This window comes from Triticum urartu, chromosome 2 (assembly GCF_003073215.2).
Source record: "Triticum urartu cultivar G1812 chromosome 2, Tu2.1, whole genome shotgun sequence".
NCBI classification, from domain to species: domain Eukaryota; kingdom Viridiplantae; phylum Streptophyta; class Magnoliopsida; order Poales; family Poaceae; genus Triticum; species Triticum urartu.
In genome coordinates, this window is record NC_053023.1 from 409,197,184 (window position 1) to 409,269,177 (window position 71,994).

At 44.6% G+C, this 71,994-nt stretch overlaps 1 protein-coding gene across 2 annotated transcripts; it reads left to right on the top strand.

Moving 5' to 3' along the window:
- Positions 1-32,257: 32,257 nt before the first annotated feature.
- LOC125537584 (protein TRANSPARENT TESTA 9) lies at positions 32,258-51,372 on the top strand. Of its 2 annotated transcripts, XM_048700905.1 has the most exons (21): positions 32,258-32,599; positions 33,431-33,482; positions 33,568-33,644; positions 33,765-33,898; positions 33,987-34,083; positions 34,175-34,232; positions 37,966-38,074; positions 38,172-38,295; positions 38,381-38,564; positions 38,668-38,978; positions 40,064-40,152; positions 40,242-40,312; positions 44,168-44,278; positions 46,216-46,278; positions 46,844-46,981; positions 49,005-49,110; positions 49,203-49,274; positions 49,399-49,445; positions 50,015-50,174; positions 50,278-50,438; positions 50,583-51,372. In XM_048700905.1, the coding sequence occupies exons 1-21, from the start codon at positions 32,409-32,411 to the stop codon at positions 50,886-50,888; spliced, it is 2,661 nt and encodes an 886-aa protein (XP_048556862.1). In that variant the 5' UTR covers positions 32,258-32,408; the 3' UTR covers positions 50,889-51,372. The 2 variants fall into 2 exon arrangements, with proteins under 2 accessions (XP_048556862.1, XP_048556863.1); XM_048700906.1 differs by lacking the exon at positions 44,168-44,278.
- Positions 51,373-71,994: the final 20,622 nt, after the last annotated feature.

Sequence of the window (71,994 nt, forward strand, 5' to 3'; positions counted from 1 at the left end):
AGGAAAGGGAAAAGAGAAGAGAAGGAAGAGGGGGCGCCGCCCCTCCCCCTAGTCCAATTTAGACTAGGCCTTGGTGGGTGCGCAGCCTCCCCTCTCTCTTTCCCCTAAAGTCCAATAAGGCCCATATACTCCCCGGCGAATTCCCGTAACTCTCCGGTACTCCGATAAATACCCGAACCACTCAGAACCTTTCCGATGTCCGGATATAGCCTTCCAATATATCGATCTTTATGTCTCGAACATTTCGAGACTCTTCGTCATGTCCCTGGTCTCATCCAGGACTCCGAACAACCTTCGGTACATCAAAACACATAAACTCGTAATACCAATCATCACCGAACGTTAAGCATGCGGACCCTACGGGTTCGAGAACTATGTAGACATGACCGAGACTCATCTCCGGTCAATAACCAATAGCGGAACTTGGATGCTCATATTGGCTCCCACATATTCTACGAAGATCTTTATCGATCAAACCGCATAACGGTATACGTTGTTCCCTTTGTCATCGGTATGTTACTTGTGCGAGATTCGATCATCGGTATCTCAATACCTAGTTCAATCTCATTACCGGCAAGTCTCTTTACTCGTTCTGTCATGCATCATCCCACAACTAACTCATTAGTCACATTGCTTGCAAGGCTTATAGTGATGTGCATTACCGAGAGGGCCCAGAGATACCTCTCCGACAACCGGAGTGACAAATCCTAATCTCGATCTATGCCAACTCAACAAGTACCATCGGAGACACCTGTAGAGCACCTTTATAATCAACCAGTTGAGTTGTGACATTTGGTAGCACACAAAGTGTTCCTCCGGTATTTGGGAGTTGCATAATCTCATAGTCAGAGGAACATGTATAAGTCATGAAGAAAGCAGTAGCAACAAACTAAACGATCATCGTGCTAAGCTAACGGAATGGGTCAAGTCAATCACATCATTCTCTAATGATGTGATCCCGTTAATCAAATGATAACTCATGTCTATGGCTAGGAAACTTAACCATCTTTGATTCAACGAGATAGTCAAGTAGAGGCATACTAGTGACACTTTGTTTGTCTATGTATTCACACATGTACTAAGTTTCCGGTTAATACAATTCTAGCATGAATAATAAACATTTATCATGATATAAGGAAATAAATAATAACTTTATTATTGCTTCTAGGGCGTATTTCCTTCACCTAGGGCTGCCCCCGCTTGGAGTCTGAATTGGATTAGGAGGGGTGGCGCCCCCCTCCCTTTCCTTCTCCCTCTCTCCGTCTCCTTCCTTCCCCCTCTCTTCGCTTTTTGGAAACCTACTAGGAATAGGATTCCTATTCCTAGTAGGAATCCTACTTGGGGCGCGCCCCATGAGGGCCGGCCGACCTCCCCCTTTCTCCTTTATATACGGGGGCAGGGGGCACCCTAGAGCACACAAGTTGACAGTTGTCTTAGCCGTGTGCGGTGCCCCCCTCTACAGATTTCCACCTCGGTCATATCGTTGTAGTGCTTAGGCGAAGCCCTCCGTTGGTAACTTCATCATCACCGTCATCACGTCGTCGTGCTGACGAAACTCTCCCTCGGCCTCAATTGGATCAAGAGTACGAGGGACGTCACCGAGCTGAACGTGTGCAGATCGCGGAGCTGTCGTGCGTTCGATACTTGATCGATTGGGCCGCGAATACGTTCGACTACATCAACCGTGTTTCATAACGCTTCTGCTTTTGGTCTACGAGGGTATGTAGACATACTCTCCCCCTCTCGTTGCTGTGCATCACCTAGATGGATCTTGCGTGTGCGTAGGAATTTTTTGAAATTACTGCGTTCCCCAACAGTGGCATCCGAGCCAGGTCTATGCGTAGATGCTATATGCACGAGTAGAACACAAAGGAGTTGTGGGCGTCGGTATATACATATTGCTTGTCGTCACTAGTTGATTCTTGATTCGGCGGTATTGTCGGATGAAGCGGATCAGACCGACATTACACGTACGCTTACGCGAGACTGGTTCTACCGGCGTGCTTCGCACACAGGTGGCTAGTGGGTGTCTATTTCTCCAACTTTAGTTGAATCGGTTTCAATGAACAGGGTTCTTTCTGAAGATCAAAAAGCAATCACTATACTATGTTGTGATTTTGATGCGTAGGTAAGAACGGTTCTTGCTAGAAGCCCGTAGCAGTCACGTAAAACTTGCAACAACAAAGTAGAGGACGTCTAACTTGTTTTTGCAGGGCGTGTTGTGATGTGATATGGTCAAGACGTGATTATATAAATTGTTGTATGAGATGATCATGTTTTGTAACACTGTTATCGGCAACTGGCAGGAGCCATATGGTTGTCGCTTTATTGTATGAAATGCAATCGCTATGTAATTGCTTTACTTTATCACTAAGCGGTAGCGATAGTCATAGAAGAAATAGTTGGCGAGGCGACAACGATGCTTCGATGGAGATCAAGGTGTCAAGCTGGTGACGATGGTGATCATGATGGTGCTTTCGAGATGGAGATCAAAAGGCACAAGATGATGATGGCCATATCATATCACTTATTTGATTACATGTGATGTTTATCCTTTATGCATCTTATTTTGCTTAGTTTGGTGGTAGCATTATAAGATGATATCTCGCTAAATTTCAAGGTACAAGTGTTCTACCTGAGCATGCACCGTTGCTACAGTTCGTCGTGCCGAGACACCACGTGATGATCGGGTGTGATAAGCTCTACGTTCACATACAATGGGTGCAAGCCAGTTTGCACAAGCAGAATACTCGGGTTAAACTTGACGAGCCTAGCATATGCAGATATGGCCTCGGAACACTGAGACCGAAAGGTCGAACGTGAATCATATAGTAGATATGATCAACATAGTGATGTTCACCATTGAAAACTACTCCATCTCACGTGATGATCGGACATGGTTTAGTTGATATGGATCACGTGATCACTTAGATGATTAGAGGGATGTCTATCTAAGTGGGAGTTCTTAAGTAATATGATTAAATTGAGCTTTAATTTATCATGAACTTAGTACCTGATAGTATTTTGCATGTCTATGTTGTTGTAGATAAATGGTCCGTGTTGTTGTTCCGTTGAATTTTAATGCGTTCCTAGAGAGAGCTAAGTTGAAAGATGATGGTAGCAATTATATGGAGTGGGTCCGTAACTTGAGGATTATCCTCATTGCTGCACAGAAGAATTACGTCCTGGAAGCACCGCTAGGTGTACGACCCGCGCCAGCAACTGCAGACATTGTGAATGTGTGGCAGACGCGTGTTGATGACTACTCGATAGTTCAGTGTGCCATGCTTTACGGCTTAGAACCGGGACTTCAACGATGGTTTGAACGTCATGGAGCATATGAGATGTTCCAGGAGTTGAAGTTAATATTTCAAGCAAATGCCCGGACTGAGAGATATGAAGTCTCCAATAAGTTCTACAGCTGCAAAATGGAGGAGAATAGTTCTGCCAGTGAACATATACTCAGACTGTCTGGGTACCACAACCACTTGACTCAGCTGGGAGTTAATCTTCCTGATGATAGTGTCATTGACAGAGTTCTTCAATCACTGCCACCAAGCTACAAAAGCTTCATGATGAACTATAATATGCAAGGGATGGATAAGACAATTCCCGAGCTCTTCACAATGCTAAAGGCCGCGGAGGTAGTAATCAAGAAGGAGCATCAAGTGTTGATGGTCAACAAGACCACCAGATTCAAGAAAAAGGGAAAAGGGAAGAAGGGGAACTTCAAGAAGAAGAACAAGCAAGTTGCTGCTCAAGTGAAGAAGCCCAAGTCTGGACCCAAGCCTGAGACTGAGTGCTTCTACTACAAAGGGACTAGTCACTGGAAGCGGAACTACCCCAAGTATTTGGCAGATAAGGAGGATGGCAAAGTGAAAGGTATATTTGATATACATATTATTGATGTGTACCTTACTAATGCTTGCAGTAGCGCCTGGGTATTTGATACTGGTTCTATTGCTAATATTTGCAACTCGAAACAGGGGCTATGGATTAAGCGAAGATTGGCTAAGAATGAGGTGACGATGCGCGCGGGAAATGGTTCCAAAGTCGATGTGATCGTCGTCGACACACTACCTCTACATCTACCTCCGGGATTATTTTAGACCTGAATAATTGTTATTTGGTGCCAACATTAAACATGAACATTATATCTAGATCTTATTTTAAGCGAGATGGTTATTCATTCAAATCAGAGAATAATGGTTGTTCTATTTATATGAGTAATATCTTTTATGGTCATGCACCCTTGATGAGTGGTCTATTTTTACTAAATCTTGATAGTAGTGATACACATATTCATAGTATTGAATCCAAAAGATATAAGTTTAATAATGATAGTGCAACTTATTTTTGGCACTACCGTTTAGGTCATATTGGAGTAAAGCGCATGAAGAAACTCCATGCTGATGGACTTTTGGAATCACTTGATGCTTGCGAACCATGCCTCATGGGCAAGGTGACTAAGACTCCGTTCTCCAGAACAATGGAACGAGCAACAGACTTATTGGAAATAATACATACTGATGTATGCGGTCCGATGAGTATTGATGCTCATGGCGGGTATCATTATTTTCTAACCTTCATAGATGATTTGAGCAGATATGGGTATGTCTACTTGATGAAACATAAGTCTGAAACATTTTAAAATTTCAAAGAATTTCAGAGTGAAGTGGAAAATCATTGTAACAAGAAAATAAAGTTTCTGCGATCTGATCGTGGAGGAGAATATTTGAGTTACGAGTTTGGTCTTCATTTGAAACAATGCGGAATAGTTTCGCAACTCACGCCACCTAGAACACCACAACGTATTGGTGTGTCTGAACGTCGTAACCGCACTTATATTAGATATGGTGCGATCTATGATGTCTCTTACTGATTTACCACTATCATTTTGGGGTTATGCTTTAGAGACGGCTACATTCATGTTAAATAGGGAACCATCGAAATTCGTTGAGACGGCACCTTATGAACTGTGGTTTGGCAAGAAACCCAAGTTGTCATTTCTTAAAGTTTGAGGCTGCGATGCTTATGTGAAAAAGCTTCAACCTGATAAGCTCGAACCCAAATTCGGAGAAATGTGTCTTCATAGGATACCCAAAAGAGACTGTTGGGTACACCTTCTATCACAGATCCGAGAGCAAGATATTCGTTGCTAAGAATGGATCCTTTCTAGAGAAGGAGTTTCTCTCGAAAGAAGTGAGTGGGAGGAAAGTAGAACTTGATGAGGTAATTGTACCTACTCCCTTATTGGAAAGTAGTCCATCACAGCAATCAGTTCCTGTGATTCCTACACCAATTAGTGAGGAAGCTAATGATGATGATCATGAAACTTCTGATCAAGTTACTACTGAACCTCGTAGGTCGACCAGAGTAAGATCCGCACGAGAGGGGTATGGTAATCCGGTTCTGGAAGTCATGTTACTTGACCATGACGAACCTACGAACTATGAGGAAGTGATGATGAGCCCAGATTCCGCAAAATGGCTTGAGGCCATGAAATCTGAGATGGGATCCATGTATGAGAACAAAGTGTGGACTTTGGTTGACTTGCCCGTTGATCGACAAGCCATAGAGAATAAATGGATCTTCAAGAAGAAGACTAACGCTGACAGTAATGTTATTGTCTACAAAGCATGACTTGTTGTGAAAGGTTTTCGACAAGTTCAAGGAGTTGACCACGATGAGACCTTCTCACTCGTAGCGATGCTTAAGTCTGTTTGAATCATGTTAGCAATTGTCGCATTTTATGATTATGAAATTTGGCAAATGGATGTCAAAACTACATTCCATAATGGATATCTTAAAGAACAGTTGTATATGATGCAACCCAAAGGTTTTGTCGGTCCAAAAGGTGCTAACAAAGTGTGTAAGCTCTGACGATCCATTTATGGACTAGTGCAAGCATCTCGGAGTTGGAATATATGGTCCGACGATCCATTTTTCAATGAAAGACCTCGGTGAAGCTACTTATATATTGGGCATCAAGATCTATAGAGATAGATCTAGACGCTTAATTGGACTTTCACAAAGCACATACCTTGATAAAGTTTTGACGAAGTTCAAAATGGATCAAGCAAAGAAAGGGTTCTTGCCTGTGTTACAAGGTGTAAAGTTGAGTCAAACTCAATGCCCGACCACTTCAGAAGATAGAGAGAAAATGAAAGTCATTCCCTATGCTTCAGCCATAGGTTCTATCATGTATGAAATGCTGTGTACCAGACCTGATGTGTGCCCTGCTATTAGTTTAGCAGGGATGTACCAAAGTAATCCAGGAGTGGATCACTGGACAGCGGTCAAGAACATCCTGAAATACCTGAAAAGGACTAAGGATATGTTTCTCGTTTATGGAGGTGACAAAGAGCTCATCGTAAATGGTTATGTCGATGCAAGATTTGACACTGATCCAGATGACTCTAAGTCACAAACCGGATACATATTTTTATTGAATGGTGGAGCTGTCTGTTGGTGCAGTTCCAAGCAGAGCGTCGTGGCGGGATCTACGTGTGAAGCGGAGTACATAGGTGCTTTGGAAGTAGCAAATGAAGGAGTTCATATCCGATCTAGGTGTCATACCTAGTGCATCGGGTCCAATGAAAATCTTTTGTGACAATACTGGTGTAACTGCCTTGGCAAAGGAATCCAGATTTCACAAGAGAACCAAGCACATCAAGAGACGCTTCAATTCCATCCGCGATCAAGTCAAGGAGGGAGACATAGAGATTTGCAAGATACATACGGATCTGAATGTTGCAGACCCGTTGACTAAGCCTCTCTCACGAGCAAAACATGATCAACACCAAGACTCTATGGGTGTTAGAATCATTACAATGTAATCTAGATTAATGACTCTAGTGCAAGTGGGAGACTGCAGGAAATATGCCCTAGAGGCAATAATAAAGTTGTTATTCATATTTCCTTATATCATGATAAATGTTTATTATTCATGCTAGAATTGTATTAACCGGAAACTTAGTACATGTGTGAATACATGGACAAACAGAGTGTCACTAGTATGCCTCTACTTGACTAGCTCATTAATCAAAATGGTTAAGTTTCCTAACCATAGACATGAGTTGTCATTTGATGAACGGTATCACATCATTATAGAATGATGTGATTGACTTGACCCATCCGTTAGCTTAGCACTATGATCGTTTAGTTTATTGCTATTGCGTTCTCCCTAACTTATACATGTTCCTATGACTATGAGAGTATGCAACTCCCGAATACCGGAGGAACACTTAGTGTGCTATCAAATGTCACAACGTAACTGGGTGACTATAAAGATGCTCTACAGGTGTCTCTGATGGTGTTTGTTGAGTTGGCATAGATCAAGATTAGGATTTGTCACTCCGTGTATCGGAGAGGTATCTCTGGGCCCTCTCGGTAATGCACATCACTATAAGCCTTGCAAGCAATGTGACTAATGAGTTAGTTGCGGGATGATGCATTATGGAACGAGTAAAGAGACTTGTCGGTAATGAGATTGAACTAGGTATTGAGATACCGACGATCGAATCTCGGGCAAGTAACATACCGATGACAAAGGGAACAACATATGTTGTTATGCGGTTTGACCGATAAAGATCTTCGTAGAATATGTGGGAGCCAATATGAGCATCCGGGTTCCGCTATTGGTTATTGACCGGAGATGAGTCTCGGTCATGTCTACATAGTTCTCGAACCCGTAGGGTCCGCACGCTTAACATTCGATGACGATTGGTATTATGAGTGTAACGCCCCGTATGTAACTTGCCATATTTGTATTCCAACTCTTGCCATTTTCAGCACTAAGTTATGATATTCCCTCGTGGTTGGTTTTTGTCTTTATTTTGCATTTTGTCCATGTCATGCATCTCATATCATGTCATCATGTGCATCGCATTCGCATACGTGTTCGTCTCATGCATCCGAGCATTTTCCCCGTTGTCCGTTTTGCATTCCGGCACTCCTACGTCCTCCGGTGTCCCCTTTTGCCTCTTTTCGTGTGCGAGTGTTAAACGTTCTCAGATTGGACCAAGACTTTCCAAGCGGCCTTGGTATACCACCGGTAGACCGCCTGTCAAGTTTCGTGTCATTTGGAGTTCGTTCGATACTCCAACGGTTAACCGAGGAACCGTAAAGGCCTCGTGTGTGTTGCAGCCCAACACCCTTCCAAAGTGGCCCAAAACCCATCCTAACCCCCTCCATCCTCTCGGCCATTCGATCACGATCGCGTGGCCGAAAACCGCACCTCATTTGGACTCTCCTAGCTCCCTCTATCTATAAATAGGTGCACCCCTCCAAAATTCGCGATCCAGAAACCCTAGCCCCGCTCCTCCGCACCGCCGGACACGTCTGCTCCGGTCGGACGCATCCGCCCCCATCGACCGGCCAACCAAAGACTGCCACGTGGCAGCGCCGCCCGTGCCCCGCCGCCGGCCCCCGCGGCCCGCACCGCGCCCGACCCTGTCGCCGGCCACCGCGCGCTGCCCGCGCCTCCCCTCACGCCGGTTGCCTGCCCGCGCCATCTCTGGCCTCCGCTGCTCATTCGCCGCCTCACGCCGGCCGCTGCCTCCGCCTCGCCGGCGACCGCTCCGCCGCCCCTCCGTCCGAAGCTCCGGCCACCGCGTCCCTCAGTTCCGGCGAGTCTCCCACCTCCGACGAGCTCTACCTCCATCTCCGGCGAACTCGCGTCTCCTCGGCTCACATGCAAGATCCGAAGAACCCTAGATCTGAGGTGGTTTTCACTAAGTCCTCGTCCTTGCTCATATTTTCAAGCACTTTTCTTCATACTATAACTCATCATCCGTACCTCCGTTTTGCGCGTGTGATATATCGAAGTGTTCGTTAGGATGTGCTCTTCATTTTGTTCCATTGCACCATGCTTGTTTGAGTCCATCTTGATGCCTAAAATGCTGTTGCAAGAGTGCTTCATAATGTTAGTTCTTGATTCTTATCAGATTATGAGCATTTGTCATTTTTTCCATGATTAGTGTGTGCCTCCTATGAACTTGAGCCCTACATGTGTTTTGGGCTATGCCATGCCATCTTTACAGGGGTGTATGCCATGTATTTTTGTGATCAATGTGGTGACTAGCACAAGCATGCAAAGTAGCTCTCGTGATGTTGCTGATTTCAGGGACTTAGAATTTCACTAAGTCATTTCCCTGATGTTATTTTTATGCCATGTATTCATGTTGCTACAGAGTGATCCATGCCTCTTTTGAGCATGTTCAGTAAGGATGATTTTGAGATATTGTTATGTTCTATCCATCCATGTCTTTGTTTGCAATTATGGAGTACCCTAGAATGACTCAATTTTGCTCTACTTTTGCTACAAAATGTTCCTGGCAGATTGTTTACGTGTTAATCAATTTTGCCAAGGTTGTTGTAGTTGATCCATGCATGCTATGAGATGGTTCTTGCCATGGTTAGCTTCTTGAACATGTCTTCTTGCTGGGTGTATGCTTAGTTTGTCATGCAATGCCTTGTGGTGAGTGCATCGAGCTCGCAAACATGCCTACGTAACTCTGTTTTTGCCATGTCCAGTTTTCTGCTCAGTCTGAATCTGTTAACGAAACTTGCTATGTCTACATGGGTGCCATCATATCTTCTGATCCTTTTTGGCTTATGGTAACTAAGGGACTTTTGTTATATGCTTTGAGTAGTTTCATGCCATGCCTTGTTTTGCTATGTCCTGATCCCGTAGCATGTTGATATCTTGCTCTAAACATTGCTTCCTGATGTTAAATCCTGACATGTTGTTATTTTCACAAAGTTTGAGATGCTGTTATCTTTTGCACTTTTGCCATGCTTGTTTGAACCTGCTATTGTGTGATTTAGCCGTAGCTCAGTGTTCATCTTTTGTCAAGCATCTTGAGTGGATAACTTCCATGTGATTTTTGCTATGTTAGAGTGCAGTAGCTTAGTTTCTTGTTGCATTTTAGATGGCATCATGCTGTTAATCACAGAATTGTGCCATTATTGTTTTGCTTGCCTTTTGCAAACCGTGCATCCGATTCTGGTGATCTTTATATCGATTTCGACCGAAATCAACTCATCTTTCCAGCGGCTCTCTTGGTTCTCCAAGTTGAGGCCTGGTTCAATCTTTTCCTTCCGGAGCATGCATAAGCACTGCATATTACATCCCGCATATCATGCCATGTTTTGCATCATGTTGCTTGCGCATTGCACCGTGGTTGATTGTGGTTTCCTTTGCTTGTCTTCTTGCCTTGGGTAGAGCCGGGAGAAGAGTACGTGATCGAGGAACCGTTGAGTACGCTTACGAGGATCAAGCTTACGTCAACTCGGAGAACTTTGCAGGCAAGATGACCATACCCTCGAAATCACTTCTATCTTTGCTTGCTAGTTGCTCGCTCTATTGCTATGCCTAGCCGCGATACCTACCACTTGCTTTATCATGCCTCCCATATTGCAATGTCAAGCCTCTAAACCACCTTATCCTAGCAAACCGTTGTTTGGCTATGTTACCGCTTTGCTCAGCCCCTCTTATAGCGTTGCTAGTTGCAGGTGAAGATTGGAGTTTGTTCCTTGTTGGAACATGATTATTGTTGGGATATCATTATTATATCTTGTTTACTTTAATGCACATATATACTTGGTAAAGGGTGGAAGGATCGGCCTTATGCCTGGTGTTTTGTTCCACTCTTGCCGCCCTAGTTTCCGTCATACCGGTGTTATGTTCCTTGATTTTGCGTTCCTTACGCGGTCGGGTTATAATGGGAACCCCTTGACAGTTCGCCTTGAATAAAACTCCTCCAGCAAGGCCCAACCTTGGTTTACCATTTGCCACCTAAGCCTTTTTCCCTTGGGTTTCGCGGACTCAAGGGTCATCTTTATTTTAAACCCTCGGTCCAGTGCTCCTCTGAGTGTTGGTCCAACTTGTCAGCCGCTGGTGGCCACCAGGGGCAACTCTGGGCTGGCCTACCGGAAGTTTGGACAATCCAGTGTGCCCTGAGAACGAGATATGTGCAGCGCCGATTGGGGATCTTATGCATTTGGGGTTGTCTTTATTTTGGTTCCGTAGTCGGACCTTGATTGTACCTGGATGATGTAATGCTATATTTATGTTTTGTGTGAAGTAGCGATTGTAAGCCAACTCTGTACCTCTTTCTTATTCAGTACATGGGATGTGTAAAGATTACCCCTCTTGCGACATGCCTACAATGCGGTTATGCCTCTAAGTCGTGCTCTGACACGTGGGAGATATAGCCGCATCGTGGGTGTTACAATGAGTTTATGTGTTTTGAAGTAACGAAGGTTGTTAGGAGTCCCGTATGTGATCATGGACATGACGAGGAGTCTCGAAATGGTCGAGACATAAAGATTGATATATTGGATGACTATATTCGGACACCGGATGAGTTCCGGGGTCACCGGATATATATCAGAGTGTTAAAAGGTTATCGGAACCATCGAGGGAACTAATGGGCCAACATGGGCCTTGTGTGTGAGAGAGGAGAGGGCCCTAGGGCTGGATCCCCCCCCCCTTGGAGTCCTAATTGGATTAGGAGGGGTGGCGCCCCCCTCCCTTTCCTTCTCCCTCTCTCCGTCTCCTTCCTTCCCCCTCTCTTCGCTTGTTGGAAACCTAATAGGAATAGGATTCCTATTCCTAGTAGGAATCCTACTTGGGGCGCGCCCCATGAGGGCCGGCCGGCCTCCCCCTTTCTCCTTTATATACGGGCGCAGGGGGCACCCTAGAGCACACAAGTTGACAGTTGTCTTAGCCGTGTGCGGTGCCCCCCTTACAGATTTCCACCTCGGTCATATCGTTGTAGTGCTTAGGCGAAGCCCTCCATTGGTAACTTCATCATCACCGTCATCACGCCGTCGTGCTGACGAAACTCTCCCTCAGCCTCAACTGGATCAAGAGTACGAGGGACGTCACCGAGCTGAACGCGTGCAGATCGCGGAGGTGCCGTGTGTTTGGTACTTGATCGGTTGGATGGCGAAGACGTTCGACTACATCAACCATGTTTCATAATGCTTCCGCTTTAGGTCTACGAGGGTACGTAGACATACTCTCCCCCTCTCGTTGCTATGCATCACCTAGATGGATCTTGCATGTGCGTAGGAATTTATTAAAATTACTGTGTTCCCCAACAGCAAGAACCATTCTTACCTACGCATCGAAACCACAATGATTTTTCGTCAAGTGTGTTGTTTTAACCTTCAACAAGGACCGACCATAGTCAAACTTGATTAAACTAAAGTTGGAGAAATAGACACCCGCCAACCACCTGTGTGTGAAGCACGTCGGTAGAACCAGTCCCATGAACGCGGTCATGTAATGTCGGTTCGGGCCGCTTCATCCAACAATACCGCAACCAAAGTAAGACGTTGGTGGTAAGTAGTATTAATATTATCGCCCACAACTCTTTGTGTTCTACTCATGCATATAACATCTACGCATAGACCTGGCTTGGATGTCACAGTTGGGGAACGCAGTATTTCAAAAAATTTACCTACGATCACGCAAGATCTGTCTAGGAGATGCATAGCAACGAGAGGGGAGAGTGTGTCTACATACCCTCGTAGACCGAAAGCAGAATCGTTTAGTAACGCAGTTGATGTAGTCGAACGTCTTCGCGATTCAACCGATCCTAGCACCAAACGTACGGCACCTCCGTGTTCAGCACACGTTCAGCTCGATGGCGCCCCTCGAGCTCTTGATCCAGTTGAGGACGAGGGAGAGTTCCATCAGCACGACGCCATGGCGACGGTGATGATGAAGTTACTGGCACAGGGCTTCGCCTAAGCACTACGACGATATGACCGAGGTGTGTAACTGTGGAGGGGGGCACTGCACACGGCTAAGAGAAGACTTGGTGTGTCTTTGGGGTGCCCCTGCCCACGTATATAAAGGAGGGAGGGAGAGAGGCCGGCCCCCTAGGGGTGCGCCAAGAGTATGGAGTCCTACTAGGACTTCCAAGTCCTAGTAGGAATCCCTTTCCTTTTCGGAGTAGGAGAGAAGGAAAGAGGGAAAGAGAGAGGGAGTAGGAAAAGGCAAGGGGGGCACCGCCCCTTCCCCTAGTCCAATTCGGACCAATGGGGGGTGCCACCTCCCCTTGGCCTGCCTCCTCTTTTGCCCATATGGCCCAATAAGGCCCATCACTTCTCCCGGTGAATTCATGTAACTCCTCCGTACTCCAAAAAATACTCGAATCACTCGGAACCTTTCCGATGTCCGAAAATAGCCTTACAATGTATGAATCTTTACATCTCGACCATTTCGAGACTCCTCGTCATGTCCGTGATCTCATCCGGGACTCCAAACAAACTTCGGTCATCAAATCACATAACTCATAATATAAATCGTCATCGAACGTTAAGCATGCAGACCCTACGGGTTCGAGAACTATGTAGACATGACCGAGACACATCTCCGGCCAGTAACCAATAGCGGAACCCGGATGCTCATATCGGCTCCTACATATTCTACGAAGATCTTTATCGGTCAAACTGCATAACAACATACGTTATTCCCTTTGTCATCGGTATGTTACTTGCCCGAGATTTGATCGTCGGTATCCTCATACCTAGTTCAATCTCGTTACTGGCAAGTCTCTTTACTCATTCTGTAATGCATCATCCCACAACTAACTCATTATTCACATTGCTTGCAAGGCTTATCATGATGTGCATTACCGAGAGGGCCCAGAGATACCTCTCCGATTCTCGAAGTGACAAATCTTAATCTCGATCTATGCCAACCCAACAAACACCTTTGGAGATACCTGTAGAGCATCTTTATAATCACCCAGTTACGTTGTGGCATTTGATAGCACACAAGGTATTCCTCCGGTATCCGGGAGTTGCATAATCTCATAGTCGAAGGAATATGTATTTGACATGAAGAAAGCAATAGCAAAAAAACTGAACGATCAACATGCTAAGCTAACGGATGGGTCTTGTCCATCACATCATTATCCTAATGATGTGATCCCGTTCATCAAATTACAACACATGTCTATGGTCAGGAAACTTAACCATCTTTGATTAACAAGCTAGTCAGGTAGAGGCTCACTATGGACTCAGTGTTTTGTCTATGTATTCGCACATGTATTAAGGTTTCCGGTCAGTACAATTCTAGCATGAATCATAAACATTTATCATGAATAAGGAAATATAAAATAACAACTTTATTATTGCCTCTAGGGCATATTTCCTTCAAACATCTAGATAGTTTAGTAGTAGAACTCATCCTCAGGTCTTCCAATTCACACGACATGACTTTGAGAACTTCATCTCCACCGCGGACCTGGTTCTAATTCAAACAGAAACCAAATATTATATTACTACCTCTATTCAGAAATATGAGATGGTTTTCGATATTTTACTCCATATAAGACTACATATACGCACGGAAATGAGTGATAGACGCTAGAACATTTCTTCAAATGCATGAGAGCAGAGGGATTACTTGCAATATCCATAACACAAGTTACCGAGGCTACTATACTTTCTTGAAAGGCACGAGAGCTAAAATCTTGCATTTCCTACAACTAGCATTGATGTTCATAAAGTAGTTGAAAGTAATCTATAAGAAATCAATGTTATGTGCAATAATCATATGCATGTCAACGTCTCGCATGTTTTGGTCAAAAGAGCAATTTAGAACCATCATTTGGCACACAAAAATCACATGCAAGATCACCCAGAAAGTTGTACTACTAGTACTGCGTGTTAGATGAAAAAACATGATCAATATAACCAAAAAGATTGTCAAGAAGAGATATTACCTGGACTGGCTTAACGAGGGATCCCGGAGAGGGGGGCTTGGACAGGGCGATGGCCTTGAGCTTGTCTGTGGTAGTCTCGGTGGGGTGCTTGCGCTTCTTCGTACCCTGAGCCTCGACGGTTTTGACCAGAGCCATAGACATCACTTCGGCCGATGCTCCAGGGCCCATCAAGAAACTGTCAAATAGAAATAAAAGAAAAGAAACCATAATCACAAACCCAAAAGAAGAACAGAGAGGATATTCAAGCGTGGACATTGCATTTTGAATCTGTTGCTTATGTTCATGAGTTGGGAAGTTGTATTTCTGAAACCCACAACCTACCTAAGCATGTTATTCATTAAGTGTAGGCCAACATGTTTAACTTATCACTCCCTGTGAAACTGCCTTGCTATCGATAAATATTCTGATTAATCAATAAAAATTAGCAGGGTTGTCTGTTCTACATAGTTATCACCCTTCATAAATCTAACTATTCTGCAAACTTATTATTGCTTTGTGTATGCATTTTTGGCAAATGTGTTTACCGACAATCCTCCTTGTTGATCTAAAGAAAGAAGAGTTGTGCATCACGAAACTTCTTCGCTCGCCTCCCTTTCCCTCCCGCGAGCGCTCGGGGGGAACCCTAGCCCCCGCCTCCCCTCTCCTTCTCCCTCTGACCTCCTCCCTCGCCGCCGCCTAGCACTGCCGACAAGGGCGACGACGGGGCTTACTTCTCCCCTCCGCACGGGATCCACGGCTGGCATGGGTCGGCCGCTCGTCCGGGGGCGTAGGCCTATGGCGGGGACCAGCAGCGCAACTCCAGGGTGGCGGCGAGGGCGCCTGGTGGCGTCGCGATGGCGGCTGGGCGAGCGTCTGCGGCGTGGCATCCATGACAAGGCTAGATCGGGCGATGGTGGGCCGGCGTGCCTCTGGCTAGATCCTCCCTGATTTGGTCTCTGGTGGCGGCAGGCATCGCAGGGTGGCAGCAGAGGCCCATCTGAGGCTCGGCGTGGTGGGGCTTGCAACGACTTGGCTGCAACTTCGTGGTCGCCCTGGTCTTCCCGTGGCGATGACAGGACATGCTTCGATGGTGGTTCGTGTGCAACTGACTTGGGTGAGCTCCCTTCCTCTTCTACGGATTCAGCTACGGGCTCGTCGGGACGGGGTGGCTCCATGGTGCGGTGTAGGTGCGCGCGAGGCCTGCCGGAGGTGGCAGGGGACTTCGAGAAGGGGGCAAGGTGCCCCCTTCGTTGCATCTGGCGGCTGCTTCGGGTGGCTACCAGAGTTCCCCTGGCCTAGATATGGCCACCGAGGACACCAACCCTGCCAAGGTGTCGACTTTTGGGGTGGAAGGGAGGTCTTCTGTTCCGTTCCGGTTGGCCGCGTCGGTTTGGTGTATCCATGGATGAGGGTGGGGCTCTGATGCCATGGCGGCAACCCGGTTGGTGGAAGCCGGTGTGCTCATGGGCGGAGCACACGGCTCGGGCGCTGACCGGTCACCATGGCCGTGTGGGTAGCATGTTGACCGGGGTGTGTCGTTCAATGGCGGTGTTGCAATTGTCCATAACCCAATCCGGTGACGGTGAGTGTTGGCCGGGGTGAAAACCCGCTCTATCGGCGTTCTGGCGTCGTCCACTTCTTGAAGGCACTGTCGCAATATCTCATTTGTCGCCGTGGTGCTCCAGGGGAAACCCTAATCCTTGGATTAGGCAGTGGCGACGCTATGGTGCCGGTCCTTTGCTGAAGGCGCCACCTTGGAGCCCATTGTTCGTCATACACGGCTTCTCCTCTTCGCGGTGGCTCACCCATGGTTGAGGGCCCTGACGACTTCGTAGTAGTTCTTAGAGCAACTCCAACGGGCCGCCCCAAACGGACGGCTCTTTTGTCCGCTTTTTGTCCGTTTGGGTCGGCCCGACGGACATAAACGTTTGGTGCTATGTTTGGGTTGGCACGAGCGCCCCACGCTGGCCCGACCCATTTTGTCGGTGTGTCAAAAAATATATTTAACATGCATTTAATTAAACATAAAAGCCAGCCAGGAAGGCCGGCGAAAGTCTACATTACATTAATTAACATAAAAAACTAAAAACTAGACGGCGCGCAACCCTATGCGTCCTCGTCGGCGTCTATGTTAGGGCCGGTGAGGTTGATCAACGTCGGCGCAGGGCCGGCCCAGGGGAATGTCGTGTTCCAGAGGGCGGCGATGTTGGGCTGTGCTGTAACGCCCCAACACTGATGCTCGAGAAGACTTCCATAGGTTCTGGGTTTCTCCGTGTGTTTTATTTTTTGCTTGCTCCTTTTATTTTTGCATTGCATCATGCCATCATGTCATAAATCTTTTGCATCTCAACTAAATAAATTGTGTGGATCTTCGATCCATTTAAATGGAGGGAAGAGTGACTTCTCTTTATAACATATCCTCCTAATATTTAGGGGGCTATTATAAATATTCCATTATTTTGGAATCACCAAAACACACTTGCAAGTAATTCCCCAGGCCTTTGTTATCCCACATCTTGACCTCAAACTTTGCCCATATTTTTCTTCCATCGCTTTCCCGATCTCCACAAAAATCCGAATATTTTTGGACCTTCCTAACCCTCACTTCCTATTCAAACCATTTGATTTTAAATAAAATGAGTTTGAATTTAAAACTTTCAAAAATGCCCACTCCATTTTTCTTGGAACATGCGCATTTTTGCGAGTCCTTGAAAATTACTCCCATGCCCAAATTCCATCCATACCCTCTCTTTCTATTTTTCTTCTTCTATCTATTTTCTTTTCTCTTTTGGTTAAGAGAAGAGAGTAGAGAGAGAGAGAGCCCAGCTCAAGCGAAGCCCATCCAGCCAGCAGGCCTCTGGCCACTTCCCTCTCCCTGGGCCGGCCTCCAAGGCCCATCTTGCTTCCCGGCCTCTAAGGCCCAGCCCGCGCGCCCCTAACCCTAGGCCCCTACCACTCTCTCTCGGTCTCTCCCCTCGACCCCCTCTCTTTCCCTCGCACCGCAAGGAACCCAGCGCATCGCGCCAGATCCCCTCGCTCTCGCACCCGCGTGCCTCCAGTGCCAGAACCCGCGCTCCGCCCTCGCCGGAGAAGTGAACCAGACCGGAGCCTGCTCGCCGCCGCCGGCCTTCGCCTCGCCGTGCTGCCCCCGGACGTCGCTCCCCTGCCATCTCCGGCGCCACACCACCAGAGTTTCTCCTTCCCCGCGAGCCCGAGCCCCAAGCGCCGCCTCGTCTCCTCTGCTACGCCCGCACCTCGCCTGTGACTTCTCCGCGCCGGCGACCTCCATCGAGCCTTCCTGCTTCGTCCGGCCGCCGCGCCACCATGCTCCAGTGCCGCCTCGAGCTCATCTTCCTCGACCTCCATGCCGTCCCGGAGTCCCTCGCCCGCTGCTGCACGGTCCAGCCTAATGCTTCTTCTTCCGCTGCTATGGACATCCACCTCGCCTGCCTCCTCCCATCGGCCCTCTGCCTGCTGACAATCTTCCATCTCCGGCCGCCTGCTGTGCTCCACCTCCCTGCTCGAGCTCCCTCCTTCACTGCCTGTTCTCGTTGACGTGATGACTGCAACGGCAACACCCTTGGGCGTCAAGTTCCTCTTCCGGACCCGTCAAGTGTACGACGACTCGGGTGCGACCACGTGCATTTGTCAAGTACCCTGGAACCACCGACGCCTTCAAGACCGGCAAGTCCAACTAGTTCCGATGCCCGAACGACTACGCGGTGTTGCGTCAAGTACCTAAACCATGTCTCCGGAATTGCCAAGACCGTCCTGAATATTACCAAGTACCACTTCGATTCCGGAACGCGACAAGTACCACGACGCCCGGAGTCCTCGGATCCGTCAAGTTCCACCATGAGATGTACAACTACCGTCGACCTCGAAGACCTCGGATTCACCAAGTTCCCATGACGACAAGTGTGACCCTTCGGATGCGCCAAGTTCGTCTACACAAAAACGCCTCATGTCGGCAAGACCTGCAAGTCGGACCCCAAACGATCGACGTCGCGTGGACCGTGTACAACTACCGTCACCCCGAAGACGTTGGAGTCATCAAGTACCTCTCTGAAACGAACGTGAACGACTACCGTCGCAAGAATGGGACCGAAAAGTCCGAAGACCCCAAGTACCACGACACCGATGACATGAACATCTACGGAAACTCGTGCAACGATAAACATGCACCACTACCGTCACCGAGATCGCGAGAACCTCTACCGTCGACCCTGGAGCGTGCGAGAACGACTACTTCCACTACCGTCATCGCGAGAACGTCTACTTCCTCTACTTTGCACTGAACGAGAACTGTCCCGCTTGCACGCTTCAAAGGTACAACCTCGAGACGACGTCCGTGAACGAATGCTTGCGATGTTTGAGATGCTCGTGTTTGCACCGTGCCTAAATTGTCGCTCATTTCCTTGTCGCCAAATCATGGGACACCCGGAATTCGGGAGCGCCCCACCATCTTTTGCACGCATCCGCACACTTCTCCTTTGCATTGGTATCTCAATCGAGTTACCGGAACCGGAACGTTGTCGTGGCACCGTTTTCGTTATCGTTGCCGTGGCACACCTTTTCCTTTCCACCACGGTGGCCAATGCTTCATAATGTTCTTATCAACTTTTTCATAAAAAAATTGCATAAACTTGCACATGTCATCCGCATCATGTTAACAACATCAAGAATGTTTAAAATTGTTGTCGGTATTAATTTGCTAAAGGCATATGGGGATTTACCGGATTTTTTGTTTGCTATATCCGGCCCCATTTAAATTGTTTAGATAGATAATTCCTTTATGTTTCACCTCTTGACATGCTTAACAACATTTAATATTGTTGGGTACATAAACGAGATCGAACTAAATAACTTGAATGTGGTGTCTCGTCAATATGCAACAAAGTTGCATATTGAGCTCCACTTTAATTTGTAGTGTTGTTTGTGCACTTTGCCATGCCATGCTTCTTTAAACCGGACATGCATCATACTTGGTTGTGCATCATGCCATGTTGATGTGATGGTTGTTTACTAAGTTGTTTGCTTTCTTTCCGGTGTACTTCTTCTCGGTAATCCGGTAACGTTGCGTTTGTGAGGATCCGTTGGCTACGTCCGTTTGTCTTCTTCATGGACTCGTTCTTCTTCCTTGCGGGATCTCAGGCGACCATACCCTCGAAATCAATTCTATCTTTGCTTGCTAGTTGCTCGCTCTTTTGCTATGCCTATGTTGCGATACCTACCACTTGCTTATCATGCCTCCCATATTGTTAAGCCAAGCCTCTAACCCACCTTGTCCTAGCAAATCGTCGTTTGGCTATGTTACCGCTTTGCTCAGCCCCTCTTATAGCATTGTTAGTTGCAGGTGAAGATTGGAGTTTGTTCCATGTTGGAACATGGATATTTTGTTGGGATATCACAATATCTCTTATTTAATTAACGCATCTATATACTTAGTAAAGGGTGGAAGGCTCGGTCTTATGCTGGTGATTTGTTCCACTCTTGCCACCCTAGTTTCTGTCATATCGGTGTTATGTCCCGGATTTTGCGTTTCTTACACGGTTGGGTTATAATGGGAACCCCTTGATAGTTCGCTTTGAATAAAACTCCTCCAACAAGGCCCAACCTTGGTTTTACCATTTGCCACCTAGCCTTTTTCCCTTGGGAGTCGCGCATCCCGAGGGTCATCTTTATTTTAAACCCCCGGGCCAGTGCTTGTCTAAGTGTTGGTCCAACCCAGAGCACCGTGCGGGGCCGTCCCTTGGCAACTTGGGTTATGTTGGCTCCCGTACGCTTAGCTTATCCGGTGTGCCCTGAGAACGAGATATGTGCAGGTCCTATCGGGATTTGTCAGCACAGCGGGTGGTCTTGCTGGACTTGTTTTACCATTGTCGAGGATGTCTTGTAACCGGGATGCTGAGTCTGATCGGATTGTCTTGGGAGAAGGAATATCCTTCATTGACCGTGAGAGCTTGTGATGGGCTAAGTTGGGACACTGCTACAGGGATTTGAACTTTCGAAAGCCGTGCCCGCGGTTATGGGCAGATGGCAATTTGTTAATGTCCGGTTGTAGAAAACTTGAAGTTTAACTTAATTAAAATGCATCAACCGTGTGTGTAACCGTGATGGTCTCTTTTCGGCGGAGTCCGGGAAGTGAACACGGTGTTGGAGTTATGCTTGAACGTAAGTAGTCCAGGATCACTTCTTGATCATAGATTCTCGACCGTGCTTTGCCTTCTCTTCTTGCTCTCTTTTGCGTATGTTAGCCACCAAATATGCTAGTCGCTTGCTGCAGCTCCACCTCATACCTTTACCTTACCCATAAGCTTAAATAGTCTTGATCGCGAGGGTGTGATGAGATTGCTGAGTCCGTGACTCACAGATACTTCTAAAACTAGCTGCAGGTGCCGGTTGAACCATGCAGGTGACGCAACCAAGCTCAAGAGGAGCTCGATGAAGATTGTGTCCGCTATGTGGTTCTGTTTCCAGTTGATCAGTAGTGGAGCCCAGTTGGGACGATCGGGGATCTGTGTAGCTTTTTTGGGGTAGTCTTCTTTTATTTTGGTTCCGCAGTCGGACCTTGATTGTATCTGGTTGATGTAATGCTTTATTCATGTATTGCGTGAAGTGGCGATTGTAAGCCAACTATGTATCTCATTCCCTTATGTATTGCATTTGTTGTGTGAAGATTACCTCACTTGCGACATTGCTTTCAATGCGGTTATGCCTCTAAGTCGTGCTTCGACACGTGGGAGATATAGCCGCATCGAGGGTGTTACAAGTTGGTAATCAGAGTCTTCCCCGACTTAGGAGCCCCCTGCTTGATCGAATCGCTGGTGTTGTTGAGTCTAGAAAAATGTTTTGAGTCTTTTAGGAATATATATATATCGGAGAGTAGGATTCTTTTTACTCCTCAGTCCCTTCGTCGCTCTGGTGAGGCATCCTGATGTAGAGTTTTGACTTTTCTCTTCTCAAATTTCACTAAAAAAATTTAGGATCACGCGGGTATCTTGGAATCGTTCCGATGGTTTTGTGACGAGAACATTGTTCTTGGTGCCTCCTGACATTTAGGGGTTGTGGCAGTGTCCCGGGGAGTTGAGCTCCGAGGTGTTGTCATCACAATTTTATCATTGCAATTCTGGAATACCTGAGTTTCGCCGACATCGAAAATCTCTTTTATGCAGTTGTTGGTGAGATAACCTCGACGCCACCCAGTACTGGGGTGGGAGTTCGGGAGTATTGCCATAACTCGTATAACGGATGCTTTTCGAAGGTTGAGGTAAATGATTTCCGAAGGTTTCTTGGTTATGTGTTGAAGGATGGATACAGCTGGATGTAGGATTTGCTAGTTTTGGGTGAGATATTATGCTTCCCCTGTATCCCCAACACCTGATTGCATAACCGGAAAGTTTCGGGAGTTTATAAGTGGGAATTCAAGTAGCTCTTAGGATATCTTTCCGACAGATGTATGATATGAAATTGGGGTTCGACGTCTAGTGGTCCGCCTATCCACGATTGGTTTTACAGTGGTCTTGTTGTGTCTTAAAGAGTCCTTGGCTATGCTGAATCGGGGACGCTTCGTATGTCATGTGCACTGCCTTGTACATGATGGTGTTGTATGATCGAGCCCGTGTAGGCCCCACCACGAAAACTTCGGACGAAATCTCTATCATATGTTTGTTCCGGCTTATTGTGAAAGCCAATCCTTTGTTTTGTTTTGAGTTGTGGTATTCGAGTTGCTTCGAAGTCAAATGTGGATTCCATACCTTTCCTAAGATATGTTCTCATACTCCTATGTGAATATCAATCCTTCATGATAATCGAGATTGTCATGTAAATCCTTTTCAACCGGCGTGTTTTCTCTTCATGTGGATCCGATCATCTCAACACCAGCAAAAATCAATTATCAGCTCTCTCAACGGTGTTTATTTCATCCATCTCCAAGTTGCTTTTATTTTCCCACCCTCCCACCCTTGTTTCGTCAAGGACTAAGATTTCTTAATCTAGTATCCATCTTATTCATGTGAAGTCTCTTCTTTCTTTTCAATCAATGTTCTTATCCGGTGATTCTCATGAAGATACTAACGGAGCCTCAAGTTCGCCATTCTTCATTTTTTTTCTCCGGTGGTTTCAAGTCAAGCTTTGTTGATCATATCTTTTCCTCGTTTCAAATGTTTTCCATGCCGGTGCACCTTATTATCATTCCACTTCTCGCTATTCAATTGTTCTAGAGTGCTCAAGATATCCCGAAGATTCGTGCTTACACTCTGCTTTTGTTCAACCTCTTTCGAGGATGTTATCTCATTCAAGCCTTTTATTCAACTGGCGCAATCTCTCTTTTAAATCGTTCAACAGTGTTTCTTTTGAGTGGGCCCTAACCCACAGGTCTTTTCCCAGGATCTTACCTGACTCTTCTAATTTTTCCCGGAGTTACTCCCAAATTCTTTTCAAAGTTTGACGTAAGAATGATTCATCATCAGTCATATGTATTTCTCCAAGATCTTTCAAATTCTTTTCATCGGTGGTTCAAATTTTCCATTCTTCTTTATTCCGGAGTATCTCAACAATTTGGTGGTGTTTCTCGTCGTAATTCTCAGATTTTGATGACCGAAGAAGAGTTTTTCCTCCATATCTTATCCGCTCTCTCAGAGATTCATGGTTCTAGCTTGATGTCATCCTCTCATAATTGTTTTGATTGTGACAATTCTTTTCATCCTTCCGGAGCAATTCAAGAGTCTTTTCAGTTTGATTCTCCGGAGGCCATCAATTCAGGATTATTCATGCCAGCTTTCAGCTCTCGTTCTCTAATTCTTACCGGTGATTCATCCCTTTACTTCTTTTCTTTTCAATTCTGAAAGTGGTTCATTCAAGATTTCTTTTCCTTCGCTATCATATCAATTCATTTGTTCTTTCCAATTCTACCGGTGGATCATTGAAGACCTTCTCAAGTTGGCGCCATATCTATCTTAATCCTTTCTACGAGAATAAGTAGTATGCCAAATCCATTGTTTGTCATCAATTTAAATTGGTGAAGGATAAGCATAATGTAATTCTTATTCTTGTTTCATCGAGTGAATTCAATTTCTGCTTTCCGGAGTGGTTCATCATATCACATTCTCGGTTCGAGATGCTTTATCTTTCCTTCCGGAGTTCCAAGTTTCCACTTTATCTCGTCGCAAAGCTTCATCCAATCTTTGCAAGGATTCACCTTGTGTTTTCAACTTCTCTTTCTTTTCGTTTGATCATTCTTTTGTTTACCGGAGTTCTTCATGAAGGTTCTGCATGATGGTTCATCAAGGATTTAATTCCTTCTCGAAGTGTTCATCAACATTCTTTTCAGAGGAGCTCAAGTTTTCTTCATTTTGCAATCCGGAGTGCAATTCTTCCTACTGTATCATTGGAGGTGGTATTATGTCATTCTTGATAATTTGAGTTCATGTTTCATGATTCACTTGTTGTTAAGAATGCAGTATTTTAAATCCATCAATCTCGTCATTGGAGCTATCTTGGGTTATATTTAACCTAAAGCCTTCCCTAGGGATTGTTGCTATTTATGGTGCTAATAAATGATCCAAGTTCTTCATTTATCCACCCGGTGAAATAGTTTTCTCGTCTCCTTGTTGATATCAATCCAATCTATTGTTTCCAGTAGTGGCAGAATTTCACCTCATAATTTCGAGATGTTTTCCACAAGTCCACTACAACCTTATTCTTTTCGTTGTTGGTTTTCCAACAACTCAGTTCGAACCTTCTCCTAAAGATGTTTTTGCAAGCTCATTTAAGGTAGAAGATGTTGTTTTCTCCTCCGTTCATTCCATTCCATTTCTCTCTTTTTTTCCGGAGGCATTGTGTTGTTGCTCTCTTCAACCCTTCTTCTTGTTCTTGTCAGGACCTTGTTCTTTTCATGCTTATCCATTTAACCGGAGTGTCGCGTCCTCTTTTCAAGTATCCTCTCATCTGGTCAAGATCATGTTAAATCCCTTCCATTTCCAACCGGAGTGTTGTCGTATTTGATCTCTATCGTTCCGTGTGCTTCTTCTTTCAACCGGAGTGCTTGCATGTGCTTCTTGCTCATTGCGACCTTTATTCTTATGTCTTTCAATCTACAAGGTTCTCGTAATGTTCCTTGTTCCTCTTCTCTAACGGAGGTTTTCAACTTTGTTCATCTTCGTTGTATTCTTTCTTTCAAATTTGCTCAACCTCTCAAGGTTCATGGTTTCACTCATTGGTCAAAGAAGCAACTTAGTTTTACCTCTTCTCTTTCTCTTCCGTTTTCCCTCCGGTGCCATTCTAGATCTCGGGACGAGATCCTCTCGTAGTGGTGGAGTGTTGTAACGCCCCAAGACCGATGCTCGAGAAGACTTCCATAGGTTCCGGGTTTCTCCGTGTGTTTTATTTTTGCTTGCTCCTTTTATTTTTGCATTGCATCATGTCATCATGCTATCATGTCATAAATATTTTGCATCTCAACTAAATAAATTGTGTGGATCTTCGATCCATTTAAATGGAGGGAAGAGTGACTTCTCTTTATAACATATCCTCCTAATATTTAGGGAGCTATTATAAATATTCCATTATTTTGGAATCACCAAAACACACTTGCAAGTAATTCCTCGGGCCTTTGTTATCTCACATATTGACCTCAAACTTTCCCCATATTTTTCTTTCATCGCTTTCCCGATCTCCACAAAAATCCGAACATTTTTGGACCTTCCTAACCCTCACTTCCTATTCAAACCATTTGATTTTAAATCAAATGAGTTTGAATTTAAAACTTTCAAAAATGCCTACTCCATTTTTCTTGGAACATGCGCATTTTTGCGAGTCCGTGAAAATTACTCCCATGCCCAAATTCCATCCATACCCTCTCTTTCTATTTTTCTTCTTCTATCCATTTTCTTTTCTCTTTTGGTTAATAGAAGAGAGTAGAGAGAGAGAGCCCAGCTCAAGCGAAGCCCATCCAGCCAGCAGGCCTCTGGCCACTTCCCTCTCCCTTGGTCGGCCTCCAAGGCCCATCTTGCTTCCCGACCTCTAAGGCCCAGCCCGCGCGCCCCTAACCCTAGGCCCCGACCACACTCTCTCGGTCTCTCCCCTCGACCCCCTCTCTTTCCCTCGCGCCGCCAGGAACCCAGCGCATCGCGCCAGATCCCCTCGCTCTCGCACCCGCGTGCCTCCAGTGCCAGAACCCGCGCTCCGCCCTCGCCGGAGAAGTGAACCAGGCCGGAGCCTGCTCGCCGCCGCCGGCCTTCGCCTCGCCGCGCTGCACCAGGACGTCGCTCCCCTGCCGTCTCCGGTGCCGCACCACCGGAGCTGCTCCTTCCCCGCGACCCCGAGCCCCAAGCGCCGCCTCGTCTCCTCTGCTACGCCCGCACCTCGCCTGCGACTTTTCCGCACCGGCGACCTCCATCGAGCCTCCCTGCTTCGTCCGGCCGCCGCGCCACCATGCTCCAGCGCCGCCTCGAGCTCATCTTCCTCGACCTCCATGCCGTCCCGGAGTCCCTCGCCCGCTGCTGCACGGTCCAGCCTAATGCTTCTCCTTCCGCTGCCATGGACATCCACCTCGCCTGCCTCCTCTCGTCGCCCCTCTGCCTGCTGACGATCTGCCATCTCCGGTCGCCTGCTATGCTCCACCTCCCTGCTCGAGCTCCCTCCTTCGCTGCCTGTTCTCGTTGACGTGAAGACTGCAACTGCAACACCCTTGGGCGTCAAGTTCCTCTTCCGGACCCGTCAAGTGTACGACGACTCGGGTGCGACCACGTGCATTTGTCAAGTACCCTGGAACCACCGACGCCTTCAAGACCGGCAAGTCCAACTAAGGATGGCAATGGGTCGGGTTTGGATCGGGTTGAACAATCTCAAATCCATATCCATGTCTATGAAGACAGTCTTTGCCCTCCCATGAAAAAATCCATGGGTCAAAAATTGTGTCCATGTCCAGATCCGATGGATATCCATATCCATTGGATATCCATTGGGTCCTCTCGAGACATATAAATGAGACATAACACAATATTAACATAAACTCTTCCATTCTTCACCTCGTGGTAGGCTAGGCTTCACTTATGGTAAATCAACATCCACTAACAACCTAAGATCATTTAGTATTTTTCTAACAGATGAGAATGACGAGTCATTTAAGAAGGAGGTAAAAATAAGGGAAGGGGTGTTGGAGTATGTTACAGAGGGGATTGAATGTCAACTAAAAAAAGTTACGATGGGGATTGTGTAATTTCTTATACATGTTTTAGATAAAAAAAGTGTAAAATTGTTGTGGGACATACGACCGTGGGGCAGGGATATCAGATTTTTCCCCATTAAGTCATACTATAGGGTCGGGTTTGGGTATATCCATGGGTACAAGATTATATCCATGCCCTATCCATGAACAATCGGGTCGGGTTTGAGCGCCGCCCATGGACACAAAAGCATATCCAAACCCTATCCATTCGGATCGGATATCCATGGATATCTATGTCCATGGATAAAATTGCCATCCTTAAGTCCAACTAGTTCGGATGCCCCAAGAACGACTATGCGGTGTTGCGTCAAGTACCTAAACCGTGTCTCCGGAATCGCCAAGACCGTCCTGAATATTGCCAAGTACCACTTTGATTCCGGAACGCGACAAGTACCACGATGCCCCGAGTCCTCGGATCCGTCAAGTTCCACCATGAGATGTACAACTACCGTCGACCTCGAAGACCTCGGATTCACCAAGTTCCCATGACGACAAGTGTGACCCTTCGGATGCGCCAAGTTCGTCTACACAAAAACGCCTCATGTCGGCAAGACATGCAAGTCGGACCCTGAACGATTGACGTTGCGTGGACCGTGTACAACTACCGTCGCCCCGAAGATGTTGGAGTCATCAAGTACCTTTCCGAAACGAACGTGAACGACTACCGTCGCAAGAACAGGACCGGAAAGTCCGAAGACCCCAAGTACCACGACACCGATGACATGACCGTCTATGGAAACTCGTGCAACGATAAACATGTACCACTACCGTCGCTGAGATCGCGAGAACCTCTACCGTCGACCCTAGAGCGTGCGAGAACGACTACTTCCACTACCGCCGTCGCGAGAACGTCTACTTCCTATACTTTGCACCGAACGAGAACTGTCCCGCTTGCACGCTTCAAAGGTATAACCTCGAGACGACGTCCGTGAACGAATGCTTGCGATGTTTGAGATGCTCGTGTTTGCACCGTGCCCAAATGTTCGCTCGTTTCCTTGTCGCCAAATCATGGGACACCCGGAATCCGGGAGTGCCCCACCATCTTTTGCATGCATCCGCACACTTCTCCTTTGCATCGGTATCTCAATCGAGTTACCGGAACCGGAACGTTGTCGTGGCACCGTTTTCGTTATCGTTGCCGTGGCACACCTTTTCCTTTCCACGACGGTGGCCAATGCTTCATAATGTTCTTATCAACTTTTTCATAAAAAAATGCATAAACTTGCACATGTCATCCGCATCATGTTAACAACATCAAGAATGTTTAAAATTGTTGTTGGTATTAATTTGCTAAAGGCATATGGGGATTTACCGGATTTGTTGTTTGCTATATCCGGCCCCATTTAAATTGTTTAGATAGATAATTCCTTTATGTTTCACCTCTTGACATGCTTAACAATATTTAATATTATTGGGTACATAAACGAGATCGAACTACATAACTTGAATGTGGTGTCTCGTCAATATGCAACGGAGTTGCATATTGAGCTCCACTTTAATTTGTAGTGTTGTTTGTGCACTTTGCCATGCCATGCTTCTTTAAACCGGACATGCATCATACTTGGTTGTGCATCATGCCATGTTGATGTGATGGTCGTTTACTAAGTTGTTTGCTTTCTTTCCGGTGTACTTCTTCTCGGTAATCCGGTAACGTTGCGTTTGTGAGGATCCGTTGGCTACGTCTGTTTGTATTCTTCATGGACTTGTTCTTCTTCCTTGCGGGATCTCAGGCAAGATGACCATACCCTCAAAATCACTTCTATCTTTGCTTGCTAGTTGCTCGCTCTTTTGCTATGCCTATGCTGCGATACCTACCACTTGCTTATCATTCCTCCCATATTGTTAAGCCAAGCCTCTAACCCACCTTGTCTTAACAAACCATTGTTTGGCTATGTTATCGCTTTGCTCAGCCCCTCTTATAGCGTTGTTAGTTGTAGGTGAAGATTGGAGTTTGTTCCATGTTGGAACATGGATATTTTGTTGGGATATCACAATATCTCTTATTTAATTATTAACACATCTATATACTTGATAAAGGGTGGAAGGCTCGGTCTTATGCCTGGTGATTTGTTCCACTCTTGCCGCCCTAGTTTTCGTCATATTGGTGTTATGTTCCCGGATTTTGCGTTCCTTACACGGTTGGGTTATAATGGGAACTCCTTGACAGTTCGCTTTGAATAAAACTCCTCCAGCAAGGCCCAACCTTGGTTTTACCATTTGCCACCTAGCCTTTTTTCCCTTGGGAGTCGCGCATCCCGAGGGCCATCTTTATTTTAAACCCCCGGGCCAGTGCTTGTCTAAGTGTTGGTCCAACCCAGAGCATCGTGCGGGGCCGTCCCTTGGCAACTTGGGTTACGTTAGCTCCCGTACGTTTAGCTTATCCGGTGTGCCCTGAGAACGAGATATGTGCAGCTCCTATCGGGATTTGTCGGCACAGCGGGTGGTCTTGCTGAACTTGTTTTACCATTGTCGAGGATGTCTTGTAACCGGGATGCTGAGTCTGGTCGGATTGTCTTGGGAGAAGGAATATCCTTCGTTGCCCGTGCGAGTTTGTGATGGGCTAAGTTAGGACACCCCTACAGGGATTTGAACTTTCAAAAGCCGTGCCTGCGGTTATGGGCAGATGGGAATTTGTTAATGTCCGGTTGTAGAAAACTTGAAGTTTAACTTAATTAAAATGCATCAACCGTGTGTGTAACCGTGATGGTCTCTTTCCGGCGGAGTCCGGGAAGTGAACACGGTGTTGGAGTTATGCTTGAACGTAAGTAGTCCAGGATCACTTCTTGATCATAGATTCTCGACCGTGCTTTGCTTTCTCTTCTCGCTCTCTTTTGCGTATGTTAGCCACCAAATATGCTAGTCGCTTGCTGCAGCTCCACCTCATACCTTTACCTTACCCATAAGCTTAAATAGTCTTGATCGCGAGGGTGTGAGATTGCTGAGTCCCCGTGACTCACAGATATTTCCAAAACCAGCTTGCAGGTGCCGTTGAACCGTGCAGGTGACACAACCAAGCTCAAGGAGGAGCTCGATGAAGATTGTGTCCCATGTTGATCAGTAGTGGAGCCCAGTTGGGACGATCGGGGATCTGTGTAGCTTTTGGGGTAGTTTTCTTTTATTTTGGTTCCGCAGTCGGACCTTGATTGTATCTGGTTGATGTAATGCTTTATTCATGTATTGCGTGAAGTGGCGATTGTAAGCCAACTATGTATCTCTTTCCCTTATGTATTACATGGGTTGTGTGAAGATTACCTCACTTGCGACATTGCTTTCAATGCGGTTATGTTCTGTTTCCAGTTGATCAGTAGTGGAGCCCAGTTGGGACGATCGGGGATCTGTGTAGCTTTTGGGGTAGTTTTCTTTTATTTTGGTTCCGCAGTCGGACCTTGATTGTATCTGGTTGATGTAATGCTTTATTCATGTATTGCATGAAGTGGCGATTGTAAGCCAACTATGTATCTCTTTCCCTTATGTATTACATGGGTTGTGTGAAGATTACCTCACTTGCGACATTACTTTCAATGCGGTTATGCCTTTAAGTCGTGCTTCGACACGTGGGAAATATAGCCGCATCGAGGGCGTTACATGCGCCGCCGCTGCCTGGGCCTGGCGCGCCTCCTCTTCGGCCTCACGCTCGAACATCTGCAGGCGCTCGCCCTCCCGGCGCTCCTCGGCCAGCCGAACGCGACGCCAGTGGTCGAGGTAGGCCGCCTCCTACTTCTCCGTCGCCCGAGCCAGATCGGCGGAGCACTGACCCACTTGCGCACTACTCCGGTCCAGGAGTAGCGCTCGAGGGGGGCCGGCTCCTCTGGCTCGGTTTTGGGCGGGGACACAGTCGTCCCCCGTGGAGAGGGCCATGGCCTCCGCCATGGCAGCCTGGAAAGTCGCCTCATCCGCCTCCCTCCACCACTCCTCCTCCTCGCTCTCCTTAATGGCCGCCTGGTCCTCGTCACGAACGACGAGCGGGGACGCCGGCAGGCTGCGGTCGACGCCGCGAACGCCGCGTCGCCTCGCCTTCTCGTGCTCGAAGGCGAACCATCGAGCCCAGTAGGGCGAGTCGACGGCGTAGTGCGGTAAGGCGCGCTGCTCTGGCGTCAGCAACGCCCGCCGGCGGCGCACCTCTTCCGCATGGGTCCTAGCCGTCTGCGGCGGTGCCGACACTGGGATCCTCTCCGGATCCAAATGCCAGTCATGCGGCAGCGTCGTGTCGGGGTACGACAGAGGCACGCGGTGCTGCCAGTGCCACTCGGGCTGGTGCACCGGCACATTGATGCGCTGCCTCTGGGGGGGGGCGCGCGGGGGGGGGGGGGGGGGGGGGAGGGAAGGGGAATGGCGGGCGGGGGCCTTGCCCTTGCCGCCGCTGCCGATGCCGAAGAAGAAGCCCATGCTGGCGGTGGCTAGGGTTGTCGCCGGCGTGGGGGCAGGGGTGGCCAGATTGGGATGGGGGCGAGTGGCAATGGATAAGGACAGCCCCGCCGCACGCCTGGCTTAAAAAAGGACGACCGCCGTCACTGATGCATGGGCCCAAGGTGGGCGGTCGTCATAAATAATGTTGACCGTCGAAGTTGGACGACCGCCAGGTGGGGACGCGGCGGACAGCGAGAAGGCGCGCGAGGCGTCCGTTCCGCGTCCGCGCCGACGCATTTGGGGCGCAAATTTGGGCCGCAAATGCATCGGCGCGGACGCGGAGCGGGTACGATTTGGATATGGGTCGGCGCGTTGTGCCGCCTCTTTTGTCCGCGCCGATCCAAACGGACGGCGGCGGACGAAATGGGTCGCCCCATCAAATTACTCTTAGTGTATCATATGATATTTGCTAGGAGTTTATTGGGGTGGTGTTGCTGTTTTCAACGTTTTTGTATCCGGTTTTGGGTGTGTGTGATGTGGTGTGTGTTTGTATCGGTTGGTTTCAATTTGTTAGGTGATGGTTGCTTTATATGTAAAGCGGGGAAAAATCTTTTTTTTTCATCACGAAACTTCTTCAAAGGTTTTAAAGTAATCAAAAGGCAAATATGGTGACACGTGAGTTAGCTATAAGTTAAGTCTTTTTAACCGTTCCGATTTCGCACTGCGTAGCGCATGCAGTAACAGATGATTGGAACAATATTTTAATTTGATCGATATACATGAGGTGGTGTTTTCAAATTCAAAAAGAAGACGAAGAAAACGCTAGAATCCGGCAGCAGAACCCGAAGCGGAATACGCAACCCCGCTGGCAATTCCGGTTGCTCCACCGCGCCACGCAGGCCCCACCTCTTCCCTCTTGCCTTTCTGCCCCCGATAACCCAGCGCGACGAAGTGGACAACCGAACGACGCAACCGGGCGGCGAAAAAGATAGCGAAAACCCAGCGGAAGGAGGCGAGAAAAAAAAAAAGAAGAAGCAAAAAGCGAGCCCCCGATCCCCACCCCCTGCCTCCCCAACCACCGCCGGCGATCGCCGCCGCCGCGGATGCGATGCGCCCCCCCTCCTGCGGCCGGGGCGGCACCGTGGGCCGCGCAGGGTGAGAGATCCCCGAGCGTCGGCACTGCCTCGTGCGCCTCCGAGCTTGCCCCCCACGCTCACCACGCCGACCGCCGCGGCTTCGCGGCCATGTGGTTGTTCTGGCGCACCAGGAACCGCTTCTCCATCGAAGAGCTCCGGTGCGTGCCCACCTTTATCGCACCCGGTCTCGCTAGGTATTCGGAGGCCGCCCCCTGCAGATCTGTGCCGCGGTGGTGGCCGGAGTCTAGTTCACGATTCGAGCCGGTTGTGCAAAGTCTCGTCTCTATTCTGTTCGAATCCGACCGCGTTTGTAGAAACCAGAGGGCACTGTGGAGCCAATTGCTTCTCACTTCCGGGCTAATAGATATTCGTGATCAGTTGGTGTTCTACAAGGTTCTCTCGGCACTTTCAGCTTGGTTTAGTGCTTTATCACCGCAAGGGTGATGCTTATAATGGAAAAGCGAGTATACGTACTTGTGTTTGTTTGATGGATGGAGACTCAGGCAGTGGTTAACTTATTAACCAGATGATGCACTGACTGTAGAATGGAGGCTTCATGTCCTTTTATTCCTTGATAACCATAGTATAGTGCGCACCAGCTTTAGGATCAGTTTGTGTTTGCTGAATTGTGCTGCACTCAACTTATGCTATAATCTGCTAGGAAAAAAATAGCCACTAACGTAGAGAAAAGTTGGTTAGCCAAACGGTGAAATGGGCAAAAGCTGGCTGCCCAAAATCCAATTATTCATAAGAAAGTAAAATCTTATCATAGATGCTTCATACATGTCTTCTTCTTCAACTATGTCGTTACAGATTGTATCTATAATTGTACATATACCTTTAAATTTAATATTTCTTGTTTATATTTGATACATTTACTGAAAACCAACACCCAGATTTGCATCCTATTTTCCACTTAAGTCAAAAGTACTTGCATCTTGATCATGCATTCATGCTAATGTAAGTGTTGTGTTATTCTTCATTTGTAGGTATTTAACAGATCAGCTACAAAAGATTCATGTTGTTTATGAAGCTAATAAGGTAGGTTGAGCTGTTCATCCTTGTTATTTCCAGGAGTCTTAAGAAATTTCAGTTGATCAAGTTAGCTCTGATGTTTTTCATGTAGGAATTTGTGGTTGAAGCATTGCGATCAATTGCGGAACTTATGATATATGGCGACCAGCACGATCCATTATTTTTTGAGTGAGTGTTAGCCTGTTAGGCAGAGAGCATGTAGTTTCCAATAGTGCAGCTATGCAGTAGAAAGTGGCAGGCCGGTGTTGTAGAAACCTAATCTATTTATTTATATGGTATATCTTTCAGATTTTTCATGGAGAAGCAGATTATGGGTGAATTCGCTCGTATTTTGAGGATTTCTAAGCTGTCCAGAGTGTCACTACAGTTGCTGCAGACAATGAGTATCATGATTCAAAATTTAAGGAACGAGCATTCAATTTGTAAGTTAATCGTTATTGTTACATATATTACAGGTAAAATGCTGCATGGTTGAATGATCTAATCTGCAAGTGTTCATGTTTTGTACAGATTACATTTTCAGCAACGAGCACATTAACTTCTTGATAACTTACTCGTTTGATTTCCAAATTGATGAGATGCTATCGTACTACATATCCTTTTTACGGTTTGTACCCCGTCTTAAATTATTACTTATTATCTTTTGTGGTTCCTGGTTATTATTATGTGTCGGCTTACTTTATTCTTGTCTCATGAAGGGCAATAAGTGGAAAGTTGAATAAGAATACAATTTCCTTGCTTGTGAAGACAAAAAATGTACACATCTAATTCCTTTTACTGCACACATACATATTAGGCAGTGTTGTTTTTCTTTGGCTTATTTTTATCATTAAACTAGATTTGTATTCTACTCTGATGTATTGATTTGTGTGCTATGTAGAATATGGCAAATTTGTTGCTGTGAATTGTAAATAGGCCTTCTCAGAAAGAGAAGTCCACATTTCAACCCTGAACTTGTCACTAGGTTTATGATTCAACCTCCAACTTCAACACCGGTCATCCCACACCTCAAACTTACCACCCAGTTCAGGAAACAACCCTCTCCCCGGTTTTTACTCACCGGAGCGGTTTTGACCGTGTTGACTGCCGAGTCAGCACTTCCAATCAGCTCCTTACATGCGGGACCCAACATCATCATCATCATCATCAACAACAACAGCAACAACAACAACAACAACAAAGCCTTTAGTCCCAAACAAGTTCGGGTAGGCTAGAGGTGAAACCCATAAAGATCTCGCGACCAACTCATGGCTCTGGCACATGGATAGCTGCCTTGTCCATAGCTAGTTCTTTGGTGATACTCCAATCCTTCGGGTCTCTCTTAACGGACTCCTCCCATGTCAAATTCGGTCTACCTGACCTCTCTTGACATTCTCTGCACGCTTTAGCCGTCAGCTATGCACTGGAGCTTCTGGAGGCCTGCGCTGAATATGCCCAAACCATCTCAGACGATGTTGGACGATGTGGGACCCACCTAGAAAAAAAATCCCTCTCCTCTGTGGCAGGGTCAAACAACAAGGCATGCGCACCTCGGCGGCGGAACAGAGCGGCTCCGGCGACTTCTTCTTGACAACAACTACACCTCTTTCGTACCTGAGCACATGGGTGTACCTGGAGTACAACGATGGGTAAGAGGACCGTTTATTCCTTCCCGGTGGACTGCCGGTGGCGATGAAAGAGGGATTCAGTCACAGCTTCATCCTACATAAAATTGATGACCACATCCGTGTTGCCATGACCAGATGAGGACATGGCTAGAAAGAATTGAAGAACGGGGCACGGGAAGGCTCGGCATGGCCGCAGGATTGGCGATAGCTGATTCAGTTAGCCGCGTGGATGACGACTTCTGTGGCTCGATTCGTTCGGGGGAGAGAAGTTGATTGTGTCGGCATAGTCACCCGCGAGGAGCGACACGCGGAAGAGACGATGCAAACGCCCTATGGAGTTTGGACCCAGAGGCATATCGTAGTGGAGAGGAAGGATTGGGAGGGTCAGGTCATCATTGGTGACCATTGATCAGGGTCACTGTTCCAGGTCAAAGTGCTCAGGTGGATGGACACCACGTCCAGGTTCACCGACACGCCCTTGGCCAGCTCAAACCCGTCGATGCTGAAGTCCTGCGCAGCGAGTACCGCGGAAGCTAGCTTCGATAGCGGCTGTAGGAGGTAATAACTCCGCCCATGACTAGTAACCGATGCTGGACCTGCTCATGCATCAGACGCTTGCGAAAACTCGCCGTGCCCCCTGCTGTTCAAGCAGGTCACGTGCCTTTGGTGGCGTGGTGTTCGCCAAGCGCTGCACCACTCGGTCGTTGATGTGTGCAGCTCCATACACTTCTTTGAGATGTGGGCGAGCAGCTCCTGTTGGGCCGGAGCGTTGACACGTCCATGTTCCATGATGTGGTGGCAGTGTGCCGCGCCCCAACGCCGCCTGCCGCGGTTGAGACGCGACTCTGCTTCACTTTACGGCCGAGAAGCATCACGGTTGCCACACGGCGGCCGGGGTTGGGTGCGGCTAGAGCGGCTGGCACAACATGGGCAGCGTGGGGGCGAGTGAGACAGAGAAACATTCCACTTTTGTTGTTTACTAGTCCTCCAATCCATAGGCTTAGTTGGCAGTGGCCGCTGAGTTGGCAGTGCCCCGTCAGCATTGACTGCGGTCAAAACTGGTTGACCAACCCAAAACCAAGACTAGGGCTGAGTTCCGAACCTTGAGGTTAGTTGGGGGTGTATTCCGACTGGTTTCAAAATTCAGGGTTGTAAATTAAACCGTGGGGTTAGTTCAGGGTTGAAATGTGGACTTCTGTCCTCAGATTGAATGCTGGCCCCATCAAACTGGATTGTGATTCTTTTTTCAAGAAAAAGCATCAAACTTTGACGTCTCGATGCATTGATAGAATTGGAGAAACAGCCAGCTTATTCAAGCCCAGGGATGGGGAAAGCCAGCACACACTCTAATGACTAATCTAGACGCCAATGGTAGGTAGAAGCCTTAGCCTGACGTGCATGCTACCTGCCCAAGATTGCTCTTAAGCGTATACAGTGGAAGTACATCTATCACGGCCAAATGTAGTAAGCTGTCATTTTGGATCATCAACAAGGGAGACCCTTGCAGTGGGTGGTCCGCAAGGATCGTGAAGGATCACTGGCACAAAAAGTTGTCGCAGATCATGGATGACCACCACTTCAAAATGTCCAAGTGGCAGGAGGTTGAACTTTGACCAGAGCCAGGAGAGTACTCATGTTCCAACCAGAAGTTATTGCACAATTACCAAAGCCTCTGGTTTGTCATACCCCACTAGTGTCATAGTGTGGAGGCCCTTGTGGCCAATGTGCAATTGTATGGCGAGACTAGTCCCACATGTAGAGTTTGATAGGTTTGGTTGTGCTCCGAACACAGCACCCCCAGGTTAAACCTTTTACACAAAGCAATAATGAAAGTGCAAGTGGGGTCCTGTGCATATATGAGACCACTCCAATGTATTAAGTGAATCTGGGACAGGGTGTATTACAGGGGTGATATCAGAGCATCAACCGTCCCTCGCTGTGTGGGCTCATGATGGGTACACGGTACAAGATGCTGAGGACTGAGGGTTTGTTTTGGTCGTCTGCTGGCGGCCGTGGGCGTCGGCCCTTAGGGGTGAGTGGAATAACCAACCCATTAGTGTGGCAGCCCAAGATGGGATTAGGCCCACGTGGATATGTTAGATTGCTTTGGTTTTTCATACCTACTTCCAAACGTACCACTTCCGGATTAACGCTTCTATACGAAATGAGGACGAGGAAGTGTAAGTGGGGTGTTATGCATACGTGGTCCCACCCTAATCTGTGGGATGTGAATTAAGCATATTAGGGTTAGGGTGTTACATGGTCGCAGGACAAGCATGTTGATACATGGGGAAAGCCAGCCATTCGGCCGTACAATAATCCTATTGGCCATCTGGAGAATTGAACTCCATTGGGTGCCCAAGATTTGTAGTTGACTGCAAAGAGCCGTGCTGGATCACTTCGTTTAACATACTGCCATATCTGGATTTTCCGAGTCTGGCCCACCGCTAGACCAGAGTTGCCTGTGAGCTGTACATGGTGAACTGGCCCCAAGAGGTTGCTACTGCACCCATGATGCCTTGAATGTCTGATACACACGATCGCACATCAAGCGCCTTGAATGTTTGATACACAAGATCGCACATCAAGGGCCTTAGCCTGTGTGGGACGCTTCATCTTCCTTTTGACACGATATTGAAGATCCAAGTTGACATGGCGTTGAGGCCAGGAATCTTATTATGCATACACATTTCATTAATTGCAATGCTGTAAGCATTTCCAAGTTATATGCTATTTCTGGAGATACCAAATTATTTGGATTGCTGTTTATTACTAATTATTATTTTTGTGCAAGGAAGTTTGTATTAGCTGAGCCTGTCAGGTTCAATATGTGAATCTCAAATTCCTTCTTTACTAATCTTCTCTATATTATTATTATGCAGGATGAGGTCATCTCATTTCCTCTCTATGTTGAGGCCTTAAAGTTTGCTTTTCATGAGGATAGCATGATCCGTGTTGCTATACGTACCTTGACACTTAATGTCTATCATGGTAAGTTGCTAAGGCCTCGATGACATTATAGGTCAGCTACTCATGCACTAACTTGTATTTTTAATGTTGCTTATAACACAATTCTTCTTCCTTTCAGTTGGAGATGAATCTGTTAACAGATTTGTTTCGCGAGTGCCACTGTCAGATTATTTCTCTGACATGGTCAAACATTTTCAGAAGCAATGCATCGACTTGGATAAGTTGGTTGTGCGTTCTGCAAGGTAAGCTTGTGAATATAAACAGGCCACTGAAGTGTCAACTTTTGAAAGCAATTCTCATGCCTTCTGTCTGTATTCTGATCTGTAGGAATGTAGAACCTGTGCTAATGGCCTCCATTGAAGATGCAATTGTGCAAATTGAAGATGCCCTGTATTATTTCAGTGATGTTATGTCTTCTGGCATCCCTGATCTAGGAAATTTTATCACTGAAAATATCCTGCAACTTTTGGTATTCCGGATTGTACTCCCATCATTGCAAAGGCAGCGCACTGTACGTACAGCGAGAAACACCTTTTGCATTACATTATAATATATTTTTGATACCTACGCTTGTTTTTTGTAATTTCTCATGTTCCCTTTTTTTTCTTCCCTAGGATTTATGGATAAGTGTGAGTACTTCCATGTATTTGCTTTGCTGCATACTTCACATTTTTAAGGACAAAGATATGGCAAGCACTGTTGCTGCAGCTCTTTTCCATCAGCCTGATTGCCCTGATAGGAAACAAGGAACACCTAATGGTTGTACCTCTGAGCATGATCATGGCATATCTGAGAACCAGGTCAGCAACACCTCTGCGGAAGATCAATCGAAAGCAGACAAGCCAACATCTTCGTCTTCTGCACATTTGCAGTGTTTGCCTGATCATCCATCAGCAAGTGATTTCTGCCAAGGCAACACACTGAGGTATGCTGCTGCTCTGTATGAGAATTATTACACAAACTCCTTGATTTCAGTTCTTATTAGGATGGATATAATATCTCTGAAGCTGTCATTGCTTGGTTATGCCATCGGGGTTAGCGAAAGAAAATTAGTTTCTCTAATGTTTGTTCTTTTTTAGGGAGTCTCTTTTGAGGCGTAGAAGACATTCTAAGAAAACTGTTAGCATAATAATAATTTTCACAAGTACCTACCTAACCACCCTTTGATAGTACTAAGAGTGGTAATTGATAGTGTTAATGTGTCATTTGATGTTGTTTCATGCGGTTATGCTTTGAGCCCTTCACTGTTGAATTGGTAGTTCTAATCCCTAAGTTTGTAAGTCTCCCAGGTGGCAAGAATCCCTAAAAATACTGCCTGGTCAAGTTGGGCAAGAGTCCGAAGACTGGGGTTAGCACACTCCTCTTCTAGCACGCCTTAGCAGCATGGCTCTAAGGCTTAGTTGAAACTATTGATTCTTCATTGATTGATAGAACGATTACACTGTAGCTCCTTTTAGTAGGATGACAGACTTGATCCAGAAGCTGAAACTTAACTCAAACATGACAGAATCACAGCTCTGTCTTTGCTAGTTTGATTGCTCCCAGTAAGTGATGTTTTCGACATGACACGGTCTCCACTCTCCAGAATGCATCTCTTGTAATCAATTTACTGTTCTGCGCTATATTTGTTTGTAGAAATAAAACCTAATAAAATTAGTACAACATTATGGAAGTATTACGCAGACAAATCTACTCCTATGTTCTTAGTATGAGTATGACCAATGTGTGTGTGTGTGTGTGTAATATTCACAACTATGTTGTTCGCAAAGTTATAGTTTGACTACATGCATTCGGTGATGTCGCCTTTTTTTGTATTGGAAGTAGTAGTATTATCGTAGATGTTGACAATCCATAGCTTTGCCGTACCTTTTGGTTGTGGATATTAGCGCAGAGATGCACATTTTTGTTGTTGTTATACTTCAAGGCTGCTTACTTGTTTAATGTTGAAGTAATCCTTAAGAAATTGCACATTTGAGATCATTGTATATGAGTGTATTTCGTTATTTTCAGGGAACACTTGCTATCATATATCACAGGTGGGGATGGTTCCCAAGCTTTGGGTTCTTTGTGCTTATTTGCTACATTATTGCAGACAAAAGGTGTCTTTAACATATTCTCATCTGATTATTGTTATCATTGTGGCTTTCCCAGAAATATAACTAACCATTCATACATATTGGCTTTTCAGAACTTGATGAATCAATGTTAGATGCACTTGGAATTTTGCCTCAAAGAAAGCAGCATAAGAAGCTTCTATTAGTGAGTATTATTTATTTCCATTTGCTGTCTGTTTTGGGAAATGTAATTAGGTTGATTCCTCTGATGTGGTCTTGCATCCCGATTGCATCAGAATTCCTAAATTATTGTTTCTAGATGTCCATGTATAGCAGTAATCTTATGTATGAACTTAATAAGGCATCTATGGATGACTGAAGACTGCTTTATGCTTATTTACTTGGATTTCGGAAATTCGAGATGGCATGTATTTAGGAATTGATGCTAGAATGGCATGTATTTGAACAGACAACAACAACAACAAAGCCTTTAGTCCCAAACAAGTTGGGGTAGGCTAGAGGTGAAACCCATAAGATCTCGCAACCAACTCATGGCTCTGGCACATGGATAGCAAGCTTCCACGCACCCCTGTCCATAGCTAGCTCTTTGGTGATACTCCAATCCTTCAGGTCTCTCTTAATGGACTCCTCCCATGTCAAATTCGGTCTACCCCGCCCTCTCTTGACATTCTCCGCACGCTTTAGCCGTCCACTATGCACCGGAGCTTCTGGAGGCCTGCGCTGAATATGCCCAAACCATCTCAGACGATGTTGGACAAGCTTCTCTTCAATTGGTGCTACCCCAACTCTATCTCGTATATCATCATTCCGGACTCGATCCTTCCTCGTGTGGCCACACATCCATCTCAACATACGCATCTCCGCCATACCTAACTGTTGAACATGTCGCCTTTTAGTCGGCCAACACTCAGCGCCATACAACATTGCGGGTCGAACCGCCGTCCTGTAGAACTTGCCTTTTAGCTTTTGTGGCACTCTCTTGTCACAGAGAATGCCAGAAGCTTGGCGCCACTTCATCCATCCGGCTTTGATTCGATGGTTCACATCATCAATACCCCCATCCTCCTGCAGCATTGACCCCATATATCGAAAGGTTGTCCTTCTGAGGTACCACCTGGCCATCAAGGCTAACCTCCTCCTCACACCTAGTAGTACTGAAACCGCACATCATGTACTCGGTTTTAGTTCTACTAAGCCTAAACCCTTTCGATTCCAAGGTTTGTCTCCATAACTCTAACTTCCTATTTACCCCCGTCCGACTATCGTCAACTAGCACCACATCATCCGCAAAGAGCATACACCATGGGATATCTCCTTGTATATCCCTTGTGACCTCATCCATCACCAATGCAAAAAGATAAGGGCTCAAAGCTGACCCCTGATGCAGTCCTATCTTAATCGGGAAGTCATCAGTGTCGACATCACTTGTTCGAACACTTGTCACAACATTATCGTACATGTCCTTGATGAGGGTAATGTACTTTGCTGGGACTTTGTGTTTCTCCAAGGCCCACCACATGACATTCCGCGGTATCTTATCATAGGCCTTCTCCAAGTCAATGAACACCATATGCAAGTCCTTCTTTTGCTCCCTATATCTCTCCATAAGTTGTCATACCAAGAAAATGGCTTCCATGGTCGACCTCCCAGGCATGAAACCAAACTGATTTTTGGTCACGCTTGTCATTCTTCTTAAGCGGTGCTCAATGACTCTCTCCCATAGCTTCATTGTATGGCTCATCAACTTAATTCCACGGTAATTAGTACAACTTTGAACATCCCCCTTGTTCTTGAAGATTGGTACTAATATACTCCGTCTCCATTCTTCTGGCATCTTGTTTGCCCGAAAAATGAGGTTGAAAAGCTTGGTTAGCCATACTATCGCTATGTCCCCGAGACCTTTCCACACCTCAATGGGGATACAATCAGGGCCCATCGCCTTGCCTCCTTTCATCCTTTTTAAAGCCTCCTTGACCTCAGACTCCTGGATTCGCCGCACAAAACGCATGCTGGTCTCATCAAAGGAGTCGTCCAGTTCAATGGTAGAACTCTCATTCTCCCCATTGAACAGCTTGTCGAAGTACTCCCGCCATCTATGCTTAATCTCCTCGTCCTTCACCAAGAGTTGGCCTGCTCCGTCCTTGATGCATTTGACTTGGCCAATATCCCTCGTCTTCCTCTCTCGGATCTTGGCCATCTTATAGATGTCCCTTTCACCTTCCTTCGTGCCTAACCGTTGGTAGAGGTCCTCATATGCCCGACCCCTTGCTTCACCAACAGCTCGCTTTGCGGCCTTCTTCGCCATCTTGTACTTCTCTATGTTGTCTGCACTCCTATCCAGGTATAGGCGTTTGAAGCAATCTTTCTTCTCTTTAATCGCCTTCTGGACATCATCATTCCACCACCAGGTATCCTTATCTTCGCTTCTCCTTCCCCTGGACACTCCAAGCTCCTCCGAGGCCACCTTACGAATGCAAGTCGCCATCTTCGTCCACACATTGTTCGCATCTCCTCCTTCCTCCCAAGGGCCCTCTTAATGACCCTCTCCTTGAACGCTAGAGCTACCTCCCCCTTGAGCTTCCACCACTTCGTTCTAGCGACTTTGGCACGCTTATCCCGCTGGACACGAATCCGAAAGCGGAAGTCAGCAACCACCAGCTTATGCTGGGGTACAACACTCTCTCCAGGTATCACCTTACAGTCTAGGCACGCACGCCTATCTTCTCTTCTCGAGAGGATGAAATCAATCTGGCTAGAGTGTTGGCCACTACTAAAAGTCACCAGATGTGATTCTCTCTTTCTAAAGAGGGTGTTAGCTACAATCATGTTGTAGGCTAGAGCAAAGCTTAAGACATCTTCTCCTTCTTGATTCCTGATGCCATAGCCAAAGCCCCCATGCGCCCCTTCAAAACCTGTGTTAGATGTACCCACGTGGCCATTGAGGTCTCCTCCTATGAAGAGCTTCTCACCAATCGGTACACTCCTAACCATGTCTTCCAGGCCTTCCCAGAACTCCCTCTTGGTGTTCTCATTGTGGCCTACTTGCGGGGCATACGCGCTGATAACATTGAGAACCAAGTCCTCAACTACCAGCTTGACCAGGATAATCCGGTCCCCACGTCTCTTGACGTCTACCACTCCATACTTGAGGCTCTTGTTGATCAAGATGCCTACGCCATTTCTGTTTGCAGCCGTCCCTGTGTACCACAGCTTGAAGCCGGTATCCTCCACCTCCTTCGCCTTCTGTCCTCTCCATTTGGTTTCTTGGACGCAAAGGATATCAACACCTCTCCTCACAGCTGCATCAACTAGCTCCCGAAGCTTCCCTGTCATAGACCCTACGTTCCAGCTACCTAAGCGAATCCTCCTAGGCTCGGCTAGCTTCCTTACCCTTCGCACTCGTCGAGTCAAATGCGAAGACCCTTGCCCATTTTCCACTACATCCGGGCGCCGATGTAGCGCGCCACTAAGGATGCGACGACCCGATCCTTGCTCACTTGCCACCGTATCCGGATCAAGATACAGTGCGCCACCTTGGGGGTGACGGCCCGGCCCTTGCCCATTTTCCACCACACCCGGGTTCCGATGTAGCGCGTTTACGCCCCAACGAAAATCCATGTATTTGAACAGAGGAGTACAAAATATTACAACTCTTGGCACGAGAATTCAAAGGTGTTACCAGCCAGAGTTACCCTCATTAAGTTGGCTTGGACACGAGAAACGATCCATTATGTACTTATTCTTGCATTTAAATGATGGGCACTAGATGGAGAGAGCAGACAACTAACAAGGCACTTAATGACTTAACGCGTGAAACAAAATGGTCCACTCGGTGCATATTCTGGCCATAGTCAATTTGGATATTTTACTTAAAGACTTGGTTTAAGTCATCTGTTACCTCACAGCCTCCCCTTATTTAAATTTTGTCCTGTTAAGTGTGCTGTTATCGGACAGATCACATGTTGGATCGTATTTCATAACTTCGTTACAGTGCTGCATTTTAATTCAATTTTCTGACACTTGCACTCACTACCTGTAGCAAGCTTTGGTTGGTGAAGATACAGCTGAAAGGCAGCTATTTTCATCAAGTAGTGGTGTTGCAGATGATAGCATCTGCAGTGATTTTGATATTTATATAAGGAAGCTTCAGGTATACATTTTCTAGACTTACTGCAGTCTGTTACTTAGCCAGCATTTTTCTGATTGACTTTCTGGTGCGCAATCAGGTTACCACACTTTCCTGTAATAGCATGTAACCTTTGGCTTGTTAAACGACCAAAAATATGTTCTTGTCTCTCATGTAAGGTGGAGTGGTCAATGGAATTAACTTAACGCTTGCAATTGGAATTTCACGCACGGTGTTATGAGAAACAAATTAGAGAAATTTGTCTTATGGGCACGGGTGAACCTTGGTAGCCAAGAAAGTCAAGGCATATCGAATTATCGATAGGAAGATACCAATATTTTTGGGATTCTGTGTGCCTTCTAGTTCCAGTATGGAGCCTCAGTACGCATGGTGGTTAGCCTTGTCATCCCTTCGCTCAAGCCCTAATTCTGATACCATCTCGTCCCACCTCATTTTTGTATCTGATCCTGCACTACCAATGCTGGGCATTTTTTTAATGCAAAGGTGCATATTACTCACCGTTTTCATCTTGTCAGGATAACCCCTCAAACTTTTTTGTCTCATACTGTCTCCAAGTATCAACACTGGATTACTTCTCCCTTGACTCTTTTTTCCTCACGTGGTCTCCACGTCACCTTGGTCTTAGCACGTTGTCAGTGCCTCATTGTCATGTGATGGCTCATCACTGTCTTCTTCATCTCTTCCTCTCCTCTTTGTGCTATGGCAGTGGCCAGCTGCTACACAGGTTGCTTGTATCCTCCCTCCTCTCACCCATCCTTCCTCAGTTTCACTCACATTGGTGTGGCCTCCAGTAGAGAAGTGGTCAACCTTCTCGGACTACACTGCCATGCTCAGCATCTTTGAGGCGCTATCCCTCTGCTGTTGGCCTGCTGCTCAAGAGAACTGAGTGGTAGAGCAAGCGCACAACCGGACGGTGGCTGAAGAGAGGAGGGATACGGAAACACAGATCTATTATGCTTGGGGCAACCATCGCCCCTCATCTTACCTCCCCAGGCCCTGACCATCTGCATATATGCTAAATGTGCACACGCACCATCTCAAGCTGCCTATTTGCGCAAGATACAGGAAAGCAAGGAGTCAGGTGTGGATGGGCATGTACTTGAGGTTGTTGGGAGCAAGGCGAGACGGTGGTGCTCATCTTCACCTGCTACTCTGCTCCAGCTCCTACATGTGCTCGATTCCAAGAACACAAGAAGTTCAAGATATCCCACTGTGTCACCACCACTCAAGAAACAATCAAATTTGGGGCATGCAAGAAGAGGAAGATATTGCAAGAGCAGGGACGTGCAGATGCAATCAGGGGGAAGGGAAAGGGGGAGGCTGGTGACCTGGGCACCCTGGACCAGGGGAGCCACAATTGAGTGAGCTGCTGGGGGAGAAGCAGGTGCAGCTTGGAGCTGAGAGAGATGGAATGATCAAGGAGGATTTGGGGAAAACCACTATTGAACAGGAAAATTCAAGATACCCCCCTGTGTTACCACCTGCCCATTGCAGCCGCCACTCAAGAAACAGTCAAATTTGGGGCACACAAGAGGAAGAGATCGCAAGAGGGCGTGCGGATGCAGTTAGGGGGGAAGGGAAAGGGGAGGCTGGTGACCTGGGCACCCTGGACGAGGGGAACCACAATTGTGCATTCGTGCGAGCAGAAATGCTACCCTTTTTCTTATAGTTACAAGCTCCCTTACGTTCACTGATCTACCTGCCGAAGTAATGTGTGGACTTTGTGTCGTACAATAGAATCAGCAAGATTGTTGTGACAGTCTGTCCTTAGATGCAGTATCCAGGAACATTATTAATATGTTTTTATCAATGTAGTTACTCAGAGTGATAATCCTTAGTTCCTGTCATATTCCATGTATTCTTTTAATTGCTCAGCTATTCTATTCATGTCTATGGCGAGTATTTTACGAACTAAACATTTTTTGGTCCTCTTTCCACAGAGTAATTATGGGTTACAGTGTCATCATCCACGACAATTGACTTCTAAAGTTCACAGATATCAGGTTTATTTGTTGAGCCTTGTGCACACATTCAGTTCTTTAGCTGTGAAGTATAATTTTAATTATAGATCTTCCTCGTGCTGGTTTTGCTTGTGCCCCACCTGATAATTGAAAAGAAAACCAATCCAACGTGATCCATTTAACCCCCTCAGTGTCCTCTAGTACATGTTTTGCCTGGGAATTCCAAAACCGGTTGCTGTTTTAGAGGTGGTGGCTTTATGTCCACAACACGGAGTAGACAGGACGCACATCGGTGTAGAGTAAACAAGCTCCCTGATGTAAAATGGACTTGCTACTTGATTCAACTGGTTTTGTATCAGTGCATGAACTAGTCTGGGTACTGTTGGTGCACATTTTACTGCTTTAGACTCACAATCTGATACAACATGTGTTCTTATGATTGTTGCATCTTTCAATCTACCATGCTAGTCTCCTTGACATGATTAATGATTTATTATGACTGGTTGCTCACATTCAGTTCTATATTTTGTAGTTGAAGGTTGATGTTATGCTTTTTCATGTGGATGCTTACTCTGTTATGTTCATGTGTGCATTGATTGTTTTGTAGGTGCTCGATGCATTAGTCACCCTTTTCAGCAGGGCTAATATATCAGCAGATGTTCGTGTAGTTGGTGGCTGGCTTTTTAGGCAACTGCTGCCCCATGGAGAGGACGAGTTTACTGCTTTTCATCTAAAATTACTAAAGGTACACACATACCGCCTCATTATTCCTATGATACCACACCATGATTGGCATATAGTAGTTTACATACCTTAAGGGTGTTAAAGGTGAGGGATTGATACAGTACTGCTATAAGTTTGGTTCTGACAACATAATGTTTTATACGAGATATTGAGATTCAGTATCAAGTTTGTCTTAACAAAAAAGGTGAGGGGAAAGAGTGAGTCCAGTTCTTTTTGTTAGCTGTCAAGTGGTACTGTGAGAATATGTTTCTTGGAATCACTTAAATTCCCCAACTGAGTATAATTCTGCATTGTTTTAACGGTTCTCACTCCATTTCCGGAACTTAGCAGTTATGCTTGTTTCTGGTCCTGGCTCTGGAGCAGAACATTCTCGCTTGCAAGAAAAGTCGGTACTTTGAGAGAGTTAGATCATCCCTACGCCTTCCCACACAAATCTGTATAATCTTTAGGGAGTTGACACTGTCTGTCCTTCCCTTAAACGTTTAATAAATTTTAGGAGTTAAGTTTAGGGAGGAGCAAATTCTGCCTATATTTGACCAGAATTTGCTCCCTCCTTATCCTCTCCCTATCCCATCAAAAAGTGGCAGGAGGAAGTTTCCTTACCAATGTTACCTCCTGCCACTGCCAAAGTCGACGCCGGTGACCTCTCTGGCCGCACCGCCCCCGCCACACATTCCTTGAACCGAGCCAGAACTCATGGCCGTCCTCGCCGTGCCAGAAGAGCTCCCCGTCGCTGCGCCCGACCACCGCCACCTCCTGTGCCACGGGCACACCCCTCCCCTAAGGCTTCAAGCCACCTCCCGTGCCGGCCGTCGCCGCCACTTGAGCTGAGCCGTGGCTCGAGCTTCGGTAAGGCTGGGAATCAGGCTGTAATACCTCTCTGCCTCCCCACGCCCCCTATCAGGCCAGCATGACCTCTGGCTGCTGAGCCCGCTTGCTCTCCGGGCACGTAAAGCTTCCCAAAGAGCAGCTCTGCCTGGCGGCGACGGTCTCTGTCAATGGCTCCGTGCGCGTCGTCGGCTATATGCGTTGGAGCGAGGGGTGATTGGCCTGGACAGGATCAGGATCATATGCGTGCGTGGCAAAGGGGAAACCACTTTGGCAGCAACAAGCGCGTGAGGTTTACATGTAACCATCTTCGATGATTCTCCCCCCCTCCCGGTTCTTTTCTGAGGTGTTCGACCAAATGGCAAAAAACATGTCCCTCTTTTCTGTAATAATGTGCAAATATATTTAAAATGGTTCTTTTTGTGTGCAAAAGAAGGCGTGAATTAGCAATTTTTTTTTCGAGGGAGTTCTGTTTAAGGGAAGGACTGGGTGGTCAGAAATTTAACTCAATTTTTCAGGAGTTAAGATTAGGGAGGTGGTATAGGGAGTTAAATTTTAGGGGAAGGGCTAGAGATGCTTCTAGGATCAACCCCAGAGCATATAGCTGACAAACAGACCGTATGGCCACTTCTTCGTCGGAGCTGCAGGAGATCTGACCCCGGTTTAGTGTACTATTTTTAAAGGATTATCACTTAACAGTCAGCAAAATTCTGCAGCACAGATGGGCGTCGCACTACCTGGGAAGGAGCTGAAATCAAATGTTGTGTTTGAGATTATCTCTGTGCTGGCTCAAAATAAATAGCATTTTGAACTGTGATCTCTGCCCTCTCCTGCTCTCCCAAAATGTTCTAGTTCGCTAGTTGCTGTATGGGGCTTGACCTGTCAGCAGTCCTAGCTTCTGAGCTGCTCCTAAAGTTACGTTTGTGGTAGTGACCCGATTTTAAGTTCTAATGCACCTAAATTATGGAGAAGTACTTCCTTGCTCTGTGCAAGTATATCATGTAGTTATTTCCACTATTGCCTATCTATCGAAGGACAATTGAAATTCATCCTGGGTATAGCTTTAGCTTATGTCTAACTGGGATATGGTTGGATTTGCAGTCTTTCATGCACAATGTTATTGCTGAGAACTTTGATATATTTGAATCAGGCAGGTCAGATGTGATATGTGAGATGCTTTTGTTTGTGTCGTGTAGGATTCACACAAGGATTGCAGTGAAAAGCTGCTGGAAGAATCTGGAGGATGCTGGTGTGACTTGCTTCTTCCTATCGTTAGAGAAGCTTGGAAAAATTGCAAGAAAGGTAGATTTCAGTTTGGAGCCGAAGTCCTGTGTTTTTATGTGTGGTGCAAATGAAATTCCGTCCTAATATTCTTTGTTTTTCTTTGGAGTTAGCAATTGAGGCATCTTCACCACCCAAAGGATCCAAGTCTATTATTTCACCTTTGGATCCGTGTTTATTTGGAGGTCAGGACTCAATACCACACTAAATGAAAGTATATCTTACAAGTATCCTGTCTCTATCGTGGAGAAGTATCTTACAAGTATCCTTCTTGGCTTGCTGTACTGATCTATAAACATTGTATTCCAGGTGATTCTTCTATCGCTATCGCGGAGAGAATCTATGAGATGGTTAAGGTATTGGCTTGATCTTTTTCATTCGCTGGTTTTGACATATTTATTTTGTTAATTGGTTCAGTCCCAGCCAAGAAGTTTGTTTGGTTGATTTCTGTTTTATTTATTATTCTCAACGTCAACAGAATAGCACATGACGCAAAAGTACCTTTGTTTTGATTGAAATATCCAATGTGCAACTCAACCATCATTTAAGAAACGCGTCCAGATCAAAAGGCTTAAGGATATTCACAATCCTTTTCCTGATAGTTGTACTGGACTTTTAATAATGCACAGTTAACTTACTCTTGCGCTGATGCTGCAGTATTAATGTATTATACTTATGAACAATGAGTGTGTACAGGTTCACCAGCTTGCTGGTCTAATGGCGCCATGACGGTCAACTGTGGTTCAAACTGCATGTATTTTAATATTTTAATATTGAATCATGTGAATTTAAAATCGTATGCATTGTTGGTAGGTTGATATTTGAGGATACTGCCTGTTTTGTCTCTGTTACCAGCTAGCCCAGTGAAGTTAACCTTTTCAGTTCCTCGTATGTTTGCTGAAATGTGTGATGATAATTTTTACAGGGTTTTGTGCTACAGCATCAAGTTATACTCTTCTGCCTAGGAGAAACTTTCACTGACCAGCCGCCTATTTACTCTCCAGTCGATCTGCCTGTAAATAAGCGAGCAACTGCAGCAGGCTTCGATGGTTCAGTGCCCAAGCCTGGGCTTGAAGTCAACTTAGGTCTGAGTTTCCTTGAAGTTCTTACGTTGGCATCACAGAGATTGAAGTTCCTTAATTCCTCTCTATGTTTGTGATTTAAATGTTTGTCTTGCTGTTCTTACAGTTGATGCAATTCCTTGCCGGATAGCATTTGAGAGGGGCAAAGAGCGTCACTTCAGCTTTTTAGCTTTATCTAATGGAACTTCTGGGTGGATTCTCCTTTTAGAAGAATTACCACAACAACGTGGAATTGTTCGTGTCACTGCCCCCTTGGCTGGATCTGATGTATGTGTCATGCATTTATCATGACATTGAATATCTTTGTTTAGTTGCTCTTTCAAAGCCATATATATATATTCTTAATAGCATTAAGACATTTTTTTTATGAATAATGCATCTGATGAGAAAATTGTGGCATTATTATTTCAGCCAAGAACAGATGAAAAGCATGTGAAGTGGTTGCATTTAAATATTCGTCCTTCAACTGTTCCTTTCCTTGATCCGGAAAAATTCAAAGGCAAGACAAAGAAGTATCTTGTTGATGGGAGATGGACCCTTGCCTTCAGAGATGAGCAATCTTGCAAGGCAGCAGAGGCCATGGTTATTGAAGAGATGAAGCTCCAGCAAGATGCCGTCGGGAAACAGTTGAAGGCATTGCTTGAACTTAACATGCCTGAGAATGGGTTGCAGCATCCTCAGCTTTCCCAGGAAACCTCTTCTGATGACGGTTCATGACCGGTTTAAAGTTTCTTGTGCAGTGTTGAACTTCTAAGAAATGGCGACAGGAGGTCCGGTTGCCTCCATGTTGGCGAGTAGGCCGCCATGTTCTGTATATTACATCGGCAGATTAGATATCTTGTTAACACACACACACACTGTAGAGTTTCAACCCTTTTGAGGTAAGTTAGGTCTATAGGATTCTTTGTACAATAGTCTGTATCTGTCCTTTGTCCCTTGTAATGTTATATACATATCGCAGTCCATTCTTTGATAAGCTTCAGGGCAGAGTTGGGCGGTCAGTGTACACTAATTGTATGAAGAGGCCGGCCTGCAAACAATAAGATCTCTTGTCAAGTGTACACTAGCTGTTTAAAGAGGCCTGCAAACAATCAGATCTGTTGTCAAGTGTACACTAGCTGTTTAAAGAGGCCTGCAAACATTCATATCTGTTGTTAAAGCGAGCACTGCCAATAATAATAATGTTGGAACCCATTCATGATTTTTTTTTATCAACTGAACTGCTAATGAACTATACTATGTTCCTCTCCACTTAAAATATGGAACGCGTATTCTGGCATTTCACTTTCAGGTGACTGTTAACTTCGCAAAACAAGGATGTTTGTCTGATGGTTGTTGCAACGGAAATTGCTCACTGTTGAGCTGACTTTTTTTGGTAAGGTTTGATGTGCGAGACATACTCTGCTGTTGTTTTATTCTATGTGGGAATGAAATGATTGACGTGACAATAAATATATCTACTGTAGTTCGCAGTACAAGAAACTGTTGCGTGGAGTTATTTACTTATTGAAAATCTTACCCATCATATTTTTAATCAAAGCACATATTTGGCTAGTAAAGTGTTAATGCATGTCATAAAAAAATTGTTGGATTTGTATTTGAATGTAATTTTAATGATGTTTTTACATATTACATATATTTTATAAGTTAAAATTGTGATCAAAGTATGGCCTAAAATAGCAGGGGGATAGTATAGAAGGAGGCACTCCATCTGTCCTATATTAATTATCTCTCAAATATGTTTCCCTCAAAAAAAAAGCAATGAAATATGTCTAGATATATCAGTTTCAGCGACAGACAACTAATATGGATCAGAGGGAATATGATATCATTTCTATAAACCAAAACCAAAGGAATCTAAGGGAACTTTTCCTATAAAATTTTATCATATATAATCCCTGTAAATTTTTTGTAAATGATAAGAGGTCGCATTTCTGCAAAAGTATGAGCCATATTTATGTTTGGTAAATGAGCCGAATGATTGAACCGGCCTTTCTAAATCTGAGGCTTGTGAGCGTTCTGGGGAGATAAGATAAGAGAAAGCAAAGCTTTTCAAGTCCAAACGACATGTGTTAAAAAAGTCTGAACAATATAAACAAAAAGTTAACACATCTAATGACTAGCATCTACTGTATTGGATAGTGGTACTTCCAAATTTCTGTGCATTACGAGGTTGGTGAAACATTGATGTCCATGTGCAATCAATTTTGTTAGATGTTCAAATTATTCGTCCAAGCCTGGGCTAGGCCTCACAATATTGTTTTCGCCGTGTCATAGTTTGGGTGAAATGCTAAACGAGTTCTATTTTAATATATAATAATCACTAGCATCACATATAATTTTGATAGATAAATTTTAGGCGTAGAAATTAAAGCTTTCTTGAGGATTTCAAAAACTTTCTTACAAACATCATAAAAAAGTGAACACATTTTTATGAAAGATTAGTAAGAAGCCTAGAATTTTTAGAATTTTTGATTTTTTCCTTAAATAAACAATCTATAGAAACCAGGAAACTTCGTATACCCCTTATATCTATAGAATAATACATTTTCTCAATAGCGTCAACATTAGCTCTATCAACTTCAATATATCTTTCAGAAATTCTACGTTCGATAACAATATCTTCATTTACCATAAAGTGACACATCTCCTAATTTAGTACAAGATTTGTCTCCTCACATCTCTGCAAAATTTTAAGATTGTACAAATTATCGAAAGAAGTTTCTATAGAAAGTCATCTATAAAGACCTCAACAATATTTTCACAAAAATCGACAAAGATAGCAGTCATACATATTTGAAAAGTGCCAGGTGCATTACATAAACCAAAATGTATATGTCTATAAGCGAATGTTTCAAAAGGAGGATACACAGGTATTCAAGAAAAGTCAGAGTAACCATCAAGATAACAAAAATGTGAACGCTTACACTTTTTCTAACATCTGATCTATAGAAGGTAAAGGATAGTGATCCTTCCTAGTTGTGTTTTTTAACTTTCTGTAAGATAAATTCATTTTTATCATTAGGAACAACTGTAATGTCTTCTTTTTTAGGAACACAATGAACAATATTTACTCATCTACTATTAGATATATGATAGATTGTACCAACTTCTAGGAGTTTAAGAACTTCATTTCTTTCCACATCCTTCATCTTAAAATTCAAACGACGTTGATGATTATATCAAGTTTAGCATCGGGTTTCATATGAATCCTATGCATGCAAAGGGCACGACTAATACATTTGAGATCATCCAGAGTGTAACCAACAGTACCCTAATATTTCTAAGGATTGTAGGTAATCTTTCTTCTTCATACACTAAAAAGTCAGCACTGATAATAACATGATATATCTTCTTTTCATCCAAATAAGCATATTTCAGACTTTCAGTATATCAGATAACGGTTTAAGTTCAAACACACGATCACCTTTAGGAGGCGGTGTAGGTCCCTAAGGCTTCAACTCATATTTAAGTAAAGTTGTCTACCTAAAGAAAACTTCATCTATTTCTTTCCTCTCATGCATATTAATAAATTTCATGCTCCAATAAATATTGTTCTAATGTATCACTAAGAGGTATATCTATTGCAACAATTCTTTCTATCTCATCCACATGAAGAAAATCTTTAGCATGATGTTGTTTAGTAAACTCAGAGAAATTTAAGAAAACTTCATCTACTCCAAACTAAACATAAATGTTTTGTTTTTAGCAATCAACAACTATACTATAAGTATTCAAGAAAATTCTACCAAAGATTATGGGACAAAAATTATCTTGTATAGTTCCAAGTATTAATAAACCGGTAGGATATTTAGTCTTGTGACATGTTCAACATCTCTAATAATTTCCACACATGAAATACTAGACCTATCCACGAGCTTAATTGTTCGAGCAAGGTGAAATATCTTCAACAATTGGTTGATAAAGAGAGAAAATAATTACACTTATACTAGCTCTAATATCACATAGACCATGAGAACAATGAGTACCGATCTTAACAGAATTAGCAGGCATGCCAAAACATTTGGAAGTCTTTTATATTTAACAATATCAATAGCTTCTTCACGAAGTTGAATAACATGCCCATTTACATCTTGAGTTACAAGATCTTTAATGATAGGGTTAGTACCGACAGTATATCGACCAGAGCGGTGGTGGGGTGGTGGATGGGAGATTCAGAATTTCTTTCGAATTTCGAATCTAAACCAATCGACACATCGGAACTAATACTCGATAAAGAATACCTAAAAATAACAGAAGCATGCGAGCTTAGCAAACTAGCAGAGAGAAATATTAAACAATAACTTAGATGAAAGTGATGATAATTATTCACGTATAATAGCAATCACCTTTAGCAATAACAATAGTGGGACATAATGGAAGTGAAGACAACACATAACATGATAACCACGGAGGATAACAAGTTAAGATTACATATAACTAGTCAGAATGCGTCGAAGCATACAACAAGTATAACGATCTATAACACAGAGAGATTGAAGGATAACACGAGAAATAAGCAAGAGAAGATAAGTGATCAGAGATATCTATCGAGACAGAGAGCACGGAATATAAACTACTGAAAGATTGCAGTAGAGTAGAGTAGAGTAAATCAGTGGTGCTAGATGGCGATAGATGATTTGGTAGACCAGTTCACTCTTCTGTAAAAGAGGTACATCTTGTTGGAGGGACTTGTGATTGAACATAGGAGCAAACCTCTCCCCATCCTATTCTCCTTCAACCCGAAGCTGACCAGACTTTGGTTGAATTCACTCGGGGTAGATTCTTATCAGCGATCGCCAAACCTTCGATAGACTTCTTCGTGAACCACAATTACCTTGGTTTCTGAAGACTTAACTTGGTGAAGACTATCAGTCTTCGACACTCAAGCCATCACCCACCCATCTAGAGAGTGTGCAATTCTCAAGAGTAATAGGTACAAGAACTCTAACTCAGATCTACTGTGACACTCAACCACTATCTAAGTTTTGGCTCTTGATTTTCTCTCAGTGGATCTTCAACCCAAATATCTCGAGAGGGGTGCTCAATCAATCTTCTCAGAATCTCAAGCAGAGTAGCCAATCAAAAACGTTGGAGCGTGGTGGCTATTTACAGGCGCAATCTTCACTGATAGAAAATGGCCATTTAGGACACAAAACCCAACCAATGGCCAACTGACATGTTTCCAATGGTCATATTTTGAGCACAATAGTAACATTACTTGATGAACAAGTAATGTTAACTCCTCGGTCCGAAATATCTCTCTCGCAACCCACAAGCACATCGTCTCTGGCTGGCGAGTAAACTTTCAGTGCACAAAGAGATTTCTCTCAGTCTTGCATAGGTTTCAGCTAAGCATCACAACAGACCTAAGCATCGAGAACCTATACCCCTCTTAATAGTACGGAGGTCCTTTGACTCAAACAAGAGAAAAAGAACAATGAAACAAATACTACATCTTTGCTTCATCTTCAACCTTCTTGCCTATAGCTATTCTTCTTCGAACACACCAAATGAAAATTGGTTCGCGTCAACAAATTTTTTGAAGGGGTCATCTCTTTCACACAGTCTTCTCGGTATACTTTCTTCTCGAAAAGTATCTCTTTCTTATCTGCAACGCAGATGTTCCTCGGTGAAGTTCTTCGAACTTCAGGCAAGAATACGACATTCTTCTGGGTACTCCAGGGACTATTTCTCGCTGTGTGCACTAGAAAACACATCAGTCCCTTACTGTTTCTGTCAATAATCTCCAAAACACAAGGGTCAAGGTATTGCTCCAACAATATCCCCCTTTTTGTCGATTGTTGACAAAACAGAAAACATCAAAGAGTAGATAGAAGGGTAATTGATAATGTGTGAAAAGTAAATGTTGAAAGATTATAATATCCGAAGATAAAGTATGCCCCCCCTAAATGTATGCATTTTACTGAAGGATTTGTCATCCTGAAATCCTGCACTATTAGTGAACCAGGTGCGATATATAGATCTTCATAAATGAGTGTCTTTGAGATATGATTCGGTTGAGTAAGAACGTTCAATGCATTTAGTGAAATCTGAGTGAATTGTTTCCTGCAAAACAATGCCTTTGAAATGATTTGTTTCAATATTACAAAGACTTTGAAATGATTTGTTGCAGAGACAAGGGGTGAAGTTTAACTTAGAAAATCATACACGGTTTTAGATCCATCTCTGAATGATTTTCTCCTGCAAGTCAGATTGTCGAGAATTATAGGAGCAAGAGAATCAAAACATTTAGAGAACTTATGATAAAGTTTCTGCTGCAAAACATATGGGATAACAATAGCATAGCATGGGGGTTATTAACATTACATGCCAAGATGTTCATTAGTACCACACGCGGTACCATAAAAGTTCAACAACCAACCAACTGAAGTTCGACGACACGACTAAAAACCAAATGTTTCAAGAAAGCAAATGACAAATGAAAAGCCCAACCCCTGGAAAAAGACCCGCACATATAGACTCCAGATGAACATGTCCCCCCTTTTGTCAACATGGGGAAAAAAGGAGCAAGATAACACGATGAACTGCTTGTCCAGAGAATCAATAGAGCTAGAACTGTTTGGTGAAACCGATCTAGCAGTAGCAGGAATAGAAGACTGAGCAGCAATAGAGCTTCCGACTTTGGCATCGAGAGTGCGAGCTAATTTTTCTTCGGGGCGTGATACGTCTCTAACATATCTATAATTTTTGATTGTCCCATGCTGTTATATTACCAATCTTGTATGCTTTATATGCAATTTTATATCATTTTTGGGAACTAACCTATTAACTCAGTGCCCAGTGCGAGTTCCTGTTTTTGCCTATTTAATTGTTTCGCAGGAAAACCATACCAAACGAAGTCCTAAAATGATGAAACTCTATGGTGATTTTTTCTGGACCAAGAGAGACCCTAGAAGCTTCGAAGGGAGACCAGACGTGTTGGGAAACATAGCATAAAAAAATCCGCGCCTATGCACACCCAAGATCAATATGAAGATGCATAATGGGTTGGGATCACAATCGTTATCGTCACCGAGTTCTAGCGGATGAAGAATGTGTAGGTGTAGACCTTACTTGAAGTCCCCTGAACCGTCGATGAATGATACCTCATACCGCCCACAAACAGTCCCTCAAATCAAAGACCGAAAGCACGACCTCTCTACTTGGTTGCAAGCGTGCAACCCTCACGATCTGGCAGCGCTTCACCGTCCAGAGCTAATAATTGCCGAAGAATTAGAGGGGGGAGATTTAGAACCACACGGGGCTTCTAATTATGAGGACAAGAGGATTAGCGTAGCTCTATCTAATTAGTCAACTAGGACCAAGTAAAACTAGAACTAGAAGAACTACAGGAGGCTTCAAAACTTGTATGCTCAAAAGAGCACAAATCCTTAAGTATATATAGGCTAGAGGGGAGAGGGAGGGCTGTCACCAAGGAGGGAAAGCCTCCTTGGGGCACCGTCCATGGGGGAGGAGTTGGACTCCTTCCCCACTCCTATTCGGCCTCCTTCCTTAGGGAAGGGGCGCCTCCCCAACTTGGGCTCTTGTGGCCCAAGTTGCCTTTCACCTCTTGGCTTTTTAAGAACCTGTTGATATTAAATTAAATATAAAATTGTTCTAAATACTTTTAGACCACTTTATATATAATTTAACAGCCATCCAAAAAATTTCCACCTATATATTGTTTATCGGTAATACCCGATATTCACTGAAACCTTCGAGTGACCCCGAAACGCTTCCGGATCCTCTCAGAACTATTCCAAATATTAATGAAACAATTCCACATATATATTCTCATCACTCCCATCCTACTGACACTTAGCAATGTGATTGCCTTATGCTTGTGACCCTGTAGGTTCGGTAACTCATAGACATGAATGAAAACCCTTCGTTCAATGACCGACAATGTGACCATGGACCTATCATGTGATGTTCCCTTTGCTTCATGATACTTCACAAAACCCGAGATGCATTGGTATCCTCCTGATTCATCACTATGCTCACTAAACCGAAATCCTCGTTATCAATTTTCTTCTTTCTCGTTATTGTGTTCCGGCATCCCCGTGACGTAGTCACCTGTGTCTGGCCAGACGACGATGTATTCCGTCACATCAAGAGGGCCCTAAGAATATCTCTCCATCATTGGAGGAGCAAATCCCACTCTCGAGCTATCTAGTCTCTTGTCAAACTTTCTGATGAGCCTATAAGTAGTCGTTATGATCACCGTGTTACAGGTGACATTTGAGCTGTTGGGGAACGTAGCATGCAATTTAAAAAAAATTCCTACGATCGTGCAAGATCTATCTAGGAGATGCATAGCAACGAGAAGGGGAGAGTGTGTCCATGTACCCTCGTAGACCGAAAGCGGAGGCGTTAGGTTAACGCGGTTGATGTAGTTGAATGTCTTCATGATCCAACCGATATAGTACCGAACGTACATCACCTCCGAGTTCAGCACACGTTAAACTCGATGACGTCCCTCAAACTCTTGATCCAGCAGAGGGTCGAGGGAGAGTTTCGTCAGCATGACGGTGTGGTGACGGTGATGGTGACGTGATCCGCGCAGGGCTTCGCCTAAGCACTACGACGCTATGACCGGAGGAGTAAACTGTGGAGGGGGGCACCGCACACGGCTAAGAGAACAATTGTTCTGCTATGGGGTGCCCCCTGCCCCCGTATATAAAGGAGGAGGGGAGGAGGATGCCAACCTAGAGGGGCACACCATGGGGGGAAACCGAATAGGACTCCAAGTCCTATTCGACCCCCTTCCTTTCTTACGGAGGGGAAAAAGGGAAGGGAGAGGGAAGAGGAGAAGGAAAGGGGGGCGCGCCCCCTCCCCTAGTCCAATTCAGACTCCCTATGGGACAGGGCCGTGGCCACCCCTTGTGGGTTACCTCCCCTCTCCCCTATGGCCCATGTAGGCCAATTACTTTCCCTGGGGGGTTCCGGTAACCCCTCGGTACTCTGAAAAATACCCGAACCACTCCGAAACTATTCCAGTGTCTGAATACCATCTTCCAATATATCAATCTTTACCTCTCGACCATTTCGAGACTCCTCGTCATGTCCGTGATCTCATCCGTGACTCCGAACAATCTTCGGTCACCAAAACACATAACTCATAATACAAATCGTCATCGAACGTTAAGCGTGTGAACCCTACGGGTTTGAGAACTATGTAGACATGACCGAGACACATCTCTCAATAACCAATAGCGGAACCTGGATGCCCATATTGGTTCCTACATATTCTACGAAGATCTTTATCGGTCAAACCGTAATGACAACATACATAATTCCCTTTGTCATCGGTATGTTACTTGCCCGAGATTCGATCGTCGGTTCCTCATACCTAGTTCAATCTCGTTACTGGCAAGTCTGTTTACTCGTTCCGTAATGCATCATCCCATAACTAACTCATTAGTCATATTGCTCGCAAGGCTTATCATGATGTGCATTACTGAGAGGGCCCAGAGATACCTCTCCGATACTCGAAGTGACAAATCCTAATCTTGATCTATGCCAACCCAACAAACACCTTCAAAGACACCTGTAGAGCATCTTTATAATCACCTAGTTACGTTGTGATGTTTGATAGCACACAAGGTGTTCCTCCGGTATTCGGGAGTTGCATAATCTCATAGTCAAAGGAATATGTATAATTCATGAAGAAAACAATAGTAATAAAACTTAACGATCATTATGCTAAGCTAACGGATGGGTCTTGTCCATCACATCATTCTCCTAATGATGTGATCCGGTTCATCAAATGACAACACATGCCTATGGTCAGGAAACTTAACCATCTTTGATTAATGAGCTAGTCAAGTAGAGGAATACTAGGGACACTTTGTTTTGTCTATGTATTCACACATGTATCAAGTTTTCGGTTAATACAATTCTAGCATGAATAATAATCATTTATCACGATATAAGGAAATATAAACAACAACTTTATTATTGCCTCTAGGGCATATTTCCTTCAGTCTCCCACTTGTACTAGAGTCAATAATCTAGATTACATTGTAATGATTCTAACACCCATGTAGTCTTGGTGCTGATCATGTTTTGCTCGTGGAAGAGTCTTAGTCAACAGGTCTGCAACATTCAGATCTGTATGTATTTTGCAAATCTCTATGTCTCCCTCCTTGACTTGATCGCAGATGGAGTTAAAGCATCTCTTGATGTGTTTGGTTCTCTTGTGAAATCTAGATTCCTTCGCTAAGGCAATAGCTCCAGTATTGTCACAAAAGATTTTCATTGGACCCGATGCACTAGGTATTACACCTAGATCGGATATGAACTCTTTCATCCAGACTCCTTCATTTGCTGCTTCTGAAGCAGCTATGTACTCCGCTTCACACGTAGATCCCGCCATGATGCTCTGCTTGGAACTGCACCAACTGACAGCTCCACCATTGAATATAAATACATATCCGGTTTACGACTTAGAGTCATCCAGATCAGTGTCAAAGCTAGCATCAACGTAACCATTTAAAAAAAGCTCTTTGTCACCTCCATAAACGAGAAAACATATCCTTAGTCCTTTTCAGGCATTTCAAGATGTTCTTGACTGCTGTCCAGTGATCCACTCCTGGATACTTTGGTACCTCCCTGCTAACTTATAGCAAGGCACACATCAGGTCTGGTACACAGCATTGCATACATGATAGAATCTATGGCCAAGGCATAGGGAATGACTTTCATTTTCTCTCTACCTTCTGCAGTGGTCGCGCATTGAGTCTGACTCAACTTCACACCTTGTAACACAGGCAAGAACCCTTTCTTTGTCTGATCCATTTTGAACTTCTTCAAAACTCTATCAAGGTATGTGCTTTGTGAAAGTCCAATTAAGCGTCTTGATCTATCTCTATAGATCTTGATGCCCAATATATAAGCAGCTTCACCGAGGTCTTTCATTGAAAAATTCTTATTCAAGTATCCTTTTATGCTATCCAGAAATTCTATATCATTTCCAATCAACAATATGTCATCCACATATAATATTAGAAATGCTACAGAGCTCCCACTCACTTTCTTGTAAATACATACTTCTCCAAAAGTCTGTATGAAACCATATGCTTTGATCACACTATCAAAGCATATATTCCAACTCCGAGAGGCTTGCACCAGTCCATAAATGGATCGCTGGAGCTTGCACACTTTGTTAGCACCTTTAGGATCGACAAAACCTTATGGTTGCATCATATAAAATTCTTCTTTTAGAAATCCATTAAGGAATGCAGTTTTGACATCCATTTGCCAAATTTCATAATCATAAAATGCGGAAATTGCTAACATGATGTAGACAGACTTAAGCATCGCTACGGGTGAGAAGGTGTCATCGTAGTCAACTCCTTGAACTTGTCGAAAACCTTCCACAACAAGTCGAGATTTGTAGACAATAACATTACCATCAACGTCAGTCTTCTTCTTAAAGATCCATTTATTCTCTATGGCTTGCCGATCAACGGGCAAGTCAACCAAAGTCCATACTTTGTTCTCATACATGGATCCCATCTTAGATTTTATGGCCTCAAGCCATTTCGTGGAATCTGGGCTCATCATCGCTTCCTCATAGTTTGTAGGTTCGTCATGGTCTAGTAACATGACTTCCAGAATAGGATTACCGTACCACTCTGGTGCGGAACATACTCTGGTTGACCTACGAGGTTCGACAGTAACTTGATTTGAAGTTTCATGATCATCATCATTAACTTCCCCACTAATTGGTGTAGGCATCACTGGAACTAATTTCTTTGATGAACTACTTCCCAACTCGAGAGAAGGTACAATTACCTCATCAAGTTCTACTTTCCTCCCAGTCACTTCTTTCAAGAGAAACTCCTTCTCTAGAAAGGATCCATTCTTAGCAACAAATATCTTGCCTTCGGATCTATGATAGAAGGTGTACCCAACAGTTTCTTTTGGGTATCCTATGAAGACACATTTCTCTGATTTGGGTTCGAGCTTATCAGGATGAAGCTTTTTCACATAAGCATCGCAACCCCAAACTTTAAGAAACGACAACTTAGGTTTCTTGCTAAACCACAGTTCATATGGTGTCGTCTCAACGGATTTATATGGTGCCCTATTTAACGTGAATGCACCCATCTCTAAATCATAACCCCAAAACGATAGTGGTAAATCAATAAGAGACATCATAGATCGCAACATATCTAATAAAGTACGGTAACGATGTTCGGACACACCATTACGCTGTGGTGTTCCAGGTGGCATGAGTTGCGAAACTATTCCACATTGTTTCAAATGAAGACCAAACTCGTAACTCAAATATTCGCCTCCGCGATCAGATCGTAGAAACTTTATTTTCTTCTTACGATGATTTTCTACTTCACTCTAAAATTCTTTGAACTTTTCAAATGTTTCAGACTTATGTTTCATTAAGTAGATATACCCATATCTGCTCAAATCATCTGTGAAGGTCAGAAAATAGCGATACCCGCCGCGAGCCTCAACACTCATCGGACCGCATACATCGGTATGTATTACTAGCAAAAGAGCCCGTGCGTTGCAACGGGAAAAGAAAATAACGCACGGCCCTAACCCAATAACCATGACTAAGACCCCAATAGATATTGCCGAGGCGTCTCCCTCGGCATTAGATGAGAATCTGCTTTATTTTCATGCAATATTTTGCTGAGGCGTACATGCAAGGTTATCGACGGTTTCTTCTGTCTCCGATTTGGCTTTGATGGGGTGTTCATTGTAATCCGGGTCGGTGTCGATACCAAAGAAAGATGGATCGTGCGCTATTCATTAAGGTTGCACCCTAAATAGCATTTTAAAAATGTTTAACAGGTAAAATAACATCAGATTCATATTCTACCTATTTTTCTAATCAAATTTAATATATAACATGTTAAAATTGGAGTTAGAGTTTAAAAGATGTATTTTAATAAAGTATTATTTGTTCTAGATGGAATGCGGGTTAATTATAGAAAAAAAGGCAAAAACGATACGTTTTCTGGGAGTGCGGGTTATTTATCAGAAAAAGAAGGGGGTTTTCTATAAAACAATAAAAAAGGGTTCGTTTTCTCACTTAACTGATATAGCGGGTTAATTACCTGAAAACAAAGGGGGTCTTCTGTAAAAAAATGCTGCTGGTGAACGGGCAGAAGCAATGCATATTTTATTAATATAGTAAACATGCCCGTGCGTTCCAACGAAAGAAAAAAAATCATAATTTCGAATGGCAATGATCACATCTTACTACATCATCGATATACACTATCACTCTCATTTTTGTGAAAACATGAACAATTTTTAAAAATCATGAACATTTTCTTAAACTCATGAGCATATTTGAAATTGTGAACTTTTTTAAAATTCACGAACATTTTGTAAAATCAAGAACGTATTCTGAATTCATGAACATATTATATGCAAACATTTTGTTTAATCTGCGAACATTTCTAGAATCGGCTAACATTTTTTTGGGATTTGATAAAATAATTTTCTAAATTAGTGAACATTTTTGAATCCGCGTATATTTTGTGAATCAAAAACCATATATTTGAATTTATGAACAGTTTTATTTTATGCTATTTTCTAATACATGAATATTTTTTGAATTGACGAAATTTTGTGAAATTTTAAAACATTTTTAAATACATGATTTTTTTTAGAAAAACTCATTAATGTATGTTTATTTTCCGGACATTTATTAGAAAATTTGCTAATATTTTGAAAAATAACAAACAATTTCTAAAGCCGCAAACATTTATGATTTATTAAATATTATTTTAAAATTCACGGTTTCAAATTTTGGAAACCTTTTTAAATTCACAAATATTTCAAGTAGACAAAAAGCAATGACGGAAAATAAAAATAAAAAATAAAAAATTGATCACCCATATATAGGTCGGCCCAGGCAAGGTGTGTCTTTTTCTGTGCGCTGGGCGTAGTATTAGATATTCTGAAATGGGCCAGCCCAGTCCGAATTTTTCTGTGTGCAACGTTTTTTATAACTTATAGGTGGCATTGGTGGGTAATTTTTTCCAACTTCGGGGGCAATTTTAATGACGTACGGGCAGAAGCACTCCGTGCTTTATTATTAGGGGAGATTTCCAATAAGTCAGTGGCTCGCTCCATTGTTCCGGAGAACGGAGTCTTAGTCATCTTGCCCATGAGGCATGGTTCGCAAGCATCAAGTGATTCCAAAAGCCCATCACCATGGAGTTTCTTCATGTGCTTTACACCAATATGACCTAAACGGCAATGCCACAAATAAGTTGCACTATCATTATTAACTTTGCATCTTTTGGCTTCAATATTATGAATATGTTTATCACTACGACCGAGATCCAACAAAAATAGACCACTCATCAAGGGTGCATGACCATCAAAGATATTACTCATATAAATAGAAGAACCATTATTATCCGATTTAAATGAATAACCGTCTCGCATCAAACAAGATCCCGATATAATGTTCATGCTCAACACTGGCACCAAATGACAATTATTTAGGTCTAAAACTAACCCCGAAGGTAGATGTAGAGGTAGCGTGCCGACAATGTTCACATTGACCTTGGAACCATTTCCGACGCGCATCGTCACCTCGTCCTTAGCCAATCTTCATTTAATCAGCCCATGTTTCGAGTTGCAAATATGAGCTACAGAACCAGTATCAAATACCCAGGCGCTACTACGAGCATTAGTAAGGTATACATCAATAACATGCATATCAAATATACCTTTCACTTTGCCATCCTTCTTATTTGCCAAATACTTGGGGCAGTTCCGCTTCCAGTGACCAGTCCCTTTGTAGTAGAAGCATTCAGTTTCAGGCTTAGGTCTAGACTTGAGCTTCTTCCCGGTAGCAGCAACTTGCTTGCTATTCTTCTTGAACTTCCCCTTCTTACCTTTTCCCTTTTTCTTGAAACTAGTGGTATGTTAACCATCAACACTTGATGCTCCTTCTTGATTTCTACCTCCGCAGCCTTAAGCATCGCGAAGATCTTGGGAATTGTCTTTTCCATCCCTTGCATATTATAGTTCATCCGGAATTGTCCCTCCGCAGCCTTTATAGCTTGGTGGCAGTAATTGAAGAACTCTGTCAATGACACTATCATCCGGAAGATTAACTCCCAGCTGAGTCAAGTGATTATGATACCCAGACATTTTGAGTATATGTTCACCGACAGAACTTTTCTCCTCCACTTGCAACTATAGAACTTGTTGGAGACTTAATATCTCTCAACTCGGGCATTTGCTTGAAATATTAACTTCAACTCCTGGACATCTCATATGCTCCATGACGTTCAAAACGTCTTTGAAGTCCCGATTCTAAGCCGTAAAGCATGGCACACTGAACTATTGAGTAGTCATCAAATTTAGCTTGCCAGACGTTCATAACGTCTGGTGTTGCTCCTGCAGCAGGCCTTGCACCCAGCAGTGCTTCAAGGACGTAATTCTTCTATGCAGCAATGATGATAATGCTCAAGTTACGGACCCAGTCCGTGTAGTTGGTACCATCATCTTTCAACTTAGCTTTCTCTAGGAACGCCGAGGGAGTCCTGGATTGGGGGGTCTCCGGACAACCAGACTATATCCTTTGGCCGGACTGTTGGACTATGAAGATACAAGATTGAAGACTTCGTCTCGTGTCCGGATGGGACTTTCCTTGGCGTGGAAGGCAATCTTGGCAATACGGATATGTAGATATCCTCCCTTGTAACCGACTTTGTGTAACCCTAGCCCCCTCTGGTGTCTATATAAACTAGAGGGTTTAGTCCGTAGGACAACATACAATCATACCATAGGCTAGCTTCTAGGGTTTAGCCTCTACGATCTCGTGGTAGATCAACTCTTGTAATACTCATATCATCAAGATCAATCAAGCAGGACGTAGGGTATTACCTCCATCGAGAGGGCCTGAACCTGGGTAAACATCGCGTCCCCTGCCTCCTGTTACCATCCGCCTTATATGCACAGTTCGGGACCCCCTACCCGAGATCTGCCGGTTTTGACACCGACATTGGTGCTTTCATTGAGACTTCCACTGTGCCGTCACCGTAAGGCTTGATGGCTCCTTCGATCATCGGTAACGATGTGGTCCAGGATGAGGTTTTCCTCCCCGGACAGATCTTCATATTCGGCGGCTTCGCACTGCGGACCAACTCGCTTGGCCATCTGGAACAGATCGAGAGCTACGCCCCTGGCCATCAGGTCAGGTTCAGAAACCTAAACTACACTGCCGGCATCCACGGAGACTTGATCTTCGACGGATTCGAGCCCATGTCAGGTGCACCGCACGATCACGACGAGCATGATTTAACTCTGCCGTCGGACAGTGTTCGGGAGATCACACCTACAACTACTCCGGCCTTCAATCCGGAGCAAATTGCGCCATCCGAGGACGGAGGGATAGACCCTGCCACGGAGGCCGCACTCTCAGTGGCGATGGAGCCGGATACTGATTTCACCCCTTATGAGAGCCGTGTTGCCGAACCACTGGATTCGTCTCCGGCCACGGACTCCGAGCCGCCTACATCCGTGCCTATCGAATCCGATTGGGCACCAATCATGGAGTTTACCTCCATGGATATCTTTCAGCACTCACCTTTCGGCGACATGCTAAATTCATTAAGGTCTCTCTCCTTGTTAGGAGATACTTGGCCGAACTATGACCGGCTAGAACGGGATGCGGACGGCGAAGAAATTCGCTGCCCACCCACCACCCACTTAGTAGCCTCTGTCGATGATTTAACCGACATGCTCGATTTCGACTCCGCAAACATCGACGGCATGGACGACGATGCAGGAGAGGAACATGAACTAGTGCCCACAGGACATTGGACAACCTCTTCATCACATGACATATACATGGTGGATACACCCAAATAAAACGATGATGACGAACGGGAGGAGACAACGGAGGATGACCCCTACAACAAGCAAACAAAGCGTTAGCGTAGGCACCGCTCCAAATCCCGCCTCAGCAAAAACAACAATAACAGCGCAAGAGAAAATAACACTCCAGTCGACTCCAGAGGAAACGACGACCACATTGCCCCGGCGACAGAGCACGATGAAGCTGCAAACGGTGAACATAGTACGGATCTGACATCCGAACACGGCGACGCCGAGGATAAACCTCATCAAACCCACTCTAGGGAGGAAAACAGTCTGGATGAAGATGCACACATCATCCCGGAAACGCACTTGGAGCAAGAGAACCTCCGCAGAAGGCTTATTGCCACAACGAGGAGTCTGAAGAAGCAGAAGCAAAGGCTTAAGGCTGAACAAAATACGCTCAACAACAGGTGGAACAAAGTGCTCGACAACGAAGAAAAGTATGGTGGAGGTTACCACACAAAGAGCTATCCAAAGCGCAAGCTATTACCCGAATTCGACGATGAGGCCTTAGACCCCATACAGCCGAATAATAAAACGACCAACCGGACGGATCAACCACCTTGTGACCGCGATAGAGCGGCTAACAAGGTCGCACATAAGTCAACACACGATCTACGTGAGGACTTGCGCCAAAAATCCAGTATGACCAGATCCATCTATGGATCTAGGAAGTGTGCTCCGGCACAAAATCAAAACCGAATACTACAACCGCCCGAACGCCATGATACATCCAAATACAGGGGTGCCGCACACCCCCTATGTTTCATCGATGAGGTGCTGGACCATGAATTCCCAGAAGGATTCAAACCAGTGAACATAGAGGCGTACGACGGGACCACAGACCCCGGGGTCTGGATTGAGGACTTTATCCTCCATATCCATATGGCTCGTGGAGACGATCTCCATGCCATCAAGTACTTGCCCCTCAAGCTTAAAGGACCAGCTCGGCACTGGTTGAAAAGCCTCCCCAAAAACTCAATTGGAAGTTGGGAGGAGCTCGAGGACGCTTTTCAGGCTAATTTTCAAGGGACCTACGTCCGACCTCCGGATGCAGATGATTTAAGTCATATAATTCAACAGCCCGGAGAGTCAGCCCAAAATCTTTGGAACATGTTTCTCACGAAGAAGAACCAAATCATCGACTGTCCGGATGCCGAAGCCTTAGCAGCTTTCAAGCACAGCGTCCGAGACGAATGGCTCGCCAGACACCTCGGCCAAGAAAAACCGAGAACAATGGCAGCCCTGACAAGCCTCATGACACTAGAATTCCCTCCATTGGTTGCGAGAAGCTATGGTGTTCAACATTTTGAAGATTCATAGGCTGCTTGGCAGGCTCGGGGTAGATGGCTTCAATGGACAGATCAACCTCATGCAGAAAAACAAGATGGTTGCGCGCTGAGGGATGATATTCAATAGTAGAATGGAGTTTGATCAAGCACAACACCCATGGAGCATAGAATTTTAGGCCAAACATATCAATCCCAGATGCAGCCAGTTGTTTGATGCAGAAATCCTGGGTATTGAATCTGATGCCATGGATGATATAAAATACCAAAGTCTTCATGGCTCCTTCAAGTTTGGCTCCAGAAGAATGTCCCTTGATTGGCCATAGAGTACGCCTCAGAATGTGGTATACTGTGCGGGGCAAGTACTCGAGGTCATTCACCAGGAACTCTTTGGGATATTCAGCATCTTGAGGCAAGGGCTTCATCATACTTAGCATCTCACTCATATTTGGCTTGGGCTGCTGGAAGATACTGATGACCCACAAGTATAGGGGATCTATCGTAGTCCTTTCGATAAGTAAGAGTGTCGAACCCAACGAGGAGCAGAAGGAAATGATAAGAGGTTTTCAGCAAGGTATTCTCTGCAAGCACTGAAATTATAGGTAATAGATAGTTTTGTGCTAAGTTAATTTGTAACGAGAAACAAGTAACAACAGTAAATAAAGTGCGGCAAGGTGGTCCAATCCTTTTTGTAGCAAAGGACAAGCCTGGACAAACTCTTATATAGAGAAAAGCACTCCCGAGGACACATGGGGATTATCGTCAAGCTAGTTTTCATCACATTCATATGATTCGCGTTCGGTACTTTGATAATTTGATATGTGGGTGGACCGGTGCTTGGGTGCTGTCCTTAATTGGACAAGCATCCCACTTATGATTAACTCCTATTGCAAGCATCCGCAACTACAAAAGAAGTATTAAGGTAAACCTAACCATAACATGAGACATATGGATCCAAATCAGCCCCTTACGAAGCAACACATAAACTAGGGTTTAAGCTTCTGTCACTCTAGCAACCCATCATCTACTTATTACTTCGCAATGCCTTCCTCTAGGCCCAAATAATGGTGAGGTGTCATGTAGTCGACGTTCACATAACACCACTAGAGGAGAGACAACATACATCTCATCAAAATATCAAACGAATACCAAATTCACATGACTACTAATAGCAAGACTTCTCCCATGTCCTCAGAAACAAAAGTAACTACTCACAAAACATTTTCATGTTCATAATCAGAGGGGTATTAATATGCATATAGGATCTGAACATATGATCTTCCACCAAATAAACCAACTAGCATCAACTACGAGGAGTAATCAACACTACTAGCAACCTACAGGTACCAATCCCAGACTTAGCAACAAGAATTGGATACAAGAGATGAACTAGGGTTTGAGAGGAGATGGTGTTGGTGAAGATGTTGATGGAGATTGGCCCCCTCCTGATGAGAGGAGCATTGGTGATGATGATGGCGATGATTTCCCCCTCCCGGAGGGAAGTTTCCCCGGCAGAATAGCTCCACCAGAGCCCTAGGTTGGTTCCGCCAAGGTTCCGCCTCGTGGCGGCGGAGTCTCGTCCCGAAAGCTTGCTTATGATTTTTCTCAATGGAAGACTCCATATAGCAGAAGATGGGCATCAGAGGGCCACCAGGGGGCCCTCGAGGCAGGGGGCGCGCCCAGGGGGGTACGGCGCGCCCCCACCCTCGTGGCTGGTGAGTGGCCCCCCTCTGGTACTTCTTGCACTCAGTATTTTTTATATATTCCGAAAATAACTTCCGTGAAGTTTCAGGACTTTTGGAGCTGTGCAGAATAGGTCTCTAATATTTGCTCCTTTTCCAGCCCAGAATCCCAGCTGCCAGCATTCTCCCTCTTTATGTAAACCTTGTAAAATAAGAGAGAATAGGCATAAGTATTGTGACATAATGTGTAATAACAGCCCATAATGCGATAAATATCGATATAAAAGCATGATGCAAAATGGACGTATCAACTCCCCCAAGCTTAGACCTCGCTTGTCCTCAAGCGAAAGCTGAAATCGAAAAATATGTCCACTTGTTTAGAGATAGAGGTGTCAATAAAAATAAAATATGGACATGAGGGCATCATGATCATTCTTAGAACATCAGCTTATATAATTATTTTCATATGATCTCTTATGCTAAAGTAACAATTCAATCACAATTTCAAGTATGAATCATAAACTTCATTGAAAACTAACAAACTATAATCTCAGTCATTGAAGCAATTGCAATTTATCATAACATAGGAAAGAGTCAATATAAGAGCTTTTCAGCAAGTCCACATACTCAACTATCATATAGTCTTTCACAATTGCTAACACTCACGCAATACTTATGGGTATGGAGTTTTAATCGGACACAGAGAAAGATAGGGGCTTATAGTTTTGCCTCCCAATGTTTTACCTCAAGGGTAATGTCAACAATGATAGTTCATGAAAACTCACATCCAATTAGCCATATATACCAGGATCTTTCCAACATATTGTGCTTGCCAAAAGATAAAATGTAAAAAGGAAAGATGAAGATCACCATGACTCTTATGTAAGGTGGGAGATATAGGCCCTTCACAGAGGGAAGCAGAGGTTTTCATGCGCTTTTATGGTTGGATGCACAAAATCTTAATGCGAAAGAACGTCACTTTATATTGCCACTTGTGATAGGACCTTTATTATGCAGTCCGTCGCTTTTATTTCTTCCACATCACAAGATCGTATAAAGCTTATTTTCTCCCACACTAATAAGTCATACATATTTAGAGAGCAATTTTTATTGCTTGCACCGATGACAACTTACTTGAAGGATCTTACTCAATCCATAGGTAGATATGGTGGACTCTCATGGCAAAACTGGGTTTAAGGGTATTTGGAAGCACAAGTAGTATCTCTACTTGGTGCAAAGAGTTTAGCTAGCATGAGGGGGAAAGGCAAGCTCAACCATGTTGGATGATCCATGGCAATATAATTTATCTTAGATGTAAGAAAACATAACCCATTACGTTGTCTTCCTTGTCCAACGTCAACTCTTTAGCATATCATATTTTAATGAGTGCTCACAATCATAAAATATGTCCAAGATAGTATATTTATATGTGAAGACCTATCTTTCTTTATTACTTCCTATTAATTGCAACGATGATCAAAACTATGTTTGTCAACTCTCAACAACTTTTAATCATCATACTCTTGATATGTGAGCTCATTACTATCCATAAGATCCATATGATCTCTTTTATTCTTTTTATTTCTTCTCTTTTATTTTATTCCCTCAAGATCATAGCAAAATCATCAAGCCCTTGACTCAACACTAATCTTTATTATATAGCTCATGGACTCGATTACATAGAGGGATCATAAAGCAAAACTCAAAACTAGATCATACTCAAGCTTTATTCTACTAGATCAAGATATTACTAAAAGGATCGAACTAAGAAAAATGATAAAGATAGAGATGTGATGGTGATACGATACCGGGGCACCTCCCCCAAGCTTGGCAGTTGCCAAGGGGAGTGCCCATACCCATGTGATTATATCTCTTTTGCCGGTGAAGGAGTTGGAGTTGTTGATGATGTAGGATTGTCGTCCCTCTTCCAAGGCATAAGCTCACCATCATAGAAGGATGATCGAGTCT

What these genes read in the sequence shown, in the direction of transcription:
- LOC125537584 (XM_048700905.1), top strand. Translation starts at nt 32,409, where the DNA reads ATGCGATGCGCCCCCCCTCCTGCGGCCGGGGCGGCACCGTGGGCCGCG. An exon ending in AAGGAACGAGCATTCAATTT is followed by an intron (nt 33,899 to 33,986) that starts GTAAGTTAATCG and finishes TGTTTTGTACAG; the next exon opens with ATTACATTTTCAGCAACGAG. An exon ending in CCCCCTTGGCTGGATCTGAT is followed by an intron (nt 50,439 to 50,582) that starts GTATGTGTCATG and finishes TTATTATTTCAG; the next exon opens with CCAAGAACAGATGAAAAGCA.